The sequence below is a fragment of the Mizuhopecten yessoensis genome, unplaced genomic scaffold, assembly GCF_002113885.1.
Source record: "Mizuhopecten yessoensis strain PY_sf001 unplaced genomic scaffold, ASM211388v2 scaffold716285, whole genome shotgun sequence".
NCBI classification, from domain to species: domain Eukaryota; kingdom Metazoa; phylum Mollusca; class Bivalvia; order Pectinida; family Pectinidae; genus Mizuhopecten; species Mizuhopecten yessoensis.
The window spans coordinates 5,355-77,443 of record NW_018480040.1 but is presented as its reverse complement, the minus strand read 5'-3'; the positions used below and the strand labels follow the sequence as shown (position 1 = coordinate 77,443).

General features: G+C 35.8%; 4 protein-coding genes across 8 annotated transcripts; 3 read left to right on the top strand and 1 right to left on the bottom strand.

Moving 5' to 3' along the window:
* The first annotated feature begins 1,413 nt into the window (after positions 1-1,413).
* Positions 1,414-2,453, top strand: LOC110442649. Its single transcript, XM_021486342.1, has one exon. It carries the CDS (start codon positions 1,448-1,450, stop codon positions 2,339-2,341), a length of 894 nt encoding a protein of 297 aa, XP_021342017.1. The 5' UTR covers positions 1,414-1,447; the 3' UTR covers positions 2,342-2,453.
* A 13,039-nt stretch (positions 2,454-15,492) lies between these two features.
* LOC110442613 lies at positions 15,493-20,294 on the top strand. Its single transcript, XM_021486301.1, has 5 exons — positions 15,493-15,748; positions 16,192-17,505; positions 17,765-17,922; positions 18,345-18,419; positions 19,912-20,294. Exons 2-5 carry the CDS (start codon positions 17,270-17,272, stop codon positions 20,292-20,294), a joined length of 852 nt encoding a protein of 283 aa, XP_021341976.1. The 5' UTR covers positions 15,493-15,748; positions 16,192-17,269.
* A 9,126-nt stretch (positions 20,295-29,420) lies between these two features.
* On the top strand, positions 29,421-32,032 carry LOC110442642 (transcription intermediary factor 1-beta-like). Its single transcript, XM_021486333.1, has one exon. It carries the CDS (start codon positions 29,819-29,821, stop codon positions 30,632-30,634), a length of 816 nt encoding a protein of 271 aa, XP_021342008.1. The 5' UTR covers positions 29,421-29,818; the 3' UTR covers positions 30,635-32,032.
* A 5,890-nt stretch (positions 32,033-37,922) lies between these two features.
* LOC110442612 lies at positions 37,923-52,881 on the bottom strand. Of its 5 annotated transcripts, none has more exons than XM_021486296.1 (9): positions 52,632-52,881; positions 50,268-51,180; positions 46,122-47,356; positions 44,756-44,859; positions 42,821-43,088; positions 41,063-42,377; positions 40,622-40,779; positions 40,367-40,435; positions 37,923-38,920 (listed from the first exon to the last, which is right to left on the bottom strand). In XM_021486296.1, exons 3-9 carry the CDS (start codon positions 47,248-47,250, stop codon positions 38,538-38,540), a joined length of 3,426 nt encoding a protein of 1,141 aa, XP_021341971.1. In that variant the 5' UTR covers positions 47,251-47,356; positions 50,268-51,180; positions 52,632-52,881; the 3' UTR covers positions 37,923-38,537. The 5 variants fall into 5 exon arrangements, with proteins under 5 accessions (XP_021341971.1, XP_021341972.1, XP_021341973.1 ...); XM_021486297.1 differs by lacking the exon at positions 52,632-52,881 and adding an exon at positions 52,181-52,497; XM_021486298.1 differs by lacking the exon at positions 50,268-51,180.
* Positions 52,882-72,089: the final 19,208 nt, after the last annotated feature.

Here is a 72,089-nt window from a genome sequence, read left to right as displayed (position 1 = left end):
AGGGTCAGTTATGTGATAAAAGATTATACGTTAAACATTTAAATCGCCGGGCACCTGTTTTCATCGCATATAAACATGTATATATTGTCATGAACGTTTGCACAGATATGTTGAAATGTATTTCGTGCACTGATACGCCGATCATGAAATAGGTTGTTTTTAGGAAATAGGATGTCGCCCTTTCATTTGCCATACGCCATTAATTAAAAAAGATATTGTTACTTGGAGTTTGTGTACTGGTAAGGCCGGCGTAGATAACGGACAGGATTATCTTATTATTTTTTCTTGAACATAATATATCATAAGTTTTGTGTTGATCCGAAAATAGGTCAGAAATTTCAAAGGAACTAACTTAAATGCCAGATGAATAAGTGACATAAATAAGCGTTTCTCCAAATTAGAATATTGTAGAAATAACACAAATAAAAAAATAAGACGGTGATACTCATTCATTTTACGTTATAACTGTAATAGGATTGGGTTTTTGACGATAATATCCATATATACATTACATTAAACAACATGCTGCTAGGACCCCCAACGAACGTTTAAAATGTCCCCCTCGAAAACATACTGTGCTTTCTACTACGTTGCCCCAATATTCATATTGGTTATGGTATATATTAATACACAAGTAACTCTATTATGTATATTATTTTCATCAATATTATCAACACACCACTATATTCATTTGTTTCGTACAGGAAACAGAAATCTCAAAAACGCATGCGCACACCTGTACATAATACTATCTAAATACCCCTTATCGCCTGCCCTGCGTTGATATACGCATACAGAAATCCATGGCAAGCCTCCAGACATAACGTCTCTAACCCTAAATAATCTTAGGTAAAGATGTACAATGTATCTACACTATAGAGTGTCATGTGACCTCTTTTTACTTGCGTGATAACATTGTTGAATGATAACGTGGTAAGTATCAGTGTCCATATGACCATGTACCCTGATCGTCTGGAGAAATATATATTCAATGTATATATATCACCTGACGTAGTCGTAACAAATCAGTTAAGAACAATACTGAACGATATTCCATCGAAGCGCTTAATGGATGGAAGGCAACATACCCACAATACGTGCCCAGGAACCCGCTACCTACACGTGTGCTTTGTGTGACAGCGAAGACGGGGTACGGTGGTTTTGTAACGATTGTCGAGAAAATTTATGCGACCAATGTAAGGATTTCCATCAAAGTGGGAAGAAAACTAAAAATGACGACATTGTATCAATATGGGAGGTCAATCATCAAGGTCACAAGCCTAAACCAGGGGTATGTAAACTACATCCAGGTAAACTGTGTGACGTTTATTGTAGCGACTGCTACATGTTGCTGTGCATGAAATGTGTTTCCTAAACACACAAACAACACAAATGGAAACACTTCGAAGACGAATTCAGCACCAGAAAACAACTCCTAGAAGAACATATGAAAACCATTTGTTCTAAAATAACATTTTTCCAAAACAAGATGTCAACGCAGGGCTGTACTTACAAAGCGTTCACCAATACCATTGGTTTAATGAAGAAAGATGTAGGTTTTCAGAGGGAAAGATTTAAGGCAGAAGTAGATTCTGTCGTGGATGCATTGCTGGCTGAATTATCAGTAATAGAAAAAGAGGAAGCAACCACGTACCAGAAAGATTACCAACATTCAGAGAAAAACATCGGAGAGCTGACGCGTCTGCTTGCAACAGTGGAAATGACTGATACATGGTGTATGTCAATGATTGAAACAGAAATGTCATTGCGGACGACTCTACCCTCGTATGATGTTAATGTGGAAGATGCTGTACCCAAACTACCCAGCTTTGTTACTGGACATATCAACCGTTTGTTGGTGGCAAAAATGGTAGGTGAGCTAAATCACCAGAACCAGTACCAAAAGATAGAAATCGGCAGTAGACCTGTTCAACCCCTTTCAAAGTTCACTGTTCATCAGCAAAATCACATATTGGGTATATGTCCTGTCGACAACTATCATGCGTGGTTATCAATACATCAATACAAGGGTCTTGTTCTTGTTAACAGAGAGGGCATTGTCTCAGAAACGATAGAGCTGGACTTTTGTCCTTACAGAATCGCAATGGTCGGAATGACAAGCATACTCATGACCAGTTTTCCACTCAGCTCATGTGTGTATAAACTTTCACTACTTAACAAACAAGTGACAACATTTTCAGACATCAGACTTTGTAAGGTAAATGACATAAGCATCAACAGATCGGATGCTGTGTTCGTTATGACAGATACATCTGAGGTTGTGGTGCTGAATCCGTTAGGTACGATTGTGAGGAGTTTCCGGTGTGGAATTAATGGGTAGCAGATTGCATGTTTGTCGTCAGGAGACATTGCAGTGTCGGACATGAGTATGGTATTAATATTAGCGGTCAAATCTGGAACAACCAAATATCAATGGACTGGTGAACTCAACAATGATCAAAAGATTGGTAATATGATTCTCTACAAGATGTCATGTGACCAATACGACAGACTTGTTGTACCAGACTTCAAGCATAACCTGGTGTATGTCATACCAGGAAATGGTACAGAAGCTAGATGCCTATTGGACAATAGAGATGACGTGGTCTCACCTACAGTTGTAGGTGTAGATATGTACGGGAAAGTATGAATCGGGTGTGGCGACGGCACCGTACACGTCATGCAACTGTGAGATTAGACAGCAATATGACACAACAGATTATGTTGTAATCATAGTGTTTTTAGGTACACATAAATATGTTTCTGTTGCTAGGATAGGAAATATAGTTAAATGCAAACTTGTTCTAATCAACCTTAAGTAATAGGGTTGAATAACGACCACGACAATTTAGGCTAAGGTAGTTATTCTTTTGAAATGTGAAAATTAAATATTTGTTAAGATTAATGCGAATAGATAAACTCAAATCAGGATTTCTTTGGACAATAAAGGGTTCGAGAAAAAGTATAAATATGTTTCCGACTTAATGAGATGCAGTCTTGTTTGTGGTTTACAAGTCTACTGTATATTTACCTGTTTTAAGTTAGAATCAGTATTTAAAATTACATGATTTTCGAGAGAAGTTTATCAATCTCATCAACAGAATCAAAACGCAAGGACTTTGACAAAGTAGATGAAATGCTAATGAGATATGATTAAAATACAACGTTTCTATAAAATTACCAAGATGATATTCAAAACTCACAAAGTCTGTGTACTTGACATTATCAGGGTATGTAGGACGGACTATCCCTCAACAACTGGCAGGAGAGAAATAAAGCTTCGCATGACCTAGGTATATACATACATTTTAAAGTGTATGGCATTTCTTAGCACTGAGTTGGGTTGCGAAAGACATTGACATGTTATAATCTTTTTATAGACGTCAACTTAATTGCCTTATTTTCGACTACTTTAATCCGGATATGTATTTGTTCAATAGCCAATATAACAAGTTAGATATATTCAAATAACATATATCAGTTCAGATTTTTCATTGAGGTCTTTGGATAGGACGTATCGGGGGGTTGAAATTTATGGTGACTATATCATTTATTGGGGGGCTTGTTCAACCTTAACATGTGATCTGTTCATCAAACGTAACAGCCCGAAATTGACGTTTTAATAAGCCTTCGTTATATATAACTCTGCACCACATCTATGACGTCACACAAGGTTTACTTATTCGCGAAATTCGCATAACCCCGCCCACATGTAATGTCATCGTCATGGAAACTTGTCATGTTTCTTGTTCAACTGTTTATGAGGAAATAAGTTTACGTGTCCATTATCATTACATGTACATGCTCACCGGTCCATCAACAGAGGAGAGGTAAATAGGGCCAATACATGGTCAGTAACAATAAATGTAAAATCAAATCTAAATATAACGAACGTAAAGGTAAAAAACAAACGTCAACTTGAATAGTACATGTGGCTATGGTAATTTTTGTTTTAATCAGACTAACATCTTTCAGAGAGTTTAAAATTGTAGAAGCAGTTATTGTATTAAATATTGATAGAAGACATGAAACGTTATTATATAAATTGTCTCGTGTGACTCTCAGTAAAGACCGTAAATATATAGTAACACCCTTTATACTTTATCTCAATATAACTGTTCCATTATATAGTATTTGACGCCCTTGCCGTTTTAAAACATTTGAGAACAGTCCAAATATCTTAAAATTAAAAAGACTTTACCATTTTGGTATTACGAAACTGTGACAAAATTCAAGACATCTGAAAATATTGTTTTTTATTATTTTGTATATTTCAGATTTGGGTTCCCAAAAAATACAAACATTTCTTTACCTTAATATACATATCATAGCGTGACACACTGATATACAGTTGCATTTTATAAAACAAATATATTGCTATGTGTTTGGACAGAAAACAAAACTAGTATTTCTACGAATAAAGATTGTAAATCAAACATATAATTACAACTTTAAACATCCATAGATAACTATATATTTATTAACATATCATAAACATTGTTATCAACAGAGTATATCATAATTAACAATAGAAATGTACAGATGATGACATCGAAATGTAAATAACAATTGTGTGAATCATGGCGAGCTTGCAGATATACACATTTGGAATATCTAAACGAACGTCTACAATAGTATACAGAGGTGTAACTGGAAATTTACAAAGACTGCATTACATAGCCAGAAGAAAGCCTGTTTGAATAATGAAAGATTGCACAGGTTTATACTAAAGAAGCATGTACCAGCCCGCAAGTTCACCAATATTGTAACAATGCGTTGCAGCTTTGTTTTGTTTTTCCTGTCCAATAAACACACATATACAGTGTAAATATGGCGTCTTCCCTGAACACCAACACTGCTTAAAATCACGTGTTTACATAGGTGGTCAGTTTTGATGATAGTGAGTTATAGTCTATTGCAGAAATGGTGTACAGGTAAATTGCACAGGTAAATCAACTTCTGATAACTAATCAGATAATCAATAACTGCTAATAATTGCAAAACAATAATTAGTTCCGATCCCAAGCTGTTAAATGGGTAATGTATAAAACAGCAGCACATTTTGGTGAATTATTATATTTCGCTCTGTACTTGGAAACATCAACCTATTTACTCAGTGAAATTTGTGTGAATTCTCTTATAATTATTGTCATATAAAACTTATTTTCAGATTTTAATTTGTGTCACTTCATTTTGATATTATTATCTGTTATTGTGTGTGATTTGATACATCAACTACAAGATGGAAAACGCTCAGATCAAAGTTAAGTTCATCACCAACAGTAGAGGCGGACATAACCTTTCCCATGATGGATTCATCTACAGACAAATATGTTGAAACGGCGACAGAACATTCTGGAGATGTTCAACCTCGGGTTGTTCAGCATCCCTCTCGACAGTAAACAACATACCAGCATACTTCGGAAGACATCAACTCAAACACGCCTCAGACCCAGCCAGTGTTGTTGCAAAACAGATAATGAACCAGATCACCATCCGCTGCGTAGAATCTATCAGACCCATACCTTCCATCTTCGACGAGGAACTCAACCAACTCCGAGACAACGACCGGAACCACTTCTCAACAGAAGGACCTCGGACTACCAACCATCTGGAAGCTTGGGACTGAAAACTGAAGAAAAGAGTACTGCATGCCCACCCCAACATCTACACCATCATCCAGACGTTTAAAGACATACAGAACGGAAATGACATCAACCGGATCCAGAGAGATGCAGGAGATACTACTCAACCCCGAAAGAAGAGATACGCCAACATCGACAGTCGCCTGGCCACAATGGAAGGCCGTTATCAGACTGGAACTATCGACCTGATGACCTACACCGATTCAGCATCACAGCTTCTGCATCTTGGATAAAATGTTTTGTGCTAGAGACTTAAGTGATATATATAGAGAATGTGATTTGTGCTAGGAACTTCAGCTTCATTTAATGGTTTACTGTTTATATTTATATTTAATAATTAACTTTTTAGTGCTGTATTAAATGTGTATTACTATTATATGTATAAATAGAAACTTTATTTTATTGCTGACATTAATATCAATGTGGCTTAAATTAAGGAATTTTATTTTGCATATAATGTAACGTTAATTTTCTTTTTCATATAATGTAAATATTAATATTCAATGATTATTTTCTATTACTTAGTGCTGTATTAAATGTGTATTACAGTTATATGTATGAATACAAACTTGTTATTCATTTTATTATTGACTTTAGTATCATATCTACAAAATGAGTCGACATTCTTAGTTGAAACGGGCTATAACTAAACTTCAAAAGGTTTCCTATATAAACACCTTCCTTTCAATTCTCCAGAGTTGGTGTTCGGGGAATGAGCCGGAATTAGACAGTTGACCTATATAAGATGGACTCTACACACGCACAGACACAGGTGAATGTATCATTAAAACTTGGCAATAGATACAGCACGCCAAAAGAATTGCACTGCATCATACATCCCACATCCCACATACACGCTGTTTTTGATTGAATGATTTAAAGTACCATCTATCCAGATGTGGTAATCTATGACCTATTATTTGTATATAGACTTGAGAAGTATAACCGGTAGATTCGATTTAATAACAACTATGTTAACTCGAATAGATCAACATTGTAAAATATACATATCTGTAGCTAATTTGAGTACATAAATATATATTGTATATATGTCACGAGGTATTCCGCAGAACTTGTTGATTATGGAAAGACATTGAATGATATACAACAAATTCTTCGACCTACATTAGTCAACTATTTCAGAATGATTGTAATACACTGATAGTGAGATATTTAAAGGGACTTGTTCACGCTGGGAAAACTTCGGAGACCTTGTCAGACAGTTCGGAACTGTTATTTGCCGTGGTGCTGGTTATTAGCTGAAATCTATAAAAGTTGCATAAAAACTCACTGTGGTGTGGTGTCGGTACATTGGCCTATATATTTCCTTGCTACGGGTATATCCAATGCGTCCCTACAGCTATGTACTACACATATACACATTTACATACATGTACCGATCATTTCTGCGGCGTTAACGTTTACTGAAGCAAGCAGAGACATTTAAATTTAGAAACCACCCGATCAATGCTGAAAGACGATATCAGGCCGAAGCTATACAAATAATAAGATGGTTTGGCGAATGTGTGAGCATAAGCAGACATACAGTTGTGGGATCGCACAACGTTACACGATGTGCGGTGTGCGCACGATGTGTGCACGGTGTGTGAACGGTGTGTGCACGATGGGCGAACGATAAAAAGCTGGACGATCATTGCTTGCGCACATCTGTGCGCACGAAGGACGGACGTTGTGCGATAACAATCGTGGTTGGTGTAAATTGAGGAATGCCTTAACAATTTATACGGTTTCGTGTTTAAACATATAAACTTGATGTTTACGTATGTTTCTATATTCTAGCAACATCTATAAACTTATCTTTCTGTCTATACATTCTTATATTTAGAAATTGTGTTTTCTGTGTTTTTAAACAAACTTAATCGACACATGTAAAATTACAACACAATCCCGTATACAGGTAAACATAACCACTTTGTACATGTACCTGGACCGTAGTTTTCTCCCCGCCTGGGGCACTTACGTAACTCGTCGGGTAAGGCCGGGGGTGTGAAAATCCAGGTGAAGGGGAGCTATAGGCAAACGAATGCAAATAACAAATACTATTCATTACGGTCAAACGGTATCGCATATCAGCTCTGTGTGTCAGGCACTGGTCAGGTAAAACTCCGGACACTCATAAAATTGTTATTTACCTGTTCTGTTACCTTGGAGCCAAACCCATTCTTGACAGCCTAACGGTCGCTGTAATACTGTGTAACACGCTTTGTGAAATTGTATAATCTTGATTATTGTGATGAGAAATTACAGATATATGCACAGTGTACATTATCGCATACGAGCCTTCCGTATTTTTGTCATTCCGTAATTTTGATCTACAAATGATACCAAATCGCACAGTTGTGCGGAGAGAAGCGCACAACGGGGCGAACGATTGCTAAATCGCACAGTTGTGCGCACCATGTGTGGCGATGTGCGGACGGTGTGTGAACGATGTATGCACGGTGTGCGCACGCTATTTTTGGTGCGTTGTGCGGTCCCACAATTGTACCAGGAAGAGAAAACTGACAACGATAATTTATATACATTTGCTACATTGTGTACAGTGATATAGGTGAGTTGTTTTTGTATTTTCTTTTCTAGTATGATTTGACCTATTCTGCTCTTCTTGTCAATACACATGATCTTAGAATAATATCACTGATAACAACTTCTTTTCACTCATATAAGTGTCAAATTACATAGACCATAGATGTATTACTCATTCATTCTCTGATTAATCCACATTTCATACATACAGTTATATACTACACATATAAACACGACATGCCTATCCTATCAACAGTGCGACCTTTTACTGACGCAAGCAACGGCATTTAAATTCAGACACCACCCGATAGAAATACAGGATAGTCAATATATCGGCAAGCCAAATAATATTGTTGTAACAATAATAGGGTGTGAGCTTAAGCAGACATACTAGGAAGACACAACTGCTGTTCTAGTTTAGTTGAAAGACCGCGACAATTATATATACATTTGCGACATTGTGTTAATTACTATTGGTGAGTAGTTTTTATGATTTCTTTTCTAGTGTATTATGGCTTGTTCTGGTCATTTTGACAAACGTGATCTAAGAGTAATATTCCTGATAACACCTTCGTTTTACTCATAGAAATAATACTGTAAATATATAACAAGACTTGAATCTTCCTTTGTCAAATTGCATCGTAACACAAGATCTAACAAGAGATTCAATATCAACAGGTGTCAACTACATAAACTTAAAATGACAATCTACAAGAGTTGTTTTTTACTAATCAATATCAAACCCAGAACAGAACAACAAAGTTAAATTTATTGTTGAACCCTTTTCCATATATTATAACTGCACTTCGTAAAAATTGTAAATCTGCTACTTTGATGCTTAAGCATATATTTTTTTTTTTACTCTAAATTCTTAATGACATAACGATATACGAACAATTCGCATGGAAATATGGAAATAATTATTCTTTAAAATATATAACCCTGGTATAATTCCGTTGCATTACACAAATTACAATGATTAATGATACCCATAATACACGTTACAGACGATAGATCTCGGAATCATCCGTATTTCAAATATACCTTCGCTTATGGTTAATGTATTATAAGCTACCATCAGGTAGACGTTCACTCCGACGTTATGTGTATCATGCTATTATGTCAAAGTGTATGTCGATTGTCCAGTTGTTCACTATGTCTTCCATAAAGCACAAAAGCACTGGCACAATGTCATTGTGATCTTATAGCACCTTGTAAAGATATTTCTAAACTTTATAAAAAAGATTCATGCATGGCTTACCCGCAAATTGAAGTACATAGTTGTCATAGTGGATAATCAATGCAGTTCTTCTAAATCAATTGTAACCTTTGTCGTATTTCAAGGATGCACGACATTGTTTATATAAAAGCTATTCCATCTTTGCGTATTGCAGAGTTATCTTCTCTTGTGAGCAGGTATTGATTGTTACCTCATTGGTTTGTGAGAGTAACGTCATCAATTTTTGAGAAAACGACGTAATTTTCTAACACAAACCAATGACGTAACAATCAATACCTGCTCACAAGAGAAGATAACTCTGCAATACGCAAAGACGAATATGTAACAACTTCAATGATTTTCGTATGCGTGAATTAAATGTAAATCGTTCAATCCATATAGACCACATTAAGCACATATATATGTAACAACTGACAACTGATTCATAAACCGTGACAGAACCATTATATAAATACTTCACAGTCAATATCTAACATCGTGAAGATCATGGGATATCTATATTCATCGAAGAACTAGTTATGAAGATACAGACGACCTTAAAATTGAAAACATTGATACCAAGGACAATTTTAGAAATCTTAAAATAAAATCTCTATTGGTCATATATTAATAGATAGAAAATTGCCAACTGAGTTTTAACTGAATGATGCGTATGTTCGTCTATTTATTTTTCTTGTTTCTTATTATTTGATTTATTATTTATTATATTTAATATTCTTTTAATGAATATTTTACGTGTTGCTCCATCGCTTTGCAAACAGTATTAATCCAAATCAATGAAATATGAAAAGTTTTCATTACGAAACAGAAAAACCCTTCTGTGTATACTGAAAGGATAAGAAAACGCAGGGTTACAAAATATGCAATACATATTTAACTGGTTTTTTTAAACTTGTTATGAAAACCGTTCAGACGAGGATCTAGGTCACTGTGCATTTAAACAAACAAATCGTCAGCAAAACTTGTCATACCACTTGATACTCTCGAGATATACACATCGATCTCCGCTTTTAACTGTCAATTTGAATCTCGGTTATCATGGTACGGCAGATGGAAGTTCAGAAGGGTCAGGCTTTTGCATTACTAATGCAAAGTCAAGGGCTACAACAAGATGCAATTCAGTTCGGTGTAAATGATTCCGCTATACAACGCCTTGACCATCGTCTGAGAGACACCGGAAGGGTTGCCGACCGACCGCGACTGTTTGTCTTGCCCACCTGCGTAATCGCTATGTTACTGCCCCTGAAACAGCTATTTATACGGTTGGCAGCAATCATAATCGCCACACTCCCTCAACAAAACTGTAACGAACCAATGGCGCGAGGTTGGTTTGCGAGCTCATTATCCTTAAATCGGTCTGCCTCTTTGTGCACGTCGGGTCTTTTTCACAGAGGAGTCCCGGCTCACTCGTTATTGTCCGGGCGGTCATTAAACTGTTTTACTGGCGAAGGCTGGTTTGATGATTATCCGCATTCTAATTCATATCAGATAAAATCATCGAAAGAAACGACTATCTTAAGATGTTATTGTTTTGTATTTTCTTCAAAACCTTGGTCCTTCTGCCGTGAATTGGTGACGTCAGGAACATTCAAAGTGAGGCGGAATTACATTGACCTTTCAGGGTCGCGCTATTGTTCGTGAAGCACGTACTTATCAATTTCATTACGTTACGTACCGATGTCAATCGGGGTCATTGACGTTATTAACAATCGCCCATCGGGCTTCAGATGCAAATGAGAAATTTGCTCACGGTATATCGTGGTTATACTGCTGGAAATTGTTCCGATTGACTTATCAAAAGCCGTGTTTCATTTCAAGTAAACTAGAATTACACTTGTATTACCTTACAAAATTTCTCCGTTTGCTTTCCTTTCAGAAAATATGATTACTCTGCACAGAGGAAGTCCTGGATAGGAAACAGTAACCAAAGCAAAAAGGACACCATTACCTTCCGTGTAATATTTCAATACGAAAAGATAAAATGGTGAATACAAACAGAATATGTGATGAAACATACAGAAAAAAAATGGGGGAATATATTGAATCTTTGAAAAACTATGAAGAAGAAAAGAAATATGTAAAGCCTCCAAGCATAGGTCTTCTCATTTATGCCAGTGAACACAATGAACTCGCAGATCTTGAGTGCTTATGTTTTGCAAAATAAATTGCAAGGGAATTCAGAAACCCTCCTAAAACATGCGGTAATGCATGATCGCGAGGACATGGGAGTTTGGTTTCTTCAAAAGGGTGCACAATTTAAAAACCTGTTCAAACGTTCTTTACAGTATGTTGCTGTTCTCAAAGGGTATACAAGAATTCTTGACGAAATTTTGAAACAGCATTCAGTAGATATCAATGCTACGGATGTCAATGGTGAGACGGTCTTACACCTGGCCTTGACAAAAGACATTAACAACCCCACAACTTGTAGAATAATCCTAGAACACGGCGCCAGAACCGATGTCCCTGATAGATACGGCATTTTGCCATTGCATCGCGTGACTAGTACCAGTATTAATTCTAAAATGATTGATCTTCTACTGGATTTCAACGCTGATATAGAAGCTTTAGATAACCATGGAAAACGACCACTGGAATAGGCGTTTGATAGAAAGTTCAACAAACAGACAGTTGTGTGTCACCTGATCAGACGGGCAGCAAAGTTTACAATGATAAAACCAATTCTGCGTAAAATACGAAACAGGAGCCCTAAAGCCAATGTAAATGATATGTCTGTGCTTGACTGTGTAGATCTGACAGGACATGTTGGAGCACTCGTCGATCTCCTGAAAGAGGACGGAGATATATCTTCGCTGTGTAAATCCAACAAAGACGCTACAGTTAAACGTTTGCTCAGATATGTTGAACTGACCGGAAGTCATCGTCTCCGTCAATGTATGCAGGAAAGGAGTCTTTCAATCCAAGACAAAAGCCCGTCTGATGTTCATAGGCCATGCAATTTTGGCAAGAGAACAATTGCAAAATCATTGTCAGATTCTTATCTGTTGAGGACAAAATATGAAGGTACGTATGTTCTGATCCATAAAATCATATTACATTTCACCGTGTACAATTCTAATAAATTCGTGTTCTTCCGAATATACTGTTCACGCGCTATAATGTTTGTTTGTATGGACTTTTAACGTCTCCGCAAGAACAACGATCTAGACGTAGAGAAGTGTGGGGTGGGAGAAGAAAAAAAATGTAGAACCGAAGTGATGCAATGGGTGCAACAGGTACAGTTTGGTTTCTGCAAAGTCCTGAACTGCAAAAGAAACCAAACAATACCCCCATACTGCAGGAGCCCAACATTAATAATTTATAACGACATGCAGAAGGATACAATAGAGATGGCCTATGTTTTCACCGTACCTTCAGAGGTGCTCGCTGTAATAGCATTGCTGTTAAAACTATTCCCGTAACTACACTAACGTGTATCGATTTAACGAATATGAATCAGCAATGTCTAAAGCAAACTGTCTCAGTCTCAAACTTTCTGTATCTGTTGGAATATACGCAGGTCTTAGAATTTCAACAACAATCTTATTAGATTAACACCGCCAAATCCTTACAATCGAGTATGGATATAAAAAATGTACACGTTTCTGACCAATAGTTCATCGCAACAGATCCTACACTTTACGCTTTAATGTGTTACAAACTCATAAATTCCCTTTTGTTGATTTAAATTTAAATCTTTTTATTTACATTAATTGCACGGATGCATCCGGGCCTTTATTTATATAAAAGAAAAAAATAACGAAACGTATTGCATCAAAGGATGGAGTCATCAACACAACCAACACATTAATGACAAGGAATTGGTATAACCAATTACAGTTTGGCATTGGCAATACAACAAACCCAAGTATTATGTACATTTGGCTTATCACATTGCATTTACTTATCAAGGGTCATAAATGAAATTTGTCACTGCAAATACTTATTTGTTGTTCGATTCTTCCTGAAAATCGTCAATTTTTGCCTTCTTTAACCTGCCTACGTAAAATGTTGATTACAAACGTCAAAGCTAAGCTATTTACCTTGTTTTCTAATATTCATTTACCTAATAATTTAGTTATTGATTCAGTGGTCAGAGCGCCCTTGACGATATTTTAAGCTGTTTTTAATAATTCAATTACCATTGCTAAATTACTTTTTTCTAATTCTGACAACAAAAATATTTGAATTGTAAGCTGCAGATTACGCTAAATCCTTTTTTTGAAGAAGAAGAAGAAGAAGAAGAAGAAGAAGAAGAAGAAGAAGGCGGCGAAGCAAAACAACATGTGGCCATTCTTCATTTTGAAGCATCGGATGGTTATGGATTTCTTTTGGCAAGGAGAGACGTAGGTTGATTTTGACATTTTGATTTTGACATTCATTCATTTAAGCGTGAATCGAATTTACAATCAATTCTCAAAATGTTTTTTTCAGAAATATATTATTAATTTTTTATATACTAATATGAATGTAAATGTAAATTCATGCATACAATGTCATATTTATGTGTGTCTGGTTAGGGATGGGGGTCATCAACGGAGTGAAAAACCTGTTTCAGAGTTATCACAGTCGTTACTTAATGACAAACAAATACACCCACCCCCTCACGCGCACACACACGCGCACACAACCATACCCCACTTTTTAAGTTAATATCGGTACATCATTTCAAGATATTTGATTTGAAGTCACATCGAAAGTAGTCGTCAAATGATAAAAGTGAAAACTGATATACAATATAATTTCACGGATACATGTTTATATCACATAGTCCTTTGTGCAGTCATTTGGCATATGAAAAATCCACGACCTATAGATATGTTGCTCTTCTTATCTCGTATAGTATTTCCATAAATAAATACATATTACATTTCAATGTGTTTACAGTTGTATTTAATAGCTGCAAAGTGTAAGTGTAAGATACAGCCCAAATTATGTACAGTCAAGAAATTTATGAACAGCATAATATCAAACCATTGTTCAGTTAACAGTAACAACAGTGTTAGAAGATAGTAACATCGCCTCAATGCCTAAGTGTCTCTCTTATAACGAGATTTGAATATCTTTTTTCTTTTGCAATTTTTGACAAAATTATTCTTAAAATATTAACAAGCGATGGCTTTATGTCACAAACATTTTCTACGTCTTGCCACATAATTTGTGTTTTTATTTAAATACATGAAATATCTTTTTTCCATCTGGCTCGGCATATAATGAAATATTATAACCCTTGCAGCGTAGACACAAACTCACAAATAATATGTACTCTTATATTAGAAAGAACATTCAGCAAAATTGATATGCCTCACTCTCTCGAAAAATAATTCCTACGTACAGACCCAAATTATGGCCCGCCACAGAATGGTGCGGGCATACGCTGTTACTCCTATCCGTTCTTCCGTCCGATAAGGTTTTTTTCGTGTAAATATTAGCTATGGAATAGGTGCTGATGCCAATGTCACGTAACTTCGTTATGAATAGAATAGATTAAATGACAATCCTGTTAGCTCTAAATTGGACCCTATTCTTTGAGCATGACCTCGATGTTGATCACTATGTGGTACGTTTGAATGTTTGTTTTCTCATTCTTTACAAAAATATAAGGATAGGGAAACCAGATATTCCGAAGGTATAAACTTCTTCTGTTTTATTGACGATGTCTGTCTAATACATCTTGAACCATTCTAAGTAATATCGAGAGCATAAAGCGAGAATTTAGAGTTTTAACAACAAAACAACAAGGCGCATTAGTTAATAAGCATAATCAAAAGCGTTGACCTTCTTATCAAACAAAACAATATCGTTTAAATACATTCCCAACCCTTCATTGACATTTGTTGAATATATGTGTTTGGCAGTGATATATTTTCGTGTCACTTTATCATTAATGAAAGGGTGGTTTTTATTTTACCTTTAATTTAAAATATCTCCTACTCTGATGTTTGCAATTATTGACCTCATGTGCAAGAACTATCAGGTAGTCATTTTTAGTATATATCCAATGAGAACTTGCCTAAATTAACTGTTGTGTCATCAATACAATTACAGACTAAATGGTTAGAAAAATTACGCATAGATCCCGATGCCATAGACGTGGTAGTGGTTGTATCGCCCTCTCAAGAAGAGGAGTCTATTCAGGAAGTATTCACACTAGCTGCACAACACCTTATAAACGCAGCCCATGGAATTCCAGGTGAAGACCCACTTAAACTCATTCACATTCCCACAAGCAATTTTCTCGCAGACCCATCGTTACCAAACAGAATTCGTTCCGATCAGCAGTTTTTGAAACTTAGTCGGAAGAAGCATCCGTATGGTATGTATGACACATTGCTTGATTCGTCATTGGCAGAAAAGATAATGCCCCTACAGCATTTATATTTTTTCAAGTACAGCAGGCGAAGAGTATCTATGGTATTGTCTTCGAAAACAGTTAACACTACTTAACTACGATCACTTCTACTGATAATCATTGCTTAAATAAAACAAGTTTCTGTATTTTGTGATAGGAGCTTTCTCGTGGACTCCAAAGTCTGCAGAGAGTTTTGTTTTGTACTAAAACTATTATCCTGGCTCCCTGTTTGAGTTATAGTGCCCTGAGAATTCGCAATAACCATGTTAACTGTGTATTACGTACATACGTTCCCTAAGAGTTTACTTTAGTACAAATCACCATGAGTTAAATATGTAATTATTAACTTTTATTATTCAATTCAGTCGTATGCATGTTAATAGAAATATTTGTCAATTTAATAACAGATTTCCTGCCACTCCATCATGTAGTTCTTCACGAAAGTAGTACTGTACTGCAAAAAATGTTGATCAGCAGTGGACCAGAAGACGTAAATGCTGAGGATGAAGTTGGTTGGACAGCATTGCATCTTGCAATTCTTTTAGGAGAAACCGAAATGGTAAAAATGCTGCTGGACCACGGGGCCGATGCTGCATCTCGTCCGGCACACTGTCTTCCTGCATTTGTCTGTACAGAGTGGAAGGGAAAATCGCGCATGACATTGTCACCGCTCAGTCTTTCTGTGTGCCTTAACATGAACAACATAGTGCATTTATTTACAGAAAGAAACACAGAAAATCCATGCATGGACATTTGCATTCAAATGTCGTATGGAATGAAAACGGAGTCCACGTTGCTTGAATCAGTCTGTAGGGAAGCAGAAAAAAGAAATCAGGATGTTTATGCTCGCTTTAAGCCGACATTCACAGTACACAAGAATCAACCGATTGAACGAGTATGCCTTGGAATTTCGGAAAATGTTGATAATATTGAGAAGAGAGAAGACATACATGGCGTAAGTGTTGTCATCATAAACACGGAGATATCTCCGGAGAGCAACTGGATAGAAAAAACTGAAATTACAGAAGATGAAGAAGTCATTTGTAAGTCTGTTATTGACCTATGGGCTGACTACCGTTGGGATCAGCATCCAAATTTAAATGCAATCACTGCTGGAAGCCTAACAAGTGTGAAATGTCCAGAACCTTAATCTACAGGACACATCATTCTACACTGTTCACACAAGGGATACGTTCCCTACGAGAGCAACTGCTTTCCAACCGAATTAAAATGTGAGAAAGGAGCAATGCCTGTTGCAGTACTTGAGGGGGAATTCAATTCTGGTGCCCTTGGAGGTAGTCAATGTGATAAACGAGGAGAGCAAGAATCCACCTACTGTGTTTGTGCTGCATCTACCAACATACCAACAAACAGATATCCAATGGAAACAGATGAACATCTTCCGTTGAAAATAGGAATGCAGTTATGTAAATCACATTCTGCTGCCATCCCAGCTTATGCAGGAACACTCGGGCATTCGTAGAAATGGGCAACGGTAAAACTGGGTTCATAACATGTGCTCATCTGTTCTATAAGCAGGCTATATCCGAAGGAAACACGCCAATACGCTTCAGTTGTTCACAACAAGGGTGTGGTGCTGACGTCATCGCTCCTTTTGACCACTTTGTGGATAATGTCTTAAGAGGAGTAAGGGATATGGAAATCGACGGTGACCCCGTAGGTGACCCCGTAGGTGAAGATGATGGCAATGTCGAAAATGGGTATGTATAACTCTTCAGTGGAAGGTCAATTGTGACAAAAAAAAAGAGTTAGGAGCGTGTATCTTTGCCTGGAAATGACCTGGTGCTAGAACAACATGCATCTGAGCTATGGTATTTTGAAAAGTATCATATTTGTCCCGTTATGTAGTTTTACACGTAGATTAAATGGTTTGTTTTGAATTCAATGCAACAACAATAAAGATATAACTATCTTTTAAAAGATACAAAAAACAATTACCGAAAATTGCTTTATTAACAGAAGGAATGTCTACTGGGAGTGCGGAAAAGTAGTCCGAGCTATATTTGACCCCACGTTAGAAACCGGCATAGATGCAGCAATTGTGGAAATTTACCAAGACAGAGCACCATGTGATGGTTCCTTTGATGACATAAAACATCTTCATCTCCAAAGAGCAAGTAAGATAAATTGTTTTTCAAAAAAACATGCAAGGAGCATATCACACCAAAATATTAAAGACGTAGCATTCATAAAGCTTATAGTAGAATAATTATAAATAGCCAACCACAGGAACTGCTGGAAAGTTTACACTACTTCCGTCAGAAATATCATTTTCTCCAGGACATAACTCATATATCATCTGCAATGACCGAATTATAACAGAGATAATCATTTTTCCGAGTTGATTGCTCACATTTTTATTTATTTTTCTCAACAAAAAAAAAGTAATGGAAAAATACCTCTATGCCAACAAATGTTAACCTCGGAGTATCACATTCTTGAGCCTCTTATACATTATCCTGGATCATCTGAAATGTTAACGCATAACAAGGTTGCAACTTTACATATCTTTGATGTTTGCTATTTGGAATATTTGCAGAAATGGACTTGACACATCCACCAACATATGCTTCCGGAAAAAAGCAGATATATCCTATCTGGATTCAAGTGAGTAGTATGTAAATATTATTATACAGCTTTGTGACCGCACAACAATTCATAAATAGCGTGCGCACTTTGTGCAACAACCGTGCCATTGAACAATCGTCCCGCAAAAAAGAGGGAGTTGGTGATATGGATCGGTCAGAATTACAGAACTACAATTACAATTACAAGGAAAACTCGTATGAAATAAGGTATATTTTAGATATTTTATTTCATGTAAGAATAGTTAAATTGTGTTCAATTGTATAATGCTAGTAACGTTTTTACAGTGACCGTAATACTCTGGAATCGGGCCTGACTCGAGGTAACAGAACAAATAAAAAAAAAGCATTTTGATGAGTGACCCGGAGTAAAATCTGGCCTTTTCTTGATGCAGAGAGTCAATCGTTAATACTGTGTCACCGTGTTGAAACATAACTTGCGTCAATGCAGTATAAGTGTAATCTTATCACAAATACAGTATTTAAGTCAAGATATAGCAAATCACTGCACACAAAAAAAATCATTATGACAGCCAAGTTCTAGCGATATCGTACAGCAAAAAGGACATTGTGTCAGTCAACTTATCACAAAACCTTACATCAAACACAGTTTTACAGTCACGCCATAGGATAAAAAGTTTTCGAAAATTGTGTCCGGATTCTTTGATATCGGTGTTTCAAATTGAATATGTGATTATACTAAGTTTGTGTTAAACAGACTGTTGTTGTTGTTTGAACTTTTCTTATGAGTCTTGTATGAGTCTTGTATGAGTCTTGCATAGGAGTACAGGTATGATGCAATAACCTGACGGAATGGTGAAACGTCATTAGTTGTACCATTTTAATCAGTTGTGTCAGTTAAGTATTATGTTGGTATTTTCAAAGATATTAAAAGAACATTCTATGTCCTGTGATTAGTATTACATGTATTTATCAATTATGGACTTACATTGAGGTTAGTATGTGGTTATATGGACATGAGAAAGTGAAATAGACCGAGACTAAGACACATTATTAGACGCTTAATAACTTGTTTATCATTAAACAAGATGGAATGTATGGAAATTTGAGAAAAGAACTGCATTTGGCAGAGAGCATTGTGACGTCACAAATAAAGCGACATCATCAAGATAATATCAACCTGCTCTTTCAAAAGAATAGTAACCCCGAGTCAATGTTACAAATGACCGACCTCATGTGATTGTGATGTAATAAGGATGTAGGAAAACGTTGCGTCATGTAAAACTTCAAATCATGGAATAAACTACCTTCACAACCATTTTTCATGTTTTCTTACAAGAAAAATTACACAAGTTTCCTTTTTTTTTTCTCCTGCGTTCCATTAAATATAACTGTACTTTAGTAAATGAAGACTGTACATTTATAATAGTCTGTATTTGTAATCAAATCACTATAAAATAAGTTCTAGATTTATCTATTTCAAACGTAAATTATCGTAATGCTTGAAACTTGTATATTTGTTCTCGCAATTGATAATAATTACCATTTATTTTCTTATAGTCTCAAATGATCGCCCAATTAGATGCATAAAGCTGGGAGCCAGTTCTGGGCTGTCTGTTGGTATTCTGGCATGGAAGCATGGTCAGATAAGACTTACGGACTCTCCACCTCTTGGGATTGAAAAAGATTCTCTTCAAAAATATATCATGAAGGGACAACTTGTCATAAGTGAATACAACAGCAAACATTTTTTTGAATGTGGTGAGTCTGGTTCAGCAGTTTTTGTCATGAAAAGAGACGGCCAGTATTATTATCCAGATGCTTGTTTAGGAATAGCTATTGGGTTTCTTGACAAGAAAACGTTTGTTACTCCCATAGGTAACATTCTTGATGAGCTGAAAACAGACAACACGCCAGATCTCGACCTTAAAAAGTTTGAATAAGAATTTAAACTCCTCACACAGTATATTGAAAAACACGGACGACTACATTGTGACGAACTGTGTAAATGTTTGAGACTCACGGAAACTTGGCTATTTAAACTATATGAAAACAAAGACTGATAAACAATTAAGACATGCTAGCATTTAGTGTTAATGCTGTAAAAACTTAAATCGAAACAGCAGGTATTTTTTTTACCACTAACAAAAAAGCTCGAAACCGAGAAGGACCGAGGGAACTTATCTGATCTTTTATAAACAGAACCTCGATGTTTTGATGTATGTTACTATCGTTACGTAAAACAGAATGCACACATTTTTACTGAGTTTGTATGTTCGTTGTAAATATTCCATTTATGTTACAGTTGTAATTGCTATATTTTATATGAAAGCTAGTTATTTCCCCCTCCCTTCACATGTGTTTCTTCCGTTTTAGCCGGGAAATATCAGCTTGTCACCCCCTAGGGGGAGATAGCCTCGTGCCGATTAGCACGTGTACAATTGTGACGTCATTGAAATGCGTCACCGGTAATTGTGACGTCATCAAAAGTGAATGACGATATTTATACCCCATTTGTTTTTTTGTTTACAAACAAACTACTGTCGGTGGAGTTGTGACTGAAATAATAGGATGGGAGAAAAATAATCATCCCCAACCTTGAGGGTGTAACAGAGAAATCTCCAACCCTCGGGGTGATGTTTTTGGTTGTCAAACCCTCGGCAGAGCCTCGGGTAAGACAACAAAAAAACATCGCCCCTCGGGTTGGAGATTTCTCTGTCACACCCTCAAGGTAAAGGAAGATTCTATTAGTCACTCGCTAGGGGAAGATAGCCTCATGCCGATTAGCACGAGTTCAATTGTGACGTCATTCAAATGTGTCACCGGTAATTGTGACGTCATTTAAAGTGAATGACGATATTAAAACCCCACATATGTTTTTGTTTACAAACAGACTAATATCGGTGGAGTTGTGACTAAACAATACAGAAATCTCCAACCCTCTGGGTAATCTGATTTGGTTGTCTAACCTTCGGCAGAGCCTCGATTTAGGCAACCAAAAAACATAACCCCTCGGGTCGGAGATTTCTCTGTCACACCCTCAAGGTAGGAAAAGATTCTATTGTTCTCACATAGCTGACAATATAGGTTTTTCCAGGATGAAAAGTCATGTAGGATAAATATATCTTCCATGGCATCACATCACAATGGAAAGACCATGATATGACGAAATGACAAAGACATTTGTTAGAGACGTGTAGAACTATTTATGGGACTTGAGTAACTTCTTTTTTGAATATGCCACAGATTGTGTTCGTTTGTGTTTTACGTCCTATTAAACAGCAGCTATGGTCATTCATGGACGTGCCAGACTTTGGTAGTGGGTAAAGCTGGAGCTTCCAGAAAAAAACCCACCGATCCTCGGCCTCCCACAACACACACGCATACACTACACGCATACATCTTGCACACAGGGAAGACCGTCCTTAAATGACCATAGCTGTTGATAGGACGTTAAACAATACTAAACCAACCAAATCAATAATTGTGTCGCTTGAAAAACTACACTCACTGTTGAATATTTCACGGCTGTGATCTGTACAGGTTCATGTTATTTATTTAAATGTTGTTCATGTTTTGTCTGTCTTACGCGTGAAAACATTAATCAAGGTTTTGACAAATTCCTATGAAAACTTTTATCAAACACAAAATGGAAATAGGCCTCCATAATACTATCTTACCACTTTTAACCTTTTAGTTCAACTGCTTTTGAAACATTGTATATAGTTTCTTTAAACAATTAATTTTGAAATGATCACCTTTAATCTAGATAAACATGTATTGCTTATAAATAAGTTCGCAAACATGAAGCTTACTGCATAAAGTGATTTACTATGAATAGATGTTTCGTGCATTTTTGTTTCTGTGCTACTGTATTAATATATGATTAATTACATTCAATGAATTTGTACAAAATAATCTGATATCGTGTTTAAAAATCAAATCGTTTGCTATTTATTTTTTAATCTTTTAAACTTTTTAACCATTTAGTTTAAGCTTTTAAGTTTTAAAATGTTCTTGCATATTTTTATGCATATTTTTTTATGAAAGTCTAAATGATTGAAACTGTCGACGGGTCAGACAACAATACTATACATAAAACAAGCAAATGTTCATCACGCTGTAAGTTGCAAAGATGGCGATGATGCAAATCGGCATTTTTGCGAAATGACTACAACAGTTTAAACAATTTGCAGTATAATATTAAACAATAACATGCTGCTTCATAGCAAGTCAAATCTCAAAGTTAAAAATAGGGTAACGAATAACGACATTTGAACCATGGTCCACGGTCCCAAATTAATCTGCTGCATCCATTGCGACATTTGGGATCTTTATTTTTCTCTCTTCTTCTATCATCATTTTACTCCCTTGTGCCTTTCTTAGCATTACCTCTCGTTTGGCTTTAATGTTGAACGTACCCAGGTGAGAAAGGCAATGGGTTCTGTCACCTGGCAAAAACAAAACAAAGTTCTTAAAAATGGCAGTTGTTATTGCCTGCTTAACGTTCAACATTTAGTGTGTCAGTATAAAGTGTTTCAATGGCACTATACAATCGGCATCAGATCCGCGCTATCACAAGGTAGCATACACACCAACAAGGCCTGTCTCCGGCACACATGCACGCATACACAACATACATGTAGACATGGCCTAGTAAGTAAGGTTAAAATCCCCTCACCCGTTACATACCATTTTTTTTTGTTGATATTTATAAGCTAATTTTGAGCAAATGACTTGGTATTTTGTATTTTGTAGTTGTTTAAGAAACAAGGAAAAGACGAGATGCATTGCATAATGTAATAGTATTTACTAGTTTGAAGTTTTCAGTGTGGCACGCGATAGTCTGTATAAAAGCGAGTCGCGGCCGGGTTTGAATCTCATTCAGGGAATTGAATCAGGACAGTGTGCCAAGCGAGGTAACTCATTATAGAACAGTTCAATTTTGGTAGTAGATTTCGTGTGAGATGATTTCTTCGGTCAAATTTACTCTCATTTTTAATGTAGATTGTAGTTTTTATATAACCTGTTGTTAATTATGATTGCAATTGGAATCTAAGGGAAAAATGTGATTATGAGTATTAAAATATTACTTGAACTTGTGTGAGCCTCGTCACCTTAGTGTCTAGATGGATATTTATATTTTCTTAATGTATATTATATTTTATTTATAACCTGTGGCAAACCGTGACGTAGGGATAGAAAATAACGTGACTTCAAGGTATTCTCTTAACAATTCCTTAAACAAGCATTTTTGTTTGTTTTGATAAATCGATTCTATTGTTTGCGTTTAGCTAGTAATTTTTCAGTTGATATTAATTTGATCTTCATGAGACATCTACTCATGCCCTAGCGACGTACGTAATGCATTTAGTGTGACTTTCATTGGCTGTTCTTTCAATTTCTTAATTGATATTAAGTTCTTTTATTTACATAGCGGTTGTCGTTAATGAAGCAGAGGATGCGTATCTTTCTGGAGTACCTTGTCTCATACTCCTTGTTATTTGTCTTTTTGGTCCCTTAGTAAATATGTCCTTTTTCATATTTTGCCATATTTTTATTGAATTTTAGTTTAAGTTTGGTTTTGACAATGTTATCTTGCTGTTTCTGTACATACTACGTGTTCTTTGTAAAGTAAACAAATCAATCCTCAGAATAATTTGTTGTCAATGTCATTATTTGACATAAAAAGGGGCAATGTTGGACTTAAGATTAAGTCGAAGTGGTTTCAGCAATTTCATGTAAATTCGTCTGAGAGACGAGACATCTTTAGCACAAACATGGTATACGGTAGGCCGGGTAAGTGTTTTTATTAACTTAATTGGTTTTGTTTTGTTTAATTTTGTTAAACGTCCTATTAACAGCTAATGTCGTTTGAGGACGTGCTTCCATGACATTGTGTGTAGTGTATGCGTGTTTGCGTGTGTGTTTGCAGTAAGCATGGTATGTTGGTGTGCTTGCCTCTTTGTGATAGCGCGGATGCCGACTTTATAGTGCTATCTCACTGAAATGCCATGCAGAAGGCACCAAACACAGCATTCCGCCCGGTCAATTGATACAGAGAACGGGTGAACCAGTTGTTGCCATTTCCCTTAATGCTGAGTGGGAAGAATCAATGTTAGAAGTTAGGGTAAAGGCATTTTATATAAGTGCACGTTTTACCTGTAAGCTACATATACATAGTTACGTGTTTTAACTAGAATGTATGTTAATGAATAAGTAAGTGTTACTAAAGACCAAAAATCGGCGTTCCAACTTGTCATATAATAAACTTGGTGTGTTGGGATTTACAGTGTATATTGTAGCTATTTCCGTAAATAATTATTCAAGTGACCTGTATAGTTATGATCGGTTTCCTGCAGGTCGCGGATCGAGAAAATGATACACCTGTTGTTACCCACTGCATGTATCGTAAGAGGCGACTAATGCCGGAACCCCCTGCAGAATTGGACATTGCCTTTGATGTCCCCTATTTGGGGACACAAAAGCGGAAAAATAAATCTGCTGCATCCATTGCAACATTTGAAATCTTTATCTTTCTTTTTTCTTCTAGTTACCTTTTATTTCCTAGCGCCTTGTTTGGCAATATTTCACTTCTGGCTTTAATCTGGCGTTTGCCCAGGTGAGGAGGAATATGACTTTTGTCCAAAGGCCCGGACATACCAAAGTCTGCTTAACTTCCAGCATTTAAGGTAATGTCAACAGTTGGTTCATCCATTTTCAGTATAATGTGACCTGGCGGAATGCTGTGCTAGATGCTTTCGGCATGGTATTTCAGTGAGATAGCACTATAAAATCGGCATCAGATCAGTCACAAGGAGGCAAGTGCACCAACACATCCTGTCCCCGGCACGTATACACACATGCACGCGTACAAAACACACATGGAGGCAAGTCCTTAAATGATATTAGCTGTTAATAGGACGTCAAAAAATAAACCACACCAAACTTTTCATTTTCATAGCTGTTTGCAAGTTATGGAGAACTACATATTTGATCTCGTTATTATAAATCAGTCGATTAGCTCTTTGATGTAAATATGAATCTGAAATAGTGTTTTGTTTGATGTAAAAATGTTTAGAATAGCTCACGGCTTTGCTAAACATTTATTAAGATAAACAAGTATGTACCGATTGACCATGGGCGCCACTGGCAACCGTTGCTTTTGTATCAATTTAAAGAAAGACCAGCAATTATTTTATCTAATTGCTTAGAACACTTATGTTTGGCTGTTTGTTTTGATTTAAAATCTTCATAACAGCTAAGGTCATATGACGACGAGTGTCTAGAGAGAAATCGGCAAAGGGATAGTGTAGAAATGAATGGACCCTAAGTGTTGCAAGGGGTAACAAATCCATTCCGTGTTTTCCAATGTTCCCTAAGTAGGAGACACAGAAGCAAATCCCGATTCCAACTTCAGACTTGTATTTGCATATGACGGTTTGATAAACTTATACAAAGAAGACAAATAAGAAGTGTGATTTAATGTCTTAGTATTCCCTTTTCCAGGTTTAACCCTATTTTGAAGACCTGTAGTAAATTTGTATGAACTCGGCCATTATTATAATAGCAAACTCTACATAGAGATATGGAGACATTAGCTGTGGTAACCGTAGCTCAAGGTCCATTCGATGTTTTGATATTTTGACATTTTAGATTATCGGACAATACACTGTGGTCTGATAATTAAAAAAAAATAGAAATTTAAATGATATCGATCAGACTTTGAGCTACTCCCGGCAATTTAGACAACATCTACTTACTTTGTTTATAGAGTTTGTAGTGATTGCCTCCCTTGAAATAGTTATGTGATCCGATGAAACGTGAAACGAAACATTGAAATAAAAATCCAACTATGTTACTTATTATTCTGAAGTCAAACATCGATATAGAAATCAATGATTGGCTTGATAATGTGAATTATTAATAATATTTATATGATTTTGCTATTTTTTAGTAAAACATTAAAAACTACTGATACAATTATTTCTCAATAAGCAATGCGCTTTATTTGTGTAATCCTGTATTGATATCTGCTCATAAACAAACACCTGAACATAGCTATCAGTTCGTCTTCGTTTACTTCAAAATCATCCATTACAATACGCAAGAATAATTTGCAGTTTACAGTTCTTCGAAAGAAAACCCTAAAATTATTTTCACTGAAGATTTTACCTTAAGTTATCATTGCCAAAGATTTTCACGTTAACAAGAGGATAGATGACAAGGATATAGGGTAGAGAATATGGGTAGAAATACGGTAGACGGGAAAGGTTCATTGGTAAAGGCAGATGGTAATGGGAAGATAATACAGGGTACACGATAGGGTTTAGAGGGTAGAAGGAACAGGGTAGAGGAAAACTTTAATGGGTAGAGAAAAACTTTCATTGGTAAAGACTGTCGGGTAGAAGGTACAAGGGGGGGGGGGGGGTAGTTACAGGAAACGGGGTAAAAAGTAGAGGGTTGAGGTAGAGATTAGAAAATACATTGTAAAAGGGATAGGAAGCGGGCTGAGAATAGGGCGTGAAGGACACATGTGATATGGAAGAGAGTACAGGGTACAAGGTAATTGATAAGAGTAGAGGCTACAGGTAAGCGGGTATATGGTATAGTGTAGGGGTTTGAGGTTACACGGTGCAGGATATGTAGAAGGAAGGGGTAGAAAGTATCGGGTTCAGGATACAGGGAGTCGTATAAATGGTAGATGGTAGAAGAAAAATGAAAAAAAAAAAGAGTAGAGAGAAGTGGTACGTGGTAGGGGTAGCAGGTAAGGGTTAAATGGTACAGGTGGAGGGAAGGAGGGGTTAGTTTCTTATTAAATACTACATGTACCATTGATATTTCACGAGTATCGCAGAATGCATTTTCTCGAGCGATCCAACTAGAGCAAAAATATTAAAGTATTCTCACACACGAATAATACTTAAATTGTATTCAACAGGAAACACACTTTATTCTGTAACTGTTTATTACTATCTTTTAATCTGAGACAGTTTTATTTTTCAATGGTGAATTCAAACTAGTGGAAAATACAGTTTTCATATTGCTCATGTCAGTAAAATAGCACTCATACAATGGAGAATTAGCCTTTTGCTATCACCCACAATACTTTCAAACCTGAAACTGTAAAAATCTAAATAATGATTAATCAGTAGCTACTAACCCATCGGTATGAGCATTACACTTTAAAAATGTTAAGGTTTTTTTAGCACTAGTTACCAACTCCTCGGTGTGAATATCAAATCAAGTATAACGGGCAATGAAAGAAAAAAGACAAAAAATAAGACAAAAAATCGATGAGATATAATATAACTAAGAGGAGCAGTATGTTTCAGTGAGGTAGCACTATAAAGTCGGCATCAGTTCCGCTATACCACAAGGAGACAAACACGAACATATCGCAGCCTCCCAAAACACACACGCATACACTACACGCATGCATCTTGCACACACGGGAGGCCGTCCTTAAATGACCATAGCTGTTGATAGGGCGTTAAACAATACCAAACAAAACAAAACAAAAGCATGTGGAAGATTAGCCTTTGGCTAAACGTGTATTTTATCCTCAATAAATAAAGTTTATTATTCATTATGACGGATTTCCTGAAAATGTAACTATTATAATATTTCTAGGAATAAAAATTCGAGTTATATTTGCAGGGCAAATTATATCAAACCTCAATAATTTCCAAGTGTTATTAAATTTTCTTAAACGTCAGACTCACAGTTGGTATAGCACTACCATATATATATATACATTATACATAATAAAAAGTATGTTATAAGTATATAGATACACATAACATATTGTCATATTGTTTTTTATTAATCTAATTGATATGAAGGTCATGACGTATGCTTGAATAAAACTACTTTATTGATATTGCTAACAATATATTTAACAATGCTTGTTGTAATACTATTTTTTAATGTATTCACTTGATAGCGTTTTTCACGAAACTCATGATTTTGTTTTACTAACGCTGCTTTTTACATATATTAAAACATATGAAAATACACATTCTGATTAGTGTTTTATTTATATATATTTATCATAATAAGTAAATGTATAACAATTTTTTTTTTTTTTTTTTTTTTTTTTTTTTTTTTACTTAAGAGAAAAAAATTTATAAAAAAAAAATGTATAAAAATTTTTTTTTTTTTTTTTTTTTTTTGTTCACTTAAGTGAATAAAATTCATGACAAAGATCCGGATTAAGATTCTTTATTCCTTGTATTTTACAACACATCGGAGAGAAGACATTACAAATACAGTATTTACAAAACAAATTAATGGACCCTAAGTGTTGCAAGGGGTAACAAATCCATTCCGTGTTTTCCAATGTTCCCTAAGCAGGAGACACAGAAGCAAATCCCGATTCCAACTTCATATTTGTATTTGCATATGACGGTTTGATAAACTTATACAAAGAAGACAAATAATAAGTGTGGTTCAATGTCTTAGTATTCCCTTTTCCAGGTTTAACCCTATTTTGAAGACCAGTAGTAATTATGTATGAACTCGGCCACTATTCTAATTGCTCACTCTACATAGAGATATGGAGACATTAGCTGTGGTAACCGTAGCTCAAGGTCCAATCGATTTTTTGATATTTTGAAAATATACATTCTGATTTTAGTGTTTTATTTATCCACATGGTATTATAATTCAAGAACATCAGACTGTATTTCAATATAACACGTCTAGATATATTTATCATTTTAGGTGAATGGATAACAACACACATTTTGTTTTTTTGTTTATTTTTTATTCCCTTAAGAATAAAATTCGTGACAAATATTCGGATTTATATTCTTTATTCCTTGTATTTTACAACACATCGGAGAGAAGACATAAACATTTTGTATTAGTATTTACAAAACAATACAATGCCATACAGTTCGATAGATATAGGATTTGTGTTAGTACAATATATAAACCACGTGATGCCGTGGTATAACACTAGTATATTAAGATTAACTATATTTTAACCATGACGTAAATCACGTATACACACATAAACACAAGTGTTCATATTCGAAGTAGTTATCGGCTGTGTTGTGTGTACACTGTACCTACTAACATATACATACTAGTGTGTATATAAAGAGTGATATCGCTGACAAGCCGCCAGACAGAACCTCACATTTCTCCACACTCAGATAACGAGTCTTGACAGCCTATACAATTAATTTCAAATTATAAGTTTTCTTTAAAAGTCCAGAAACAACATTAAACAGCGCTGTGATGGTTCTATTTTAGTTATTGTGACAAAGCCGAATGGCATAAAGTGTTCATTCGTGTGTATCCGTATCGGCTATCGTACGTGTGTGTCAGACTGATCATGTGATATAAACCTAACACGGAAGTATATATGTGAATGTTTACCTTAGCCGACATAACAACACAGCAGTGGCATTTTGACGTTCTGAAGCAACAGTTATAGTATTCTGCGAAGACCAGCACTATGGCAGGTTACAGTTCCGTTCTGTCTGACCAGGACTCCCCTACCACCACGTGTGCTCTGTGTGACAGTCAGGACAACGTTAACTGGTATTGTAACGACTGCCAGGACGCATTGTGTGACCGATGTAAGGCGGCCCATACACGCGGGAGGAAAACCAGAAACGATATCGTCGTATCGATAGGGGATGCTAACCGTCAGGAAGACAAGCCTGTACCAGAGGTATGTAAACTACATCCCGGTGAACTGTGTGACATGTACTGTTGTGATTGTGACACACTGATGTGTTTGATGTGTTTTGAGCAAACACATAAACAGCACAACTGGAAACGTTTTGAGGACGAATTTACCGCCAGAAAACAACGTTTAAAAGAGCAGATGGCATCACTATCTGCTATCATTGCCCATTCTGAGAACCAGCGGTCAGAGCAGCATCGCGCTAATCAATCGGTTATAGACAACCTTGATAACAACAGCGTAGAGGTAAACTTTCAAAGGACAAAGATAAAGGCAGAAATAGATTCAATTGCAGATGCAGTGCTGGCTGAGTTATCGTCCTTGGAGGAAGAAGAATCTGCGATGCATGAGAAATATTGTGAAAAGTCGGAGAAAAAGGTTGAAGAGCTGACTCAACTGTTAGAAAAAATGGAAATGTTGAATACATCGAATGTATCGAGGCTTGAGATAGACAAGTTAGTGAGCACAACATTAACCTCGTGTGATGAAGACGAAGATGTGTTACCAAAACTACCAAATTTTGTTTCTGGAGATGTCGACCACGATAACCTCAGGAAAATGGTGGGTGAATTTATTCCTTAAGAACCAATAAGAAGAAATATACATCAAAAGCGAACAGATGCGATGCCTTTTTGAGTTATAGCGTTACTCGCTTACAGTTGTGTATTCAGTACATGTTTAACTGACGACAGCAACTCCTTATTGTCAGAGTATTAATACAACTTGCTGGTATACAGGTCGTCGCATCGACAGTGGAACAGTGATTCATAAATTAACCCAATCACCATCGTCGTGATAAATATATACTTTTGACCAGTTATCTTATTTAAACACTCTCTCTTAACAGAAAGAAATGGCAGTTGTTACCAATGACAGCCAACATAAAGAAAACCTTTTTTTTATTAACTATAATCATCGCCATTGTCGTGATAAAAAGATAAATTTGACCAGTGATCTTGTTTAAACTCACTCTCCAAACAGAAATGTTTACGGCTGTTACCAACGACAGTCAGCAACAAAGAAATATCATTATCAACAGCAGAGACGATGTTTTTTTCTGTTTTTGGTTTCATTTGTTTGTTTTATGAACTGAACTATAATCCTTCATCAACGAATTAAGCATAAATTGACATATAGTTGATAGATAAATAAATGACATGCATTCTACAGAGAAATTATAAGCACACATTAAAAAAAGGTTTCTCGATGGAGAAAGCCAGACAAAGTATATGTTTACTGCACAATATGACCATTTAAATCATTTATGACTCAGCGGTGGTACACGAAGTCATTAGAATAGAAATACATATCTTATGTGTTTCAAAATATATGTCGAAATACAGGAAAGGACATAATGTATATAGAATTACAGGAAATGGCAAAAAATATGTAACAATACAGGAAAGGGCAAAATATAGGTAGAAATACAGGAAAGGGCAAACTATATGTAGAAATACAGGAATGGGAAAAATATATGTAGAATTACAGGAAAGGACAAAATATATGTGGAAATACAGGAAAGGAAAACGGTCTGTATATGACCTTCATAGCGTTACATTGTTTATTTTAATTTTGGCTACAGCATATTATATAGTTAGGTATCATATGTATTGTAATTCATTTCCTTGTCTGGTTATATTAATATGAATGCTTTATTATTTTGATATGTTCTTAATATCAAGATGTGTAGGAGATAATTCCCATATGTATCTTATTGAAGTGTATCATCTTTGTCCATGTCAATCACATTCAAGTAAATGACACCATGATGACTTTTACACCTTACTACATTTATAAAGATACCCATTAAATACCTTTGTAAAATTAATTTGCCCTAAGTTTGTTACTCTACATGGTACTCGCGCTGCTACATTTGTAGATTATCTGTTGTTATTTTGAATACCATATATATAACTCGGTTTTAAAGATGGAATCACTGGTGTGTGTTATGTTCATTTCTCAATAAAAAAATCAAGTACACGCGTCTAACTTGTTTTTATTGAATGCCCTATTCAGATTAGGAGATAAAGGAAAAGGAAGACGACAATGTAAAAATGTGATTGAGTCAAATGTCGAGTTGTAAAATAAACCCTATTCAGAGTCCAAAGTGTTTATATATTATCAATTATCGTAATAAGGACATAATTATGTGGCAATTATTAACGAGATTTGACACATCAAAAATACTCCATGTGGCATTATCAGGCTTCCGTACAAATTTCTTAACACACCATTATCATTGTATGACAAGTTTCTTGGGATACGCTCTACATGTTCTTAGATAGTTGACTTATCTAGTTTGAAGGAATGTTTTGTTGATAAATTAAGGTCTTTCCAGCGTAAACAATCCGAGTGGGATATCTTGTGACATAATAATAGTATTTTTATGTTCTATATTTAGATCTTACCCAGATATATTCATACTCTTTCTATTGTAAATTTGTTCCAGGTAAAACGCTTGGTTCGTTGTTAATAAAGTGAAGATACAGATTATATTGCATGGGTCTGTATCAAACAAGACATATTTTTTATAGCGCTATAGAATAATTCGAACACGTTACAAATATGTATCACGATACAATATATATTGTGTATGTGCTATGCATGTCTACTGTCTGTACTCACAACATGTACATACATGAATGCTTGGGCAGGTGAACAATGTATGTGTTTACTGGTGCTGTGCCGACCTTTGTAATCTGTCATTAACCATACAGCTCTAATGCCAACATTTTCCCATTGAAAATATAGCTTTATAAAGGGTAAGGTGATAAATTGCAAGAAAAATGAAGAACTGAATTCTTAAGAACAACGAAAATAAAAACAAAATCGAAGTATGTTGGCTATCAGTGAGGTGGCTTTCAACTTTCAACTTTAACTTTATTTTTCTGTACAAAATTATAAAAGAACAGAGGAAACATATTTGGCAAATCATACCAGGGACATTTTATCCGGGTTTAAATGTGCAGGCTTTTTCCTGGGCATTACCAACATACCCCATTCAGCACACATTTGGGGTTTCGTCCTTAAATGACCTTAGCCGTGGTGAATTATAATACGTCTTTTGTGAATTTCTGACTAGATCTTAGAATGTTTTTGTAGGACTTAATTTTCTTGGTCTACTTCAAAGTCCTTAATTATATTTTTACTATCATTCTATTTTGCGAGATCCATAAATACTGACATCCATCTGTCTTAGTATATAGCGAGTCTACCTCAGAGTCCAGACTGTTGCTTGTGATTCCGCAACCTCGACGACACAATTTTCAAGAGCTGCTCTGAAGAAGTATGTTTATTCTGTGAACATACCAACAACTTTTTATACGCAAGTCAAAAATTTTGACGGGGCGTATTATGGGATGATGATCGACGTTCCGTCCATTCTCTCACACTACGGTTTCCGCAAAATAACTTGCTTGGATTTTGTTCGATCTTGATGAAACTTTGTATGCATATCCATTATACATAGACTGAGTGCGATTGAAAATTTATTAATTATCATACTATGCTCTGAATGGTTGACTGTTTCTGCACAACAACTTTGTCAAATATGACCAGATTATGATGGCACTTTGTCATTACTTATAACATATAATGGCAAAGACTAAGCGTAAAGGTGAGCAAAACCTACACAAAATTGATAAACATACTGCTATCTTATTAGTCGACATCTAAACATCGCCACGAAGTCTTTTAAATAAACTCAAGCACTGCCCCTTGAATTTCCCATATCATGTACAAGAGAAATCCAACTTCAAAAAATTAATGTTCTTTTGATATATTCACTATTGAATACGGAATGTCTAAGACGCTCACGTTTTGAGGGAAACATCAATGTTGATAAGAGAATTATAAACAACGATTTTAAAATGAATGAATTAGCACGTTTCTTTTCTCTACTATAGAGAACCGATAGATAAGTGAATTGCTGTGTTAGTTCTGGCCGACCCTGGCATCTTCGCGAGGCAATTTCTACTGTTCTGTTCAACTTAACAATGGACGTCTGCGATATTATTTAACACCCGGGATGACGATTGCTTTACTGATTTAATGAGTTTCGCACTAATGAGAAGATTAAGTCCGCCTGGATGTATACCAACCATTAGACTATTAAGGTTGTTCCTTCCTTTTCAACACGCACTGTGTATAATGACGCCATCCTTAAGATAAGAAGAGAATCCATTCCCTCGTAAACTTTGTACGTGCATAGGTCCTTTTGATAGTAGAGCTGTTATTAAGCCTTCAAAACTTAGCATACGCATATAGGATGTCTTGTCTAGCTGCTAGATTCGTGAAGTTTGTAAGAGCATGTCATCAGCTATCAATTCGCGAGTGAGTCTGCAAAACTGTGTTCAGATTCATCCAGAGCGCGTACATCATTGTCTATCATTACGAAGAAAAGCCTGGAAGGGAAATGTCCTCCCATGATCGACCGTTGCTTAACTTTGTAGTCTTTGCTACTTTTGCCTTCATAAATTGCACTTTGTTCACGCTTTGAAACGAATTTTGCAGTTATCTCCAGCATTTCTCCATTGAAACTGAGCTTGAACACTTTATATAATAGTCTGCCTATTCATACGCTGTTAAATGTTTTGAAATTGTTCAGGAAAAAAGCAAATACTTCAATATTTCGATATAATGAAATATAAATTCCTGGACAGTGAACACTGCCATTGTACTACCGAATTCGGCTGTAAATCCCTGTTGTGTCCTATGAAGTATTTGTATAACTATCTTTGTATAATGTTATGACTGTTCCTTGTTTTAACATGAAGTGGATATTCTTACTTTGACAGTATAAAATTAAAGAGTACATCGATTGCGTCTAGCAGACTATCCCTACCCTACGGAAATGTTAGATGACTTCTCCGTCATGCAATCCAAGCTACCAGGTTTCATTTCTTTTGTTTGTCATCGCAGTTTTGGCTACAAATCGCTGGATCGTATATCTCATCACTAAACAGAGTAACTGGTGGTTATTTTCAATAATAAGCATCTCTCGGAGTTTGAGTCTGTCATTTGATCTGTAATGATTCTTTTGACCAAACTGTTCCGATATATATGTATATACTGTATATACGACCATTTGAGTCGCAGAGAAAAAAAGCCTCGAAATTTTGCTCGCTTTACTTTTTGTATAGATCAGCCAGTGCTTGCATTGTATAACTCCTATGCAAGTTCGGGAAAAGGTGACTAATGCCCTCCTCCCTGCAGAATCGGGAGCTTTCTTTTGTTCCTCTGCTTAGCATAACATAAACAAGTTCAAAAACGGAATGCTTTCTATTTTAACTTTAATATTTTAGTTGTAATACAACATGAGTGTACCCAACTTGGGCCATAAAACCAAATTGAAAAATACCAAACAATTATATATTACTGTAATTATACTTACCATTTTTCTTTAACAACAATAAATAAACGGGCAAAGATGAATTAGAGTTTAATGTTGGTTACAACATCTATATATTAATTCGTATTCATTTTCAAACCTCAAAAACAATATATCCTTCTACAAAAAACATCATAAAATCTTAAATCGGTACATACACCGAAAACGAATACTATCTTTGGTTACAACATCCAAATCTTTCATTATCAACAAACTGTATTTTACATGTTTTAACAATTACTAATAAGAAATATCTTCCCCGACACTCCTACACCTCAGTGTCATATAACTAAAACTTCCCCGACACTCCTACACCTCAATGTCACATAAATAAAACTCCCCAGGTACTCCTACACTTCAATATCACATAAATAAAACAACCCCGACACTCCTACACCTCAATTTCACATAACTAAAACAACCCCGACACTCCTACACCTCAATGTCCCATAACTAAATCTCCCCCGACACTCCTACACCTCAATGTCACATAACTAAAACTCCCTCGACACTCCTACACCACAATATCACATAACTAAAACTTACCCGACACTCCTACACCTCATTGTCAAATAACTAAAACTTCCCCGACACTCCGACACCTCCATGTCACATAACCAAAACAACCCCGACACTCCTACACCTCAATATCACATTACTAAAACTTTCCCGAAACTCCTGCACCTCATTGTTACACAACTAAAACTTCCCCGACACTCCTACACCTCAATGTCAAATACCTAAAACTTCCCCGACACTCCCATACCTCAATGTCGAATACCTAAAACTTACCCGACACCCCTACAACACAATGTCATATAACTAAAACTTCCCCGACACTCCTACGACTTAATGTCATATAACTAAAACTGACCCGACACTCCGACACCTCAATGTCACATAACTCAAACTTTCCCGACACTCCTACACCTCAATATTACATACCTAAAACTAACTCGACACTCCTACATCCTAACTTTGCATAACTAACACTTACTCGACACTCCTGCACCTCAATGTCACATAACTAAAACTTACCTGACACTCCTACACCTCAATGTCACATAACCAAAACTTCCCCGACACTCCTACCCCACAATATCACATAACTAAAACTTCCCCGACACTCCTACATCTCATTGTCAAATAACTAAAACAACCCCGACACTCCTACACCTCAATATCACATTACTAAAACTTACCCGACACCCCTACAACTCAATGTCATATAACTAAAACTTCCCCGACACTCCTACACCTCAATATCACATTACTAAAACTTACCCGACACCCCTACAACTCAATGTCATATAACTAAAACTTCCCCGAGACTCCTACGACTTAATGTCATATAACTAAAACTGACCCGACACTCGTAAACCTCAATGTTACATAACTTAAACTTTCCCGACACTCCTACACCTCAATATTACATACCTAAAACTAACTCGACACTCGTACACCTCAATGTTGCATAACTAAAACTTACCCGACACTCCTACACCCCAATGGCACATAACTTAAACTGACCCGACACTCCTACACCCCAATGCAATATAAATAAGTTTTCCCCGACACTCCTACACCTCAATATTGCATAACAAAAAATCCCCAACACTCATACACCTCAATGTAAAATAACTAAAACTCCCCAACAATGGCTATGTACCCAGGAGTTGGACATTTCTTGTGGCAAAATGCCAACTTCTTAAATACTGAACTAATTTTAAAATTTCTAGATTATTGGATTGAGCGCATCACAGTTTTGTTTCTTCCGAAAATTTAAAATTCGAATAAAAAATAAAACTGCAAAAAACAAATAAAAACAAAAACTTGAACTAGAAAATGAAACTCATCAAAATAGATTGAAATGACGTCATATCATGGTCTTTCCATTGTGATGTGATGCCATGGAAGATATATTTATCTTACATGACTTTTCATCATGGAAAAACCTATATTGTCAGCTATGTGAGAATAATAGAATCTTCTTTTACCTTGAGGGTGTGACAGAGAAATCTCCGACCCGAGGGGTTATGTTTTTTGGTTGCCTAAATCGAGGCTCTGCCGAGGGTAAGACAACCAAAACAGATTACACAGAGTGTTGGAGATTTCTGTATTATTTAGTCACGATTCCACCGATATTAGTCTGTTTGTAAACAAAAACATATGTTGGGTTTTAATATCCTCATTCACTTTAAATGACGTCACAATTACTGGTGACACATTTGAATGACGTCACAATTGAACACGTGCTAATCGGCACGAAGCTATCTACCCCTAGCGAGTGACTAAAATAATCTTCCTTTACCTTGAGGGTGGGACAGAGAAATCTCCAACCCGAGGGGTGATGCTTTTTTGTTGTCTTAACCGAGGTCACTCCGAGGGTTGGAGATTTCTCTGTTACACCCCCAAGGTAGGGGATGATTATTTTTCTCCCATCCTATTATTTCAGTCACAACTCCACCGACAGTAGTCTGTTTGTAAACAAAAAAGCAAATGGGGTATGAATATCGTCATTCACTTTTGATGACGTCACAATTACCGGTGACGCATTTCAATGGCGTCACAATTGTACACGTGCTAATCGGCACGAGGCTATCTCCCCCTAGGGGGTGACACGCTGATCTTTCCCGGCTAAAACGGGAGATTCACCTGTGAAGGGAGGGAGAAATAACTAGCTTTCATATAAAATATAGCAATTACAAATGTAACATAAATGGAATATTTACAACGAACATACAAACTCAGTAAAAATGTGTGCATTCTGTTTTACGTAACGATAGTAACATACATCAAAACAACAAGGTTCTGTTTATAAAAGATCAGATAAGTTTCCACGGTCCTTCTCGGTTTTTAGCTTTTTTGTTGGTGGTAAAGAATACCTGCTGTTTCGATTTAAGTTTTCACAGCATTGACACTAAATGCTAGCATCTCTTATCTGTTTTGTCAGTCTTTGTTTTCATATAGTTCAAATACCTAAGACACTTATGAACGTTCTGCATGTTAAGTTTCCGTGAGTATCACACATTTACACAGTTCGTCACAATGTAGTCGTCCGTGTTTTTCAATATACTGTGTGAGGAGTTTAAATTGTTATTCAAACTTTTTAAGGTCGAGTTCTGGTGTGTTGGCTGTTTTCAGCTCATCAAGAATGTTACCTATGGGAGTAACAAAAGTTTTCTTGTCAAGAAACCCAATAGCTATTCCTAAACAAGCATCTGGATAATAATACTGGCCGTCTCTTTTCATGACAAACACTGCTGAACCAGAATCACCACATTCAAAAAATTGTTTGCTGTTGTATTCACTTATGACAAGTTGTCCCTTCATGATATATTTGTGAATAGAATCTTTTTCAATCCCAAGAGGTGGAGAGTCCGTAATTCTTATCTGACCATCCTTCCATGTCAGAATACCAACAGACAACCCAGAACTGGCTCCCAGCTTCATGCATCTAATTGGGCGATCCTTTGAGACTATAAGAAAATAAATGGTAATTATTATCAATTGCGAGAAGAAATATACAAGTTTCAAGCATTACGATAATTTACGTTTGAAATAGATGAATCTAGAACTTATTTTATAGTGATTTGATTACAAATACAGAATATTATAAATGTACAGTCCTCATTTACTAAAGTACAGTTATATTTAATGGAACGGAGGAGAAAACATGAAAAATGGTTGTGAAGGTTGTTTGTTCTATGATTTGAAGTTTTACATGACGCAACGTTTTCCTACATCCTTATTACATCACAATCACATGAGGTCGGTCATTTGTAACATTGACTCCGGGTTACTATTCTTTTGAAAGAGCAGGTCGATATTATCTTGATGGCGTCGCTTCATTTGTGACGTCACAATGCTCTCTGCCAAATGCAGTTCTTTTCTCAAATTTCCATACATTCCATCTTGTTTAATGATAAACACGTCATTAAGCGTCTAATAATGTGTCTTAGTCTCGGTCTATATCACTTTCTCATGTTCATATAACCACATACTAACCTCAATGTAAGTCCATAATTGATAAATACATGTAATAATAATCACAAGACATAGAATGTTCTTTTAACATCTTTGAAAATACCAACATAATACTTAACTGACACTTCTAATTAAAATGGTACAACTAATAACGTTTCACCATTCCGGCAGGTTATTGCATCATACCCGTACTCCTATGCAAGACTCATACAAGACTCATACAAGACTCATAAGAAAAGTTCAAACAACAACAACAGTCTGTTTAACACAAACTTAGTATAATCACATATTCAATTTGAAACACCGATATCAAAGAATCCGGACACAACTTTCGAAAACTTTTTATCCTATGGCGTGACTGTAAAACTGTGTTTGATGTAAGGTTTTGTGATAAGTTGACTGACACAATGTCCTTTTTGCTGTACGATATCGCTAGAACTTGGCTGTCATAATGATTTTTTTTGTGTGCAGTGTTTTGCTATATTTTGACTTAAATACTGTATTTGTGATAAGGTTACGCTTATTCTGCATTGACGAAAATTGTGTTTCGACACGGTGACACAGTATTAACGATTGACTCTCTGTATCAGGAAAAGGCCAGTTTTTACACCGGGTCACTCATCAAAATACTTTTTTTTATTTGTTCTGTTACCTCGAGTCAGGTCCGATTCCTGACAGTATTACGGTCACTGTAATAGCGTTACTAGCATTGTGAAATTAGACACAATTTAACTATTTACCTAAAATAAATATCCAAAATATACCTTATTTCATACGAGTTTTCCTAATAGTAATTCTGACCGATCCATAGCACCAAATCCCTCTCCCCGACGACGGAACGATTGTTCAATGGCACGGTTGTTGCACAAAGTCCGCACTTTATGTATGAAGTGTTGTGCGGTCACAAAGCTGCATAATAATATTTGCATAATACTCACTTGAATCAAAATAGGGTTTATCTGCTTTTTTTCCGGAAGCATATGTTGGTGGATGTGTCAAGTCCATTTCTGCAAATATTTCAAATAGCAAACATCAAAGATACTCATATAAAGTTGCAACCTTGTTATGTTTTGAGGGAAGTAGTGTGGTTGGCTATTTATAATTATTGTACTATAAGCTTTATGAATGCTACGTCTTTAATATGTTGGTGTGGTTTGCTTCTTGCATGTTTTTAGAAAAATAGCATATCTTACTTGCTCTTCGGAGATGAAGATGTTTTATGTCATCAAAGGAACCATCCCTTGGTGCTCTGTATTGGTCAATTTCCACGATTGCTGCATCTATGCCGGTTTCTAACGTGGGGTCAAATATAGCTCGGACGACTTTACCACACTCCCAGTAGACATTTCTTCTGTTTATAAAGCAATAGTTTTAACACGTAAACTTTTTTTTTTGTAATTTTGTTTGTTTGTATTTTTTAAAAGATTTTTATATCTTTATTGTTCTTGCATTGAATTCAAAACGAACCATTTAATCTACGTATAAAAATACATAACGTGACAAATATGATACTTTTCAAAATCCCACAGTTCATATGCATGTTGTTCTAGCACCAGGTCCTTCCAGACAAAGATACACGCTCCTAACTTTATTATTTGTTCACAATCGACCTTCCACTGATAAGTTATACATACCCATTTTCGACATTGCCATCAACTTCACCTACGGGATCACCTACTCGGTCATCGTCGATTTCCATATCCCTTACTCCTCTTAAGCCATTTTCCACAAAGTGGTCAAAAGGAGCAATGACGTCAGCACCACATCCTTGTTGTGAACAACTGAAGTGTATGGGCTGTGTTCCTTCGGATATAGCCTGCTTATAGAACAGATGAGCACATGTTATGAACCCAGTTTTACCGTTGCCCAGTTCTACGAATGCCCCGAGTGTTCCTTCATGAGCTGTGATGGCAGCGGAATATGATTTACATAATTGCATTCCTATTTTCAACGGAAGATGTTCTTCTGTTTCCATTGGATATCTGTTCGTTGGATTGTTGGCAGATGCAGCACAAACACAGGTGGTGGATTCTCGCTCTCCTTGGTTATCAGAGTTACTACCTCCAAGGGCGCCAGAATTGAATTCCCCCTCAAGTACTGCAACAGGAATTGTTCCTTTCCCACATTTTAATTCGGTTGGAAAGCAGTTGCTCTCGTGGGGAACGTATCCTTTGTGTGAACAGTGTAGAATGATGTGTCCTGTAGATTTGGCTTCCGGACATTTTACACTTGCTATGCTTCCAGCAGTTATTGCATTTAAATTCGGATGCTGATCCCAAAGGTAGTCAGCCCATAAGTCAATAACAGACTTACAAATGACTTCCTCATTTTCTGTAATTTCAGTTTTCTCTATCCAGTTGCTCTCTGGAGATATATCCGTGTTTATGATGACAACACTTACGCCATGTATGTCTTTTTTCTTCTCAATATCATCAACATATTCCGAAAATCCAAGGCAAACTCGTTCAATCGGTTGATTCTTGTGTACTGTGTATGTCGGCTTAAAGCGAGCACCAATGTCTTGATATCTGCTTTCTGCTTCTCTACAGACTGATTCAAGCAGCGTGGACTCCGTTTTCATTCCATATGACATTTGAATGCAAATGTCCAAGTATGGATTTCCTGGGGTTTTTTCAGTAAGTAACTGCACTACGGTTTTCATGTTGAGGCACACAGAAAGACTGAGCGGTGACAAATGCATGAGCGAGTTTCCTTTCCACTCTGTACAGACAAAGGCAGGAAGACAGTGTGCCGGACGGGATGCAGCATCAGCTTCGTGGTCCAGCAGCATTTTTACCATTTCGGTTTCTCCTAAAAGAATTGCAAGATGCAATGCCGTCCACCCAACTTCATCCTCAGCATTTACGTCTTCTGGTTCACTGTTGATCAACGTTTTTTGCAGTACAGTACTACTTTCGTGAAGAACTACATGATGGAGTGGCAGGAAATCTGTTATTAAAATGACAAATATTTGTATTAACATGCATACAATTGAATTGAATAATAAAAGTTAATAATTACATATTTAACTCATGGTGTTTTGTACTAAAGTAAACCCTTAGGGAACGTTTGTACGTAATACACAGTTAACATGGTTTTGCGAATTATCAGGGCACCATAACTCAAACAGCGAGCCAGGATAATAGTTTTAGTACAAAACAAAAATCTCTGCAGACTTTGTAGTCCACGAGAAAGCTCCTATCACCAAATACAGAAACTTGTTTTATTTAAAGCAATGATTATCAATAGAAGTGATCGTAGTGAAGTAGTGTTAACTGTTTTCGAAGACAATACCATAGATACTCTCAGCCTGCTGTACTTGAAAAAATATAAATGCTGTAAGGGCATTATCTTTCCTGCCAATGACGAATTAAGCAATGTGACATACATACCATACGGATGCTTCTTCCGACTAAGTTTCAAAAACTGCTGATCGGAACGAATTCTGTTTGGTAACGATGGGTCTGCGAGAAAATTGCTTGTGGGAATGTGAATGAGTTTAAATGGGTCTTCCCTTGGAATTCCATGGGCTGCGTTTATAAGGTGCTGTGCAGCTAGTGTGAATACTTCCTGAATAGACTCCTCGTCTTGAGAGGGCGATACAATCACTACCACGTCTATGGCATCGGGATCTACGCATACTTTTTCTAACCATTTAGTCTGTAATTGTATTGATGACACAACAGTTAATTTAGGCAAGTTATTATTGGATATATACTAAAAATGACTACCTGATAGTTCTTGTACATGAAGTCATAAATTGCAAACATCAGAGTAGGAGATATTTTGAATTAAAAGGTAAAATAAAAACCACCCTTTCATTATTTGATAAATTGACACGAAAATATATCACTGCCAAACACATATATTCAACAAATGTCAATGAAGGGTTGGGAATATTGCTTTGTGTGATAAGAAGGTCAACGCTTTTGATTATGCTTATTAACTAATGCGCCTTGTTGTTTTGTTGTTAAAACTCTAAATTCTCGCTTTATGCTCTCGCTATTACTAAGATTGGTTCTAGATGTATAGACATAGTCGATTAAACAGAAGAAGTTTATCCCTTCGGAATAACTGGTTTCCCTGTCCTTATATTTTTGTAAAGAATGAAAAAACAAACATCTAAACGTACCACACAGTGATCAACATCGAGGTCATGCTCAAAGAATATGGTCCAAGGTAGAGCTAACAGGATTGTCATTTAATATATTGTATTCATAACGACGTTACGTGACATTGGCATCAGCACCTATTCCATAGCTAATATTTACACGAAAAAACCTAACCGGACGGACGAACGGATAGGAGTAACAGCGTATGCCCCGCACCATTCTGTGGCGGGCCATAATTTGGGTCGGTAGGTAGGAATTATTTTTCGAGAGAGTAAGGCATATCAATTTTGCTGAATGTTCTTTCTAATATAAGAGTACATGTTATTTGTGAGTTTGTGTCTACGCTGCAAGGGTTATAATATTATATTATATGCCGAGCCAGATGGAAAAAAGATATTTCATGTATTTAAATATAAACGCAAATTATGTGGCAAGACGTAGAAAATGTTTGTGATATAAAGCTATCGCTTGTTAATATCTTAAGAATAATTTTGTCAAAAATTGCAAAAGAAAAAAGATATTCAAATCTCGTTATAAGAGAGACACTTGTGCATTGAGGCGATGTTACTATCTTCTAACACTGTTGTTACTGTTAACTGAACAATAATTGATATTATGCTGTTCATAAATTTCTTGACTGTACATACTTTGGGCTGTATCTTACACTTACACTTTGCAGCTATTAAATACAACTGTAAACACATTGAAATTAAATACGTATTTATTTGTGGAAATACTATACGAAATAAGAAGAGCAACATATCTATAGGTCGTGGATTTTTCATATGCCAAATGACTGCACAAAGGGCTGTGTGATATAAACATGTATCCGTGAAATTATATTGTATATCAATTTTCACTTTTATCATTTGACGACTATTTTCGATGTCAAATCAAATATCTTGAAATGATGTACCGATATTAACTTAAAAAGTGGGGTATGGTTGTGTGCGCGTGTGTGTGTGCGTGAGGGGGTTGGTGTATTTGTTTATCGTTAAGTAACGACTGTGATAACTCTGAAACAGGTTTTTCACTCCGTTGATGACCCCCATCCCTAACCAGACACACATAAATATGACATTGTATGCATCAATTTACATTTACATTCATATTAGTATATAAAAAATTAATAATATATTTCCGAAAAAAAACATTTTGAGAATTGATTGTAAATTTGATTCATACTTAAATGAATGAATGTCAAAATCAACCTACGTCTCTCCTTGCCAAAACAAATCCATAACCATCCAATGCTTCAAAATGAAGAATGGCCATATGTTGTTTTGCTTCGCCTTCTTCACAAATTAGAATTGGCTGATCTAAAAAAAAAAAAAAGATTTAGCGTAATCTGCAGCTTACAAGAACAAGATACAGACAATTCAAATATTTTTGTTGTCAGAATTAGAAAAAAAGTAATTTAGCAATGGTAATTGGATAATTAAAAACAGCTTAAAATATCGTCACGGGCGCTCTGACCACTGAATCAATAAATAAAATATTAGGTAAATGAATATTAGAAAACAAGGTAAATAGCTTAGCTTTGACGTTTGTAATCAACATTTTACGCAAGCATGTTAAAAGAAGGCAAAAATTGACGATTTTCGGGAAGAATCGAACAACAAATTCTTCTTCAGTTACAAATTTCATTTATGACGCTTGATAAGTAACTGCAATGTGATAAGCCAAATGTGCATAATACTTGGGTTTGTTGTATTGCCAATGCCAAACTGTAATTGGTTATACCAATTCCTTGTCATTATTGTGTTGGTTGTGTTGATGACTCCATCCTTTGGTGCAATACGTTTCGTTATTTTTTTCTTTTATATAAATCGAGGCACGGATGCATCCGTGCAATTAATGTAAATAAAAAGATTTAAATTGAAATCAACAAAAGGGAATTTATGAGATTGTAATACACTGAAGCGTAAAGTGTAGGATATATTGCGATGAACTAATGGTCAGAAACGTGTACATTTTTATATCCATACTCGATTGTAAGGATTTGGCGGTGTTAATCTAATAAGATTGTTGTTGAAATTCTAAGACCTGCGTATATTCCAACAGATACAGTAAGTTTGAGACTGAGACAGTTTGCTTTAGACATTGCTGATTCATATTCGTTAAACCGATACAAGTTAGTGTAGTTACGGGAATAGTTTTAACGACAATACTATTACAGCGAGCACCTCTGAAGGTATAGAGAAAACATAGGCCTTCTCTAATGTATCCTTCTGCGTGTCGTTATAAATTATTAATGTTGGGCTCCTGCAGTATGGGGGTATTGTTTGGTTTCTTTTGCAGTTCAGGACTTTGCAGAAACCAAACTTTACCTGTTGCACCCATTGCACCACTTCGGTTCTACATTTTTTTTTCTTCCCCCACCCCCCACTTCTCTACTCCTATTTTTCAGTGGTGTCGCACTGAGCACCCGCATTCATATGACCGTTGTTCTTGCGAAGACGTTAAAAGCCCATACAAACAAACATTATAGCGCGTGAACAGTATATTCGGAAGAACACGAATTTATTAGAATTGTACACGGTGAAATGTAATGTGATTTTATGGATCAGAACATACGTACCTTCACATTTTGTCTTCAACAGAGAAGAATCTGACAATGATTTTGCAATTGTTCTCTTGCCAGAATTGCATGGCCTATAAACATCAGACGGGCTTTTGTCTTGGATTGAAAGACTCCTTTCCTGCATACATTGACGGAGACGATGACTTCCGGTCAGTTCAACATATCTGAGTAAACGTTTAACTGTAGCGTCTTTGTTGGATTTACACAGCGAAGATATATCCCCGTTCTCTTTCAGGAGATCGACGAGTGCTCCAACATCCCCTGTCAGATCTACACAGTCAAGCACAGACATATCATTTACATTGGCTTTAGGGCTCCTGTTTCGTATTTCACGCAGAATTGGTTTTATCATTGTAAGTAAATGTTCTACCGGCACTGTAAATTCACATTGAAAAGTCCCATTTGATTCAAACTTTTTTCCAATCTTTGCTCCCCGTCTGATCAGGTGACACACAACTGTCTGCTTGTTGAACTTTCTATCAAACGCATATTCCAGTGGTCGTTTTCCATGGTTATCTAAAGCTTCTATATCAGCGTTGAAATCCAGTAGAAGATCAATCATTTTAGAATTAATACTGGTACTAGTCACGCGATGCAATGGCAAAATGCCGTATCTATCAGGGACATCGGTTCTGGCGCCGTGTTCTAGGAGTATTCTACAAGTTGTGGGGTTGTCAATGTCTTTTGTCAAGGCCAGGTGTAAGACCGTCTCACCATTGGCATCCGTATCATTGATATCTACTGAACGTTGTTTCAAAATTTCGTCAAGAATTCTTGTATACCCTTTGAGAACAGCAACATACTGTAAAGAACGTCTGAACAGGTTTTTAAATTGTGCACCCTTTTGAAGAAACCAAACTCCCATGTCCTCGCGATCATGCATTACCGCATGTTTTAGGAGGGTTTCTAAATTCCCTTGCAATTTATTTTGCAAACATAAGCACTCAAGATCTTCGAGTTTATTGTGTTCACTGGCATAAATGAGAAGACCTATGCTTGGAGGCTTTACATATTTCTTTTCTTCTTCATAGATTTTCAAAGATTCAATATATTCCCCCATTTTTTCTCTGTATGTTTCATCAAGTATTCTGTGTGATTTCGCTTTTAATATGTTTATATTTTCCATTTTATCTTTTCGTATTGAAAGTATTACACGGAGGGTAATGGTGTCCTTTTTGCTTTAGTTACTGTTTCATATCCAGGACTTCCTCTGTGCAGAGTAATCATATTTTCTGAAAGGAAAGCAAACGGAGAAATTTTGTAAGGTAATACAAGTGTAATTCTAGTTTACTTGAAATGACACAAGGCTTTTGATAAGTCAATCGGAACAATTTGCAGCATTATAACCACGATATACCGTGAGCAAATTTCTCATTTGCATCTGAAGCCCGATGGGCGATTGTTAATAACGTCAATGACCCCGATTGACATCGGTACGTAACGTAATGAAATTTATAAGTACATGCTTCACGAACAATAGCGCGACCCTGAAAGGTCAATGTAATTCCGCCTCACTTTGAATGTTCCTGACGTCACCAATTCACGGCAGAAGGACCAAGGTTTTGAAGAAAATACAAAACAATAACATCTTAAAATAGTCGTTTCTTTCGGTGATTTTATCTGATATGAATTAGAATGCGGATAATCATCAAACCAGCCTTCGCCAGTAAAACAGTTTAATGACCGCCCGGACAATAACGAGTGAGCCGGGACTCCTCTGTGAAAAAGACCCGACGTGCACAAAGAGACAGACCGATGTAAGGATAATGAGCTCGCAAACCAACCTCGCGCCATTGGTTCGTTTCAGTTTTGTTGAGGGAGTGTGGCGATTATGATTGCTGCCAACCGTATAAATAGCTGATTCAGTGGCAGTAACATAGCGATTACGCAGGTGGGCAAGACAAACAGTCGCGGTCGGTCGGCAACCCTTCCGGTGTCTCTCAGACGACGGTCAAGGCGTTGTATAGTGGAAACATTTACACCGAACTGAATTGCATCTTGTTGTAGCCCTTGACTTTGCATTAGTAATGCAAAAGCCTGACCCCTCTGAACTTCCATCTGCCGTACCATGATAACCGAGATTCAAATTGACAGTTAAAAGCGGAGAGCGATGTGTATATCTCGAGAGTATCAAGTGGTATGACAAGATGTGTTGGTGATTTTGTTTGTTTAAATGCACAGTGACCTAGATCCTCGTCTGAACGGTTTTCATAACAAGTTTTAAAAAAGCAGTTAAATATGTATTGCATATTTTGTAACCCTGCGTTTCCTTATCCTTTCAGTATACACAGAAGTTTTTTTTCTGTTTCGTAATGAAAACTTTTCATATTTCAATATTAAATATAATAAATAATAAATAAAATAATAAGAAACAAGAAAATAATTAGACGGACATACGCACCAGTCAGTCAGTTAAAACTCATTTGACGATTTTCTATCTATTAATATATGACAAATAGAGATTTTATTTAAGATTTCTAAAATTGTCCATGGTATCCATGTTTTTAATTATAAAGATCGTCTGTAACTTCATCATTAGTTCTTCGATGAATAAAGATATCCCATGATCTGTACGATGATAAGATATTGGCTGTAAAGTATATATAAAATGGGTCTGTCACGGTTTATGAATAAGTTGTCAGTTGTTACATGATTTACATTTAATGCACGCATACGAAGATCATTTAGGTTGTTACATATAGCTTTTATATTAACAATGTCGTGCATCCAGCCTTGAAATACGACACAGGTTACAATAGATTTAGAAGAACTGCATTGATTATCCACTATGACAACTATGTACTTCAATTTGCGAGTAAGCCATGCACGAATCTTTTGTATTAAGTTTAGAAATATCTTTACAAGGTGCTATAAGGTCACAATGACATTGTGCAGGTGCTTTTGTTCTTTATGGAAGACATAGTGAACAACTGGACAATCGACATACAGTTTGACATAATAGCATGATACACATAACGTCGGAGTGAACGTCTACCTGATGGTAGCTTATAATACATTAATCATAAACGAAGGTATATTTGAAATACGGATGATTCAGAGATCTATCGTCTGTAACGTGTATTATGGGTATCATTAATCATTGTAATTTGTGTAATGCAACGGAATTATATTTTGGTTATATATTTTAGAGAATAAGTATTTCCATATATCCATGCGAATGGTTCGTATATCGTTATGTCATGAAGAATTTAGAGTAAAAAATAAATATATGCTTAAGCATCAAGGTAGCAGATTTACAATTTTTACGAAGTGCAGTTATAATATATGGAAAAGGGTTCAACAATAAATTTAACTTTGTTGTTCTGTTCTGGGTTTGATATTTTTTGGTAAAAAACAGTACTTGTAGATTGTCATTTTAAGTTTATGTAGTTGACACCTGTTTATATTGAATCTCTTGTTAGATCTTGTGTTAATAAAATGTAAATGGTTTTGTCTTGTGATTTGTTAAGAATTGGTTAAAAGTAACACAAAGGATTTCGAGGTCAACAACATCAATCTTGGTTTGACGATGAAATTTGACAGAGGAAGATTCAAGTCTTGTTATATATTTACAGTATTAATTCTATGAGTAAAACGAAGGTGTTTTCAGGAATATTACTCTTAGATCACGTTTGTCAAAAAGACCAGAACAAGCCATAACACACTAGAAAAGAAATCATAAAAAATACTCACCAATAGTACTTTACACAATGTCGCAAATGTATATATAATTGTCGCGTCTTTCAACTAAACTAGAACAGCAGGTTTGTCTTCCTAGTATGTCTGCTTACGCTCACACCCTATTATTGTTACAACAATATTATTTGGCTTGCCGATATATTGACTATCCTGTATTTCTACCGGGTGGTGTCTAAATTTAAATGCTGTTGCTTGCGTCAGTAAAAGGTCGCACTGTTGATAGGATAGGCATGTAGTGTTTATATGTGTAATATATAGCTGTATGTATGAAATGTGGATTACTCAGAGAATGAATGAGTAATACATCTATGGTCTATGTAATTTGACACTTATATGAGTGAAAAGAAGTTGTTATCAGTGATATTATTCTAAGATCATGTGTATCGACAACAAGAGCAGAATCGGTCAAATCATACTAGAAAAGAAAATACAAAAACAACTCACCTATATCACTGTACACAATGTAGCAAATGTATATAAATGATCGTTGTCAGTTTTCTCTTCCTGGTATGTTTGCTTATTCTCACACACTCGCCAAACCACCTTATTATTTGCACAGCTTCGGCCTGATATCGACTTTCAGCATTGATCGGGTGGTTTCTAAATTTAAATGTCTCTACTTGCTTCAGTAAACGTTAACGCCGCAGAAATGATCGGTACATGTGTATATGTGTATATGTGTAATACCTAGCTGTAGGGATCGCATTGGATATACCCGTAACAAGGAAATATATAGGCCAACGTACCGACACAACAACACCACAGTGAGCTTTTAAGCAACTTTTATAAATTTCAGCTAATAACCAGCACCACGGCAAATAACAGTTCCGAACTGTCTGACCAGGTCTCCGAAGTTTTCCCAGCGTGAACAAGTCCCTTTGCATATCTCACTATCAGTGTATTACAAATATTCTGAAATAGTTGACTAATGTAGGTCGAATAATTTGTTGTATATAATTCAATGTCTTTACATAATCAACAAGTTCTGCGGAATACCTCGTGACATATATACAATATATATTTATGTACTCAAATTAGCTCCAGATATGTATATTTTACAATGTTGATCTGTTCGAGTTAACATAGTTGTTATTAAATCGAATCTACCGGTTATATTTTCCAAGTCTATATACAAATAATAGGTAGATTACAACATCCGGATAGATGGTACTTTAAATCACTTAATCAAAAACAGCGTGTATGTGGGATGTGGGATGTATGATGCAGTGCAATTCTTTTGGGCGTGCTGTATCTATTGCCAAGTTTTAATGATACAATCATCTGTGTCTGTGCGTGTGTAGAGTCCATCTTATATAGGTCAACTGTCTAATTCCGGCTCATTACCCGAACACCAACTCTGGAGAATTGAAAGGAATGTGTTTATATAGGAAACCCTTTGAAGTTTAGTTATAGCCCGTTTCAACTAAGAATGTCAACTCATTTTGTAGATATGATACTAAAGTCAATAATAAAATGGATAACAAGTTGTTATTCATACATATAACTGTAATACACATTTAATACAGCACTAAGTAATAGAAAATAATCATTAAATATTAATATTTACATTATATGAAAAATAAAAATAACATTACATTATGTGCAAAATAAAATTCCTTAATTAAAGCCACATTGATACTAATGTCAGCAATAAAATAAAGTTTCTACTCATACATATAATAGTAATACACATTTAATACAGCACTAAAAGTTAATTATAAATATAAACAGTAAACCACTAAATGAAGCTGAAGTTCCTAGCACAAATCCCTTTATCTATATATATCACTTAAGTCTTTAGCACAAAACATTCAGAGATCTATCGTCTGTAACGTGTATTATGGGTATCATTAATCATTGTAATTTGTGTAATGCAACGGAATTATATCTGGGTTATATATTTTAAAGAATAATTATTTCCATATATCCATGCGAATTGTTCGTATATCGTTATGTCATGAAGAATTTAGAGTAAAAAAATAAATATATGCTTAAGCATCAAGGTAGCAGATTTACAATTTTTACGAAGTGCAGTTATAATATATGGAAAAGGGTTCAACAATAAATTTAACTTTGTTGTTCTGTTCTGGGTTTGATATTTTTTGGTAAAAAACAGTACTTGTAGATTGTCATTTTAAGTTTATGTAGTTGACACCTGTTGATATTGAATCTCTTGTTAGATCTTGTGTTACGATGCAATTTGACAGAGGAAGATTCAAGTCTTGTTATATATTTACAGTATTCATTCTATGAGTAAAACGCAGGTGTTATCAGGAATATTACTCTTAGATCACGTTTGTCAAAAAGACCAGAACAAGCCATAACACACTAGAAAAGAAATCATAAAAACTGCTTACCAATAGTAATTAACACAATGTCGCAAATGTATATATAATTGTCGCGGTCTTTCAACTAAACTAGAACAGCAGGTTTGTCTTCCTAGTATGTCTGCTTACGCTCACACCCTATTATTGTTACAACAATATTATGTGGCTTGCCGATATATTGACTATCCTGTAGTTCTATCGGGTGGTGTCTAAATTTAAATGCCGTTGCTTGCGTCAGTAAAAGGTCGCACTGTTGATAGGATAGGCATGTCGTGTTTATATGTGTAATATATAACTGTATGTATGAAATGTGGATTAATCAGAGAATGAATGAGTAATACATCTATGGTCTATGTAATTTGACACTTATATGAGTGGAAAGAAGTTGTTATCAGTGATATTATTCTAAGAGCATGTGTATCGACAACAAGAGCAGAATAGGTCAAATCATACTAGAAAAGAAAATACAAAGACAACTCACCTATATCACTGTACACAATGTAGCAAATGTATATAAATTATCGTTGTCAGTTTTCTCTTCCTGGTAAATCTGCTTATGCTCACACACTCGCCAAACCATCTTATTATTTGTACAGCTTCGACCTGATATCGTCTTTCAGCATTGATCGGGTGGTTTCTAAATTTAAATGTCTCTGCTTGTTTCAGTAAACGTTAACGCCGCAGAAATGATCGGTACATGTATGTAAATGTGTATATGTGTAGTACATAGCTGTAGGGATCGCATTGGATATACCCGTAACAAGGAAATATATAGGCCAACGTACCGACACAACAACACCACAGTGAGCTTTTAAGCAACTTTTATAAATTTCAGCTAATAACCAGCACCACGGCAAATAACAGTTCCGAACTGTCTGACCAGGTCTCCGAAGTTTTCCCAGCGTGAACAAGTCCCTTTGAATATCTCACTATCAGTGTATTACAAATATTCTGAAATAGTTGACTAATGTAGGTCGAAGAATTTGTTGTATATCATTCAATGTCTTTCCATAATCAACAAGTTCTGCGGAATACCTCGTGACATATATACAATATATATTTATGTACTCAAATTAGCTCCAGATATGTATATTTTACAATGTTGATCTGTTCGAGTTAACATAGTTGTTATTAAATCGATTCTACCGGTTATACTTCTCAAGTCTATATACAAATAATAGGTCATAGATTACCACATCCGGATAGATGGTACTTTAAATCACTCAATCAAAAACAGCGTGTATGTGGGATGTGGGATGTATGATGCAGTGCAATTCTTTTGGGCGTGCTGTATCTATTGCCAAGTGTTAATGATACAATCACCTGTGTCTGTACGTATGTAGAGTCCATCTTATATAGATTAAATGTCTAATTCCGGCTCATTCCCCGAACACCAACTCTGGAGAATTGAAAGGAAGGTGTTTATATAGGAAACCCTTTGAAGTTTAGTTATAGCCCGTTTCAACTAAGAATGTCAACTCATTTTGTAGATATGATACTAAAGTCAATAATAAAATGGATAACAAGTTGTTAATCATACATATAACTGTAATACACATTAGAAAATAATCATTAAATATTAATATTTACATTATATGAAAAATAAAAATAACATTACATTATATGCAAAATAAAATTCCATAATTTAAGCCACATTGATACTAATGTCAGCAATAAAATAAAGTTTCTACTCATACATATAATAGTAATACACATTTAATACAGCACTAAAAGTTAATTATTAAATATAAATATAAACAGTAAACCACTAAATGAAGCTGAAGTTCCTAGCACAAATCCCTTTATCTATATATATCACTTAAGTCTTTAGCACAACACATTCTATCCAAGATGCTGACGCTGTGATGCCGAATCGGCGTAGATCATCAGGTCGATAGTTCCAGTCTGATAACGGTCTTTCAGGGTGGTCAGTCGTCTGTCGATGTTGGCGTATCTCTTTCGGGGTTGAGTAGTGCCACCTGCATCTCTCTGGATCCGGTTGATGTTATCCACGTTATGTATGTCTTTAAACGTCTGGATGATGGTGTAGATGTTGGGGTGGGCATGCTGTACTCTTTTCTTTAGTTTTCCGTGCCAAGCTTCCAGATGGTTGGTAGTCCGAGATCCTTCTGTTGAGAAGCGGTTCCAGTCGTTGTCGCGGAGTTGGTTGAGTTCCTCGTCGAAGATGGACGGTATGGGTCTGATAGATTCTACGCAGCGGTTGGTGATCTGGTTCATTATCTGTTTTGCAACAACACTGGCTGGGTCTGCGGCGTGGTTGTGTTGATGTCTTCCGAAGTTTGCTGGTATGTTGTTTACTGTCGAGAGGGATGCTGAACAATCTGAGGTTGAACATCTCCAGAATGTTCTGTCGCCGTTTCTACATATTTGTCTGTAGATGAATCCATCACGGGAAAGGTTCTGTCCGCCTCTCCTGTTGGTGATGCACTTAACTTTGATCTGAGCGTTTTCCATCTTGTAGTTGATGTATCAAAGCACACAATAACAGATAATAATATCAAAATGAAGTGACACAAGGTAAAATCAAGGTAAAATCTGAAAATAAGTTTTATATGACAATAATTATAAGAAAATTCACACAAATTTCACTGGTAAAGAAGTTGATGTTTCCAAGCACAGAGCGAAATATAATAATTCACCAAAATGTGCTGCTGTTTTATACATTACCCATTTAACAGCTTGGGATTTGAATATTAATTATTATTTTGCAATTATTAGCAGTTATTGATTATCTGATTAGTTATCAGAAGTTGATTTACCTGTGCAATTTACCTGTACGCCATTTCTGCAATAGACTATAACTCACTATCATCACAACTGATCACCTATGTAAACATGTGATTTTAAGCAGTGTTGGTGTTCAGGGAAGACCTCCTATGTCCACTGTATATGTGTGTTTATTGGACAGGAAAAACAAAACAAAGCTGCAACACATTGTTACAATATTGATGTACTGGCGGGCTGGTACATGCTTCTTTAGTACAAACCTGTGCAATCTTTCATTATTCAAACAGGCTTTCTTCTGGCTATGTAATAAAGTCTTTGTAAATTTCCAGTTTCACCTCTGAATACTATTGTAGACGTTCGTTTAGATATTCCAAATGTGTATATCTGCAAGCTCGCCATGATTCACACAATTGTTATTTACATTTCGATGTCATCATCTGTACATTTCTATTGTTAATTATGATATACTCTGTTGATAACAATGTTTATGATATGTTAAGAAATATATAGTTATCTATGGATGTTTAAAGTTGTAAATATATGTTTGATTTACAATGTTTTTTCGTAGAAATAATAGTTTTGTTTTCATTCCAAACACATAACAATATTATTGTTTTATAAAACGCAATCATATAACAGTTCGTCACTCTATGATATGTATATTAAGGTAAAAGCACACCCGCACTCGATGTATCATTTGCATGTAACCACTCTTTTGATATGTGTATTATTATGTCTTTGATATTTGTTTGAGAAATGTTTGTATTTTTTGGATACCCAAATCTGAAATATACAAAATAATAAAAATAAAAAATTCAGATGTCTTGATTTTTGTCACAGTTTCTTATAACAAAAATGGTAAAGTCTTTTCAATTTTAAGATATTTGGACTTTTCCCAAATGTTTTAAAACGGCAAGGAGATAAAGTATAAAGTATAAAGGATGTTACTATATATTTACGGTCTATATCCAGAGTCACACGAGATAATTTATATAATAACGTTTCATGTCTTATATCAATTTTTAATACAATAACTGTTTCTACAATTTTAAACTCTCTGAAAGATGTTACTCTGCTTCAAACAAAAATTACAATAGCCACTTGTACTATTCAAGTTGACGTTTGTTTTTTACCTTTACGTTCGTTTTATTTAGATTTGATTTTGCATTTATTGTTACCGACCATCTATTGGCCCGGTTTACCTCTCCACTGTCGATGGACCGGTAAGCAAGCATGTACATGTAATGATATTGGACACGTAAACTAGAATTAATTCCTCATAAACAAAAACACTTGTACATGCTATAAAGACCAGAAGTGCATTTATTTATATGGACAAAACCTTGCAAATTTAGTCCAATAATCATAGCATAGAAACAAGTAGTCATACAATGTAACTTTTATATGTTTTAGGGGTTTAGATCGACTTTCGGTAAAAAGCAATGACTTATATAATGAAATATGAATAAATAGATTGATAAATAAATCAACCAATAAATATAAGGCATGTTGTACATTGAACTACTACTCATTTAATCATGTCAGCTCATTTATTACATGTACACTTCGGCAACTTTTAAGACACAAGGGACAAAATCCATCCCTAATTGAGAGTTGGGGTGAGAAATCAAACCGGGTGAGTTAACGTGTCAGCTATGCCCAATTGTTTTGCACGATTTCTCATCCGGGTGAGAAAAGGTGTTAGGGTGAGAAATCGTGTTGCAACCGCAGCACTTTTAGCACGATGTCTCACCCGGGTGAGAAATCATATCGGGTGAGAAATCGTGCCGTAACAACGTGCCTCCATGTGTGTAGCGTATGTGTGCTTGTGTGTGTGTATGGGATAGGGCATGTTGGCGTGTTGTTGTTAATTGTTAACTAATAAATCTTTTGTCGATCATTCATGGTCTCTCCAGCGTAGACGAATCTGACGGGATCTCTTCGTTACGTAACAATAGTACCATTCGTGTTTATAAACGTAATCAGATAGTATATACTCTATTGTAATGTTGATTTATGCGAGTGTAAATGCTGACTCTGTAATTTATTTCCAATTGAAAATACCGACGATATATCATTCGTTTGTTCCAAATCCAATGTTTATAATGCACATGTGATGTACAATCTGTAGTCTTGTTCTCTTTGTGTTTCCAAATAATTAAAAGTGTGATAGTTGATAGGGTTACAATCGGTCTATTGTTAAGTAGCATTATATAACAATAATCGCGTTGTAGATGTATCTCATCTTATATAATATTGGGGGGCAATTCGACACTATATTTGCACAAATGTACTACGTTATATTATACCCGATGGCTTGAAAAGATCGGCAATTTAAATATCAAATAAAACACTCAAAAAGAATCATCAATTTAAATTCCAAACTAAGCTGTACGCATGTGCAGAAGTGACATGTCATACAATTTTAAAGCTTTAACAGTACCCTGTTGGCCCTTGTATCACGCCTGTAATTATCTTCTGATCTACCTGTGTCTGTCTTTTCTCTCTCAAGTGTTTGTCTTGAGTTTCCTGTGCAGGTGATTAGTGGCTTAAATCTGGTGTACGTGTTTGTTCTTTCCAGGTATTACTTCGTAATACACTCTTTAAACCTGTGTGTCCTCCTGTCCCGTATGGTTGATCTAGCGCGTTCCTTTCTGGTAACTTTCGACGATGTCGGTATACGGCATCGCACGCAGTTAACCTAAGTCAACGGTCATATATATCGACGCTTCGGAGTTCAAGTAAAATATGGAACATACACATGTATACACATGTACGACTGTAAGCGTATATCACTGTCATTAGAATAGAAATGTCCGTATTTTTAACATATTGATAAAACATTGAAAAAAAACACGTGCTCGTTGTACCCTAGACAAGCTTGAACAAAAATCCAGTCTTATTTTAAATATTTTACGAAATGTAAATTGAAGGTCGTAATTATGCAGGTTTCAAGTTTATGTTCAGTGTTACGTTTCCCGGAGGGAGTTTATATTTAGACATGTAACCAGGTACATACATATGTCTATATTGATAGTGATCACGACGTGGATGACAATTATATATTAATAAAAATTGAAATAATAATAATATACAACATTTGATATACCGAAATCAACCGTGCATTTATGGTGAATATGTATGATACCATGCTATCCGACATTAGTTCATTAATATTATAAAATTATGGAAATTTAAGGGGGGTTGCGTTTCTTTTGCGTGTCCGTGTATATATGACTCTACTTGCTTAGATGTATCTAATACACATGTACATTTCGATTGTATTGTATTTGTTTACAGTCTTTATTATACATTATATATAATTGATACACACACGTTTAAATAATAAAATCGTTTTTGGCAGTATCCACGTTTTGTTTAAAACACAGTTGATTACAATGTGTCACGCTTTGCTTATTATTTAAATTATATGTGTTATTTTAGATATGCTTAACAGTTTTGATATCAAAAATAATAAAATCTAAAAACAAGAAACTAAAAGAAGATTTTAAGGTTTGAAATTTTGGCCATAGTCTCCAATAACAGAATTGTCATTTTTATTTTTACAGTTTTAGGACTTTTCGACCTTTGCCCAAGGTTTTAGAGCACTAAATACATTAAGTGGTAATCTGATGCTCCTACCGTTTTTGTTTTTGATCTTGATACTAAAGTAAGCGGCCTGGTATAGCTCTCTCACAAAAGTATTGATAATTGATTAATGTACTCAATTCAGTATTAATGTAACATTCAAATAATTATTTGATTTTAAAATTGAAAAAAAAAATAAAAAAATCTATTATTCATATATATTTGAACTGTAAAACTAATTTGTGTGAGTTTTCACTTATCACGTGCAATTTCTAAAATACGATGATATACTTCTGTATTGTACCTTTAAACTTTCGCCCAGTCAAATTGCCATCCTTCCCTAATATAATCATTTTGTATGCAGTGTTAACTTGGCATTTCACATATGTATAGTATTGTGTACTTAGTTTCACTATCGTGAAAAAATCGCTCTCATTAATACGGAGATGCCATTGCCTCGAAAATTTCTCTTACTACAGTATGTCATTCGTTCATGACGTATTCATTATTATTGTCATTAAATAAGGAATACTTAAGTTATCTACGTGTATTGCTAAATCACACTGTCTACATTGTAATGCATAAAATAAAAATATACAACATTTGATATACCGCCCTATCTTGCTAGAACAAGCCACTCTAAAGTGCTTTACAGAACAAAGATATACAATTTTTACAATTAGCATTTACATTATCAATACAATTTTAAGGAATTCGCAGGTGCTGCCTATCTATTGCATTATTCTAATATATAGGATAAGTATTAGCTGATAACAATTTATAGATAAAGTAACAATGACAGTTTTCCACCGGAAATAGGTAAATGTAGCACTTTACACAACAACGATGATGATGAGAGATTCAATTGGGGCATACAGGATAATTGAAGTACACTGACTACCAGTTAATACATTATCAGATAAAGATGTCTCCATAAAATGATTGTGACTACAAAGTATCTGCGTTAACATATATTTAATGTGAGCATAGGATGAATACATACAATGCCATATGTTTAATGTAAAATCTCTCTGACGACTGTACTTCACACTACTAAATGTATTATTCATTGATAAACAGCTAACATTTCAGCGATTTTACTGGTATCACACACAGGTGCTCACACGGCCACAAGCGTCGATATTTTGAATCTATACATGTCTTTTTGGTAAAAGTAACTTTTGTGCAACTATTCGAGATCTATAACTATTTTTATTCAACTGTTTAGTATACAAGCGTATTCACTTTCTCGCGTGTAACACTGAAGCTTCATCCTTAAACCCATGGATTCCACAACCGATACATATATCTATCCTTCATCCTTGAATACTTTCATAATATAATAGAAGGCTATGTTTCACGACACCTTACAGATAATACAAGTAGATTAGACTGATATCTTTGATGAAGATCAAGGGAATTGCGCAGCAGGGTAACGGAAAAATCGAAAGACTTTAAAGTTTGATGAACCTCTTGAAACGTTTTTATACATAAAACCAATCAAATAACTTCCCGCGAACCTTCGATTTTGTCATGAGAAATCCCAAAGATGCCGTGGAGTTATATGTTGAGAACGTAACCCTTTGATTTTTTGGAAGTCGCAGCCTTTGTTCACTTAAACCTCGTTGCTGATACCTCAGATGATCGTCGGGTAACCAAACAACGATAAAATATCATTAATCCGGGAAAAACCCTCTATCGACACATAGAAACTCTAAATTATAAAACTAGATTACCTAGGTTGACGGGCTATCACTGTGTAATAATCAGTTTGTTATTCAGCTTCACACTTTTATAAAGTCACCGACAAATTGAATATTAAGACCAAATAATTATTACCGATATATGCAATTTTATCCGTGGTGTTAGAATTTAGTTTTCTTCCTTATCACGGATATGTTTGTGTCATATTTCTAAAATTTCAGTTGCATCACGTAGACTGTTCCGTTGTTACACCCGATCCAAACGTTCCCAAACGTGTCAACACTCACCGTTGTAGGGTTTGTCACTCCGAATCACTTATCCAAGAGACCTACTGCATGTGTACCATCTTTTGGTAGGACATACACCTGATTGTCCATGAAGTCCGGTACGAAGAGCATGTCGTTGTGGTCACCTGACATCTCGAAGAGGGTCAACTTACCAACCTTTTGGCCGTCGTTGAGTTCACCAATCCATTTTCCTTTGGCTATACCTGAACTGTCTGTTACGATAAATACTGTTTCTGAGTCCGATACTGCCACGAGTCCCGATGACAAACATGTAGTATGCTGCACATCTATTCTACACCTCACCTTCCTCAAAATCATTCCTGATTGATTCAGTATCACCATGTCTGGAGTGTTAGTACTTACGAAAACCTCACCACTCTCGTTGACGCTGATTTCATACGCGTTGTTGGTTTTGATGTCTGCACATTTTTTCACTTCTTCGTTTCGTGGTGTAAGTTTATAAACATATAAACTGCGATTCAGACTGGTCATAAGTATGTCTTTTGACCCTATGATGGCGATTCTGTACGGACAGAAGCCCAGTCTTATTGTCTTCTAAACCTCACGCTTCTTGTTTATCTTAAAGGAAGGCAAGTTTAGTTGAAAAAAGCGGGAACATAACCATTAATTTCAGCTGACGAGCTGTTTACAATAGGAATCATTTTGGTTTTAGGGTCATTATCTCGTTTTCAGCAAATGATCATAAAATGTGTTAATATAATTGGTTGGGTATCATACAACATATTATCAGCTCAATCTAGATGGTCAATTTAATCGAAAGTAATAACATCTTTGTTTGTCCTTTTAGAATGGGTCAATCATACCCTTTGTTGTATTCATCTAAAATATACAGGAAAAAAAAGACTCCTTGCATTTTTTATAAATGTATCAGTAGTTAATATTGTTTTAGTTTTACTTAAAGAAAGGTTATAAGCAGTTCGTATTAGCGCACTGTGAAAACACAGGACTTTGCATTGCACGGTTTGAAAACTGGCTGCTTCATTATAATTATATTCGCCAGGCATATTATGAAACTCTTTATTAAATGGCTAATTTCTGGTGTTTTTTTACAAATACTGATGCAATAAAAATAGATTCGTCACGAATATTTTATCACTGGCCAAATACAACTTATCCTTAAACATGTCTGTAACAGTTTTTTTGTCGAGCTATATGATTTCCATGCTCACATTATTTAATGAAATAAAAGATCGCGTCCCCATATCAATGATATCAATAAAGAGAAACTAATACTTGTTTTATATGAAATATTTATTCATAAGCACCATTTGTTAGAATTGATGAATAAGAGACTTTGAAATAAGCAAGGTTAGAAATAAGCTTGTTGAATCGTATTTAAGATTCCTACACATGCATGAAATTGTAATGAAAAATGAAACGCAATGAAAGATGCATGAAGCAGACCATGTTGAACAATGAACTGTTCCTTCGAATAGGGCAAAACTCAAGAGGTTATCTTTTCAACTGCTTTTTATTTTTATTTCTTCGCACACAGGGATATACCATGTAACATGACTTGGTTATGTCCAATTAATGTCTACAGTCATTTAATGAGTACTTTCTCGTTCGATCTGTCTTACACCCTTACGTTAAATCATTCGCCAAATTTCCCATAAAGGTGTACTCAACAGTGCACTGAATCAAATTGACAACCTGCATTTCAAATATTTCACTTTGTCGTTTAATGGTTCTGTTTTTGGTATTATTTAGGCTGTTGGTTTCATAGGTTTCAGTTGTATATGTTAATAAGAGCAGAGCTATGCTTGTAACAGTGTATGGATTGTTCTATATAATATATCTCTTTATTTCTCTCGCCTGTGTCCCCTTGTGTTTTACAAACACGCAAACGTACAAAAAGTTGGGTTATAAGTTAGTTCGAGTGAATACAGATACTTACATAATTAAAGTAACAAATTCGTTCTGACTAAATAAACTATATAACTCTACAGTTGATTTGACGAATACCTTAATTAAATTGAATTTTATTTTATTTAACATAAAACATCTACGAGCTTATCATTTCAAATATGGTTTATATTTCACGTTAATTTATCAAATAAAAGAACAAATACGACAAGATGATAAACTTCAAGATTTATTGATAAATGTGGATTTGACTGTCAGAAATAGGAGTGGTTTTGTGTGACGGCTGCGTCATTGGCATCACCATGTAAATAGATGTTTCTATGCCCGCTCTGATGCAAATATGTATGATTCTCTGAGGGGGGAAATAAAACAAACGTATTTCTACAAAAGCATAAAAACGGTTAATACAGATGTTAAAAGGGAATCACAAAATATTCAGCCTATTTATCCGTGCTAAACCGGAAGGAGACGTCTTTCTCAGCACATATATATATTGATCCCTCTTTGTGCCTCAAATCTGTAACAATCGCGATCGGAGCGCTCTTTCATTAAACCGATATTTTATTTACACTCACAGTTCTGTGCTCATGCTCAATTTATGGTTCCGGTGATAAATAATTAAATTCACATTTGTTGAACATTTGCAAGAATTTTGGAGAGACTGGGTGTCGAATACCATTTTATGTGTTTAAAATTGACCTGTTGTCACATTCGTTATGCAGGTTACAAGAAAGAGTTGGTTTCAACAAATATTCCATTATTTGTATTCATGACGTATTTATAAATTGTTCTGGAAAAACTTGTACATCTTGTAGAAATTCGAAAAGCATGAAGTTCTAACCACGCTAGTAGTAGCTTGCTGCACTCTTAAGCATGTGACTTCATTACTATGTATTGAAACCGACCAAGCTGTACAAATAAGTATCAACATCTTTGGCCATAACTCAGGAGGCTGAGACATTGTCATTTTCCTACGGCCATAGAGACCGTATTAATCCCAAGGAGCTTGAGGGGCACTTGATATGATATAGCCTAGATGAAAGGATTGTCCATATTAATAAAACTTGATGATTGAACATTAAAGAACATATAAAATTACTTTCAAATGTAAGTCTGAAATGATATATACCACATTTATATTAGAAATATTATTGATGACAGCGATTATTGCCGTTTTCGAACAACTTGATGATCTTTAGACAATGTTATTGTCCACTAAAACAGTTGCAAGAGTAATGCATTTTTCACTATTTGGATTTTGTAGTTTTTCCTCCACCGCCGCGGCGAAACAGGGTTTTTTCCAAGGCCATCATTGGTGCTTCAAAAGCAAGGGAGAGTACGAACGCAACAAGGTAAGCCATCACCAGGTAGCAGAGAAACAGGTAAATCTGCAAGAAAAAGAAATATACGCATGTTATCATGGTAGAAATAGCTATGACCGGTACTGATATGTTACGTGTTTACAAATAGGACGTGTGGAACACTGGTACATTGTAACACTTTTTTAGATGATTATGTATTGCTTTGTTCTCGGCTCTATCAAAGTTACAAATGTATGTTTTTAAGTTAAAATTCAACGTTTATATTTTAACATTTGTATGTGTAATACAAAACGGGTTTAAATTTGATTGGAAAAGAAAACACGACAAATACCAGAAGTAAGAGAGAAATTGGCAATTGTGGGAATATGTTTGAGGAAATAACGTGTTTACATAATAGCGTTAAAAACGCATTTTTATATGTTTTTATCTAACATGTGCTTTTTGATAGACCAGTTTTTTTCAGAACTTAGTACAACGCAATGTTCCGATTCATATGCTGGAGAATAGAACGCAGGCAATACTCGTATCTGACAGAAACGACGTGATTAAAGAAATACGAAAAGACAAGGATTTAAGGAAAGTACACGCGTATGCATGTTTCTATTATATGGCTATTCATGCAACCAAAAATCCCAAAATGCCGTGTTACGGAAACGTTTTGACGTCCTTTGTTTCATTGTATCTGCCGTGACAAACTTTTATATGCATGAGGTATAAATGATACATGATACAGTTATGTTGGCTATCCTCATCTATATCCTTGAATTTTCATGATATTGAGTTGCAATTTATACCGATTTTAACTCCTATATACCTTAAATCATTTTGTGTCAGCAAAGGCAGCTTTCTTGCCATACATTGACGTTCGATAATGTTCGTAACATGATGGAAAGAAAGTGCAATAACCAGGTCAGGGTTAAACATTAGGCCACAAAAACTCTAAACGTCCAACAACTGACCTTTGGCTGCTGTTTTCCCAATTATTGTTCTTCTATACAATACAACTTTTATTTTCGTAACATGAATATTGCAGTTATCAATCTGTACTTACGAAAGTTTTGTCGGTCGCATAGGTATGTTGTCTCGCCGAAAAGATATTCATGTACATCAACATAATATGGACCAGGTAGGCACAGTACGTTAGTCTTCCCAATGGTATGAACGCTTTCCATGACAATATTGTGTTCACAAAACCTGTCAAAAATGTAAACAATGTGTATATGTTTAAACATACTGTATTGCTATAAGTAATAACACCTCGAGGCCTGTGTCATAATTTGACATATCAGATAACAACAGTATAACGCAAGAAGGTACATGCAGATGCAAGCAAAGTGCATTTATTTGCGATACCGAATGGTTTGATTTGGTTATATTTTGTTAACGGTCATATCTACTGCTACTCTCATTTAAGGATTTGTCTCCATCTGTGTAATGATTGTGTGTATGTGTGATAGAGGCAGGGTAGGCAAGTATATTTGTCTCCGTGTGATCGCGTGGTTTTGATGCAGACTTTAGAGTGATACCTCACTAAAACGAATACATAGCTTCCTTTGCCATATTTTCACATAATTGTTATATTTACTATCTATATACAATATGAATTCAGATAACTCTTACATTCTGACAAAATGACATAAATATGTGTATATGGCAGTTCCTTAGAAAAACGAACGGTAATTACGATTGATGTTTTATAATTCATGTTGAAATTTTTGGCCAAACAAACGCAAGGCGACAAAATATGTACAATGGAAATATTAACGCGGAAACACCAACTGAGGTAAATACCAGGTGTTTCGGAAGGGTAAGCATCAAAGTGTACAGCGATCAGTTATATAAGTAGAAAATATTTATGTACCTCCATTTCCAGTGGCACATGCAAATATCGCCCAGCTTACGCATGCGCCCCGCAGGGGTCGTGAGATTGCGTTGTATAGGGCGGCTAATCCGACGTCAATCGGGTTATCATATGCTGACTCATTGATGCCGTAAAGAACCATTCATGCGACAATAGCAGCAATCAACCATATGAAGAGATTGACATACTGAAAATAAAACATTTAAAAAACAAATAAAAAATATTTCATTTTAGGTGTGGTAATGAAAAGCATTCACTTAAATACTGTGTTGGGTCAAAAACAGTTTCGTAGTTTTTAATATTGTATGTAATTTAACAAATATAATTATCTTTTCCTTATATTTACCTTTTTAAACTCTAATTCTTTCAGATGAAATATCAATTAATAGGAGATAACAAATTACACATGACAATTCACATAAAAGCACTGCTAGACAGAACAAAATATCTGGTATCAAATAGCCCTGAACGAGCAGTTATTAAACGGAAAGTCCGAATGAAAAACTCAGGGTTAAACAAAGTCAAACACAAACACGGAATTTCATTTGCTCGTTAGTATCCCCATATCGATGCCAATAATTGTAACTACGCATTTAAACTATATTTTGACGTCATGACTATAACTTTGATAACTTTTTCTTTAAAGAAAAATCGTACCTTGTGGGACTTTAATGCAAATATGATAAAAACTGATACACAAAATATAATCAATAACAGTGTTCTGGGCGAAAAATGCAGTGGGTCAGGACTGGCATTAGAACCTTGAACTTCAATTGTTGTACTATCACTCTAACCGACTGAGTTATTAAGTCAACGGAGGTGTCCTGGCCTAACTTTGCAACAGTTACATCCAAAACGAAATCAAGGAGAGCCTATTATGAATACGAACCACCACAGTGTAGGTGGACAGAGTTCTTTCAAAACACATATCCCTGTTTTTTATTTATTCAATAATAGACGAGAAATTTCGTAGTATTGTAACTTTTTTTAACCATAATGCACTGCTTCCCTTGATTACCTCAATCACGAACAAATCATTGGCTGAGTCAAAGATTCCACTGTGTTTCAAAAAAGCACATGTTAGACCATTGTTGAAGAAGCCTGGGATGGACAAGGAGGAGTTGAAGAACTACCGCCCAGTATCGAAACTTCCTCCTCTGTGTAAGACCTTGCAGACGGTTGTGTTCCGGCGTTTAGAGGTTATCCATTCAAACAGTCTCCATGACAACCTGCAATCGGCCTACCGTATGGGACTCTACTGAGACGGCCCTCTTACGTGTACATTATGACATAACTTCTGCATTGGATAACAAGTAAAGAGCGGTGCTTGTCATGCTGGATTTGTCAGCTGCATTTATCGTCATCGACCATGACATACTTTATAAACGTCTGGAGTACTCTTATTAAGTGACTGATACCGCACTATGCTGGATACAGTCTTAGATGAGTGAACGACGACAGTGTGTTGCCATCGGATCTACCACTTCACATAACAAAGTACTAGTTTTCGGGGTTCCTCAAGGGTCGGCATAGGCTTCGCTATCATTGATATGCTGATGACACACACATTTACATGTTTTTCCAACCACAGGAAAGTTGGGATACTGTTACAGAAAATCTGAAACCTTGTCTGACAGATATCAGTACCTGGATGAACGCCAACAGGCTAAAGATTAATCAGGAAAAGACGGAACTAATCGTATTTCCCCCAATGTGTCAGCAAACAATGACTATCCAGCTCAAGGTCGGTGCCAGAACTATTGAGACTGTCCCAGCTGTTAAAAACCTAGGGGTATACTTTGATAGTTCACTGAAGATGGCGAAACAAGTGAACGCTATTGCCAAATCCTGTTACTACCAGATCAGGAACATCGGCTGTATCCGGCAGTTTATAACTGTAGATGCATGCAATATGTTGGTGCATTCACTTTTGGTTCATTCACTTGTTACCTCTCGGTTGGTTTATGGAAACGCCCTACTCTGTGGTATATCTGACAAACTAACTAGTCGTATGCAGAGGGACCAGAACACTGCAGCACGGCTAGGTACTCTTACTCGAAGTAGAGAGCACATCACACCTGTGGTATATTCATTGCACAGATTACCTGGACGATACAAGTCGCAGTACAAAATGTTGGTTTACACATACAAGGCACTGAATGAAACAGCACCCCAGTACCTACAGAAACTTGTTACCCTATACAAGCCGTCAAGATCACTGCGTTGGAGTCAGAATCATTGTTGTGTGTCCCAAAATTACGTATTAGCTTGAGTCCCCTTGGCCTAAGGATGCTCCAGGCCAAATTTAGTCAAAATGTACTGGGTCGTTAAGGACTAGTAGCAATTTAAAGGAAAGTTGACGGACGGACGGACTGACGAGAGACGATGCAGTATGGCATAAGCTCACCGTGGTCCCCTTCGGACCAGGTGACCTAAAAACTGAAAATAGAACAAGTTTAAAGTTTGGAAAAGTTTGAAGTTTGCGCTGGAGTTTCTAAATATACCACAATCCCCCAAAATTAAAATCAGTGTTCGTACTCATAGCAATGGGAAAATTGTCTACTCCTAACACGATTTCTCACCCTGGTGAGTAATCGTGCAGAGGTGAGAAATCGTGTTGCGAATTTTAGCACGATTTCTCACCTGGATGAGAAATCGTGTCGGGATTAGAAATCGTGTCGTCACAGACGTGCCTCAATGTGTTTAGTGTATGCGTGCTTGCTTGTGTGTATGAAGGAAAAAGGGTATGTTGGTGTGCTTGCCTCCTTGTATACCATGCCGAAGGCACTCAGCACAGACTTCCGCCCGTTCACATTATTCTGACAACGGGTGAACCAGTTGTTGCCATTTCCCTAAGTGTTGAATGTTAAGCGGGAAATAACAACTACCATTTTTAAAGACTTTGGTATGTCCCGGACAGAGCCCATTGCCCATTGCCTTCCTGACCTGGGCGAACGCTTAACATTGAACATTGAACATTGACCTTGACCTACTTTCAAGGACACTGGGGTCAAAAGTGTTTCTTCTGAAGAGCTGAAAGAGAACCTAAATATTTGGCTGGTTTCTCTTGGAATAGAGCCCGACAAAGTTTTAAAATAAAAATGACCTTGACTTACTTTAAAGGTTACAGGGGTGAAACATTTCAGACGACTTCTCTTATTTGACATGGGGCTTCTTGGGATAGAGCCCGACAAACTTTGAGGATGAAAATAACCTTGACTTCATTTCAACATCACAGGGGTCAAAAATGTGAAACACTTCAAACGACTTCTTGTAATTACTCTGAAGGCATAGAGTAATTTGGCTGGTAGCTTTTTGGGATAGTGCCCGACAAAGTTTGATAATGTAAGTGACTTTGGCCTACTTTCAATGTCACGGAGGTCAAATATGTCAAACACTTGTTCTGTTCTGAATCGAAAGCCATACAATCATAATAATTGGCTAGTAGCTTTCACGGAAGAAGTCTGACAAAGTTTGCGATTGAAAATAACATCAACCTGCTTTCAAAATCACAGGGGTCAAATATGGCAAAATCTGCAAAAGACTTCTTTTGAAGGAGTGAAAGGCATAGAGTCCTGATTTTTAACAAGTAGCTTCTTAAGATAAAACAAAACAAAGTTTGCGAATGAAAATGACCTTTACTAACTTAAAAGGTCATAGTTATGAAATGTGTTTACATATTTAAATTACTCTTCTCAATAACTGTAAGAGCCACAGGGTGGAGATATTTCGGATTTTTCCAACTGAATGACTTTGTTAGCCTCGTGGTTAAATGTGTTAAAATCTTGTAACAGGTTGTTGTGAATACCCAAGAGTCACAGGTAAGGATTTTTATCCTGTAGTTTAATCTAAATCTTATTTGATATAGAGCATTCTTGGCCCTATATGATTCAATGTTGTACTCAAAGGGGACAGAGGGATTGGACCCAATGAGGTAAGGGTGTTAATGAGAGACAGAACCAATATATGGAAATATTTGTAGTACAGTAAAATATTTAATGGGAATATTTTGCTATGACTGCTTAAATATCCAGGTGAGCGATACAGACTCTCTCGTTATAGGTATGTTACTATATTTTAACTACATGTATACTTCGATCTTATCTATATTTCCTAAAAATTAGCAATGTTTTTTTATTGGTATTTTTTAATCGCAAGTCGACACATGTACAATTCTATCGACACAGTCTCATTTACAGGCAAACATATTGGCACTTTGTACATGTACCTCGACCGTAGTTTTCCTCGCCCGAGGGCCTTGTGTAACTCGTCGAGGTGTACAATCCAGGTAAAGGAGAGGTATAGACAAAAAGGAATGCAAATAACAAATACTTAACGAACAAGTGTGCTTTGATAACGGTCATACGGTACCACATGCCAGTTCTTTGTGTCAGACAGGGAAAGCTCCGGTTACCCATCAAATGTAACTTAGCGGCACTTGTTCTGTTACCTGGGAGCCAGCCCATTCTTGACAGTCTGACGGTCACTGTCATACTGTGTAACACGCGTTGTAAAATTGAATAAAGTCTAAACTATAGTAATAAGAAATAGGATGTATAAAGTGTATCTTATTTCATACGATCCTTCCGTTGTTTTCTTTATTCCGTAATATTGATCAGCCAATTGTACCAAATCTCACATGTGTACAGGGTGTAGCGCACAACAGAGCGAACAATTGCTAAATATCACAGTTGTGCCCATCATGTAAGGACGATGTATGCACGATGTGTGCATGTTATTTTGTGTGCGTTGTGCGTCGCACAAATGTATATGTTTACAACTTTAAGCAGCTTCTCCTGAATTACCAAATGGTCTTTGGTGATGACATTCAGCTATAAGAATGTTGTAATAAAGGACTTTTAAATTGGATGAATGACAATCACCCCTATTCAAGGTCACAGGGGTCACGTGTCTTATATCTTTAATCAAATTGTTCCTAGTGACTACAAGGCTAAGGGTGATGATTTGTAGCTAGAGATAAAAGTTTGGGCAAATGAAGGTGATTTTGTTGTTTATATATACGCAAAAAATGTGTTTCAACAAAGTTATTGTTGTAAAAGGTTAAAATGAGGGAACATGCTATAATTAATGGTTAATGCGGAATTAAGTTGCACAAAAAATATATAAAAAAAAATCAACAATAAGGATATACGCTATCAACTTACATAATTAAATAATTTAACACAATTAAGCATTCATTCATATGTATTAGAACGATTTGTAACCTCGTTTTGTATAACATGTACAACGTCTTACATTAAAATATGCACTTGCTAATACAAACAGGTGTGTATTCATTGTTTATATTTGTAGATTTGTATTACATTTTACCAGTGTGGGTACCCCCTGCAGAATTTTGGATTCTCTTTTGCGCTCTCTACTTACTAACGCGAAAGCGACCAAAATAAATCTACTGCACCCATTGCAGGCCGGCACATCAGTTGGAAGGGGCAAATTAACATTTTGGCTGAAAATGTGTTGTTTAGTTAAGCAGCTGTCATGATAACTACCTAATAATTACTGGCAACTCCTAATTACCCGTACAATTGCATTGACGGCTGCTGTATTTAGTCTAGTCCGCTAATTATTAGCTCCGTGTTTTATAGAGCAGTCGATAGCTGACCATAAACAGGCGACCGATCAGAATTTTGGAGCCTGCGATTATGGTAAGTTTCAGCGGACTATGTGTCCTCGTATACGAGGACGCTGAAATCCAAACAAACAGACAAACAAACAAACGCACCTTGACAAAATTGGCTAAAAATACGAATGCCAAAAAAAGCAAGAAACAAAAGCATTATTTCCCATTCCCGGCCTGTAGGGATACATTTCTTAGGTAGAAAAGAAAATGACTGGATGTGTCAAAGAAGTGATTGAAAATGGATAGAAGTGAGTTAGAGAAGTGAATGACATTTTATTTTATTTTATCTCCTTTTTTATCTATTACATCATCTCTCCCCTTTTACCGATGTAAAAAACTTGACGCGTGTCCAGTCCTGCTTATACATTCCTTCTACCTCCCCTCTTTATCTATAACAACTTTCAAAGTTACACGACTATTTTTAACTTGACGCGTGTCCAGTCTTGTTTACACATTCCTTCTAGCTCCCACTTTTTTTTTTATCTATTACAACTTCCCTCCCCTTTTACCGATATAAACAACTTGACGCGTGTTCAGTCTTGTCTACACATTCCTTCTACCTCCCCCTTTTGTTATCTATTACAACTTTCAAAGTATCACGACTATTTTTTAACTTGACGCGTGTTCAGTCTTGTCTACACATTCCTTCTACCTCCCCCTTTTGTTATCTATTACAACTTTCAAAGTATCACGACTATTTTTAGCTTGACGCGTGTTCAGTCTTGTTTACACATTCCTTCTAGCTCCCAGTTTTTTTGTATCTATTACAACTTCCCTCCCCTTTTACCGATATAAACAACTTGACGCGTGTTCAGTCTTGTCTACACATTCCTTCTACCTCCCCTTTTTATCTATAACAACTTTCAAAGTTACACGACTATTTTTAACTTGACGCGTGTCC

Coding starts and splice junctions, on each gene's coding strand:
- LOC110442613 (XM_021486301.1), top strand. CDS start 17,270: ATGGGCAACGGTAAAACTGGGTTCATAACATGTGCTCATCTGTTCTAT. Junction 17,506..17,764: donor GATGGCAATGTCGAAAATGG/GTATGTATAACT, acceptor CTTTATTAACAG/AAGGAATGTCTACTGGGAGT. Junction 17,923..18,344: donor TCTTCATCTCCAAAGAGCAA/GTAAGATAAATT, acceptor GAATATTTGCAG/AAATGGACTTGACACATCCA.
- LOC110442642 (XM_021486333.1), top strand. CDS start 29,819: ATGGCAGGTTACAGTTCCGTTCTGTCTGACCAGGACTCCCCTACCACC.
- LOC110442649 (XM_021486342.1), top strand. CDS start 1,448: ATGAAAACCATTTGTTCTAAAATAACATTTTTCCAAAACAAGATGTCA.
- LOC110442612 (XM_021486296.1), bottom strand. CDS start 47,250: ATGGAAAATATAAACATATTAAAAGCGAAATCACACAGAATACTTGAT. Junction 43,089..44,755: donor TTGTTTTGGCAAGGAGAGAC/GTAGGTTGATTT, acceptor ATACAATTACAG/ACTAAATGGTTAGAAAAAGT. Junction 38,921..40,366: donor TAAACCCTATTTTGATTCAA/GTGAGTATTATG, acceptor ATTTTCTTATAG/TCTCAAAGGATCGCCCAATT.